Source organism: Sinocyclocheilus anshuiensis, unplaced genomic scaffold (assembly GCF_001515605.1).
Source record: "Sinocyclocheilus anshuiensis isolate Anshui unplaced genomic scaffold, SAMN03320099.WGS_v1.1 scaffold319, whole genome shotgun sequence".
In the NCBI taxonomy this organism is placed as follows: Eukaryota; Metazoa; Chordata; class Actinopteri; order Cypriniformes; family Cyprinidae; genus Sinocyclocheilus; species Sinocyclocheilus anshuiensis.
The window spans coordinates 1549924-1617713 of NW_015552566.1; the positions used below are offsets into that span (position 1 = coordinate 1549924).

At 38.1% G+C, this 67790-nt stretch overlaps 2 protein-coding genes across 6 annotated transcripts; both read left to right on the forward strand.

Moving 5' to 3' along the window:
* Positions 1-5036: 5036 nt before the first annotated feature.
* abhd15a (abhydrolase domain containing 15a) lies at positions 5037-11664 on the forward strand. The gene is made up of 3 exons (XM_016455669.1): positions 5037-6164; positions 9092-9444; positions 10810-11664. Exons 1-3 carry the CDS (start codon positions 5664-5666, stop codon positions 11360-11362), a joined length of 1407 nt encoding a protein of 468 aa, XP_016311155.1. The 5' UTR covers positions 5037-5663; the 3' UTR covers positions 11363-11664.
* A 17075-nt stretch (positions 11665-28739) lies between these two features.
* Positions 28740-59496, forward strand: LOC107664920 (aryl-hydrocarbon-interacting protein-like 1). Of its 5 annotated transcripts, none has more exons than XM_016455608.1 (8): positions 28740-28812; positions 30514-30601; positions 54159-54617; positions 54987-55166; positions 56638-56826; positions 57368-57544; positions 58211-58352; positions 58643-59496. In XM_016455608.1, exons 3-8 carry the CDS (start codon positions 54522-54524, stop codon positions 59311-59313), a joined length of 1455 nt encoding a protein of 484 aa, XP_016311094.1. In that variant the 5' UTR covers positions 28740-28812; positions 30514-30601; positions 54159-54521; the 3' UTR covers positions 59314-59496. The 5 variants fall into 5 exon arrangements, with proteins under 5 accessions (XP_016311094.1, XP_016311091.1, XP_016311093.1 ...); XM_016455605.1 differs by having other exon boundaries at positions 28743-30407; XM_016455607.1 differs by having other exon boundaries at positions 28743-29563.
* Positions 59497-67790: the final 8294 nt, after the last annotated feature.

Sequence of the window (67790 nt, forward strand, 5' to 3'; positions counted from 1 at the left end):
GCTGACAGACAATGACTGAATTGCAAAAATAATGAGGTATAGTAGATAAGTACTTTGACTTTTTATACTTAGGCTAAGTACACTCAATGTAAGTACTTGTGTACTTTTACTCAACTTGAATATTAAAAGAGTGTGTATTTTGCATATTTTGTCCACCATTCACATTACATTCTGATATCAGACTCCATGACAGCTGACATTTTGTGACTGTTTAAATCCCCCCATGAATGGCAGCATGTGAAAACATCCGCTCTGCTTTTGCTGCCGCTAAATGTCTTTGGTCGCTATGGAGATGTGGACCACAGTATACTTTACAAAGCAGCTGCCTGCAGTGCCTCAGCATGGCTAGAGGTAAGACAGTTTCACTAACATCCAGAGCATGTCACCTTCAACAGGAACTTATTTAGTAGCTCAAAACCTCATGCTGTTTGCACAAGAAAATCTCTATTTAATCTCTCTTCTTAAGTATATCCTGCATTTCTTTGATGCGTGTTTATTGAAGCTCATGCGTCATGGTCATTTGAATCTGTGCACGTCTATCACAAGTGCATCTGGAGGAATATTGAAACTGAGGCCTGCAAATATTCTGACAGTAACTCTCATCTGTATCTGCAGATAGGATTATGAAATTCTATTAATGAATAACCAAATACTGTAAAAACTGTGGTAAAGAAAATGAATTTTTTTTTTTTTTACTGCACTTTACTTTGAACAAGTTCACATTCTTGACATCACACCCACCCAGTCTATTACTATGGATTCCTGTTTCCAGCACAGAATAAAAAAAGTATTTGTGACTGTTTATCTTACAAATCTATGGCCTATTCTGATTCTACTTATCATTTCTGATTCTTAACGATTTACAGTTTTGATTCCAATAAGGTATAAAAAAACATCAAACATATTAATTCAGTGTCTTTTTGCAAAACATTTTTTTTGCAGCCGAGTACCATGAACAAAAACCAGCAGCCTAAACAACACTTGGAACTTGCCTGTGGTTTTAACAAAAATACCACAGCAAAAACTAACGAATATAGATTTCACACATTAGTAAAGACAAGTAAACATTCAGTAATAAAATAAGAACAAATAAACAATTTAGCACTATAGCACAAATAAATGCAACTGAACAAAGTTCAGGGACAGAAATTGAAATCAAATGTAAAATAACACTGCATAAGTTTTCTTTTTGCAAATAGAATATGGATTAATCTTCATTAAAGTTACATAAGTTATTCAGTCAAGATCAGCAATTTTCTTTTTCTTTTGTTCTTTGATTAACATTAATGACACAGATGGTGACAGGTGTATTAGGCTGCTGTCACTTTAAGACTGAATGCACAGATCCAATATATTATTGCACATGCATTTTCTTTCTCAACTGTTTACTTTCAGATAAGACAAAACAGACTGTGTTTATAAGGATATTTTGACAATATAGTATTTGTCCGCTCAAGCACAAGAAGACGGGAAAGAGAACTTGGTTTAGTATTCGCACACTATATTAGAGGTGGCTTTTTGTGCGTGCGCATTGGATGTGTGCGAAGCACAGAAAACAGCGCACAAGTACTGAATTCTCTTTCACATCATTGCGCTTGAATGGTTTAAAATCACATAAAATTGTGAACACAGAAATCGTTAAGCGTCCAAATGCACGTCTTATCAAATTCACGGTTCTTGGAAATATGGAACCAGTTCCCAAAACCCAACCCTACACAATTTTTTTCACAACTTTTTTTTTTCCAAGTTTACGAGACTAAACTTAGATTGAGAAATATTAACTTGTAACTGCAAGACATGAACCTGCAATTCTGAGAAGAAAAGTCAGAATTGTGAGACATAAACTTGCAATTGCATGAAAAAAGTCAGAATTTTGCAATAAGTCACAATTACCTTACAGAAGACTGGTACAAAAAGAACAAGAAACTTAAGTGCACCTGTTTGAATTTGGCTGGTCTCAACATATTCCTCTAAAAGAGGAAATGTGTATCATGAAGAAGACCAGGGAGGATGTGGTCAAGTTTTGAAATACCTCACACGCCACAGTGAGATACTCAAATTTATCTTCACTCACAGCTGTTTACCATTGCAATGTGTCTGCAAACCCATCACAGCAGCAAGGGCCTGTCCCTGCTCCACAGCTCTGCCATAACCAGACCTTTGCTCTTACAGACAGTTTAATGAGAGCTGGCAGCATCACTGCATTCTAAACATTTCTGTAACCTTCACTCAGAACAAGGCCTATGGAGCGGTGGGTCAGAATGAATGACTCTGCTTATTATCTGGAGATGTTTATTTACATTCCTCTAAAGCAGCCGTGTGCGTCTGATGGTTGACGTCACAGTGCCTATGATCAGAGGGGTTCAGAGCAGGAACAACCAGATGAAGATGTATATCCTATCTCTTCTGCTAATTTATGAGCTTCTTCAGCTCTTCATAAAATGTATAAACAGTTGTAGCATGCCAGCCATGTGATATATGAGAGGAGGAATGGAGATAACTCATTGTTTACTGTAATAATGATGCTTAGACACTTTTGCTGGCAATTGCATGATTTATGGTATATGTGCATGTGTTGTTTACTAGTTATGTCACTAGGTTTGAGTTACTACAGTGATCAAGATTGATCCCACTGTTTTCTATTTTACTATTTATAATATAAAACATTTATCTGTTAATGTATCTATTGTTATTATTATTATTAATTGTATGTCTATCTATCTATTATTTGATATTTTTAATTATTTCATCTATTATTTATTATTATTTTATTAATTCACCTTATTTATTTTCTGGTTTGTCTAAAAATAATAAAATAAAATATTTCAATACTCCTTGGTTAAATCCAAACAGAAACCTCTCTACTTTTTATTTGATTATTTGTTCATTTCTTTATTAATGTCACCTTATTTATTTTCTAGATTGTCTAAAAAATAAATAAAATGAGAAAAAATAATTTAATTTAATTTAATTTAATTTAATTTAAAAATACCTATACAATTATAGTGGCGCTGCTAGGTTAAACTCTTTATTCCCCCTTTCTTTTAAAAATTCTTTTAAAATTTCTTTATTAATTTCACCTCATTTATTTTGTAGATTATCTAGAATAAAATAAAATAAAATAAAAATATCTATACAATTACAGTGGCACTGCTTGGTTAAATCCTTTCCCTCTGTAAGCACTCTTTCATTTTGTCAAAGCGCTGTGCAGTAAAGCAAACATTTCTGTTGACTCAGTGCATGTTTCAATTCCATTTTAGTTTAAAGAGGAAAGATTGAATGTTTTTTTAGTTCAGGTTCAACTCACTGGAAATTAAATCTGCATGACTCTGCTGAATGATCAGCTGCCTGTGCAGGAGATTTCTCATTTATAATGTATGCGTTTGTACTTGCTCTATAATTCAAGCCATTATGTAGGCTTAGATTCAATTTTAGTATTTCAGGTGAAATCAGCACTCAAGGGAAGGGGCCAGATATAGACGAGCCCTTCCCAGATCCAATAATGTGCAGCGGCGGTGGAAAACCATTAGTATAGCAGGCTTTCATCATACTTATATGGCCCAGTGAATGCAGGTGTGTGTTATCACAATCACATACAAAGGATATCGGAATCATAAAGGAGGGCGAAGGCACAAAGGAGAATGTGATACAGTCGGGCCTCTACAAAGTGATCAGACAGCTGGATTTGTGCACTGAAGGTCACGGCTGCTGAAAACTTTTCCCCATTTGTCATTTGGATCCTTCGTTTCCTCACTGTCCACCCAAGGCAATCAGAGGCGGTCTTTTCTTTTTCAAAGATTATTCTGAGACACTTCCATGCATGTAAAAGGACATTTTCATTGTCTTTGAATCCTGTATGGGTGTGACATTAGCGGAAAACTTGTTTAATATAGCTGCATTGCCCAAAAATAGAATATTTTTGTCCTGCCAGATTCCCAAGATCTGGGCCCAGTTTTCATGTTGGAAATACACAATAGTAAAATTGCTTATCATACAAAAAGTATATAATAAAATGTATATAAAATTGTCCATATATAAAACTATAAGGTGCAACAGAGGGTTAAATAGACAGCAATAATCTAACAGCTCCCCACATGCACCTTTACCCAATCTCTCCATCTCGTAACAATCCCAAACACAATACAATGTAATCCCCAATCCATATTTCCTCTGTTCAACATGAAAGCAGCAATCACGCTGGAGTGACCAGGTTAAATGTGAAAGGAAACAGATTTTGTTGCATGTAGAAACCCAGCCTAAGCCTTAATGTCAAACAAACAAAGCTTAATGTCACATGGTGCCTGTAATCCTGACGCTTGGTTCGCAGCACTATAAAAACGTGCTGGCATTCATGGAACCATTTCAGTGTCTATTCTGAAGGCATTAAGAATATACTGCGAACAATAGCTCAAGTGGTGCCAGCAGTCTCTGACTAGGCAACACACCCAACTGGAGTTTCCAATTTGTCAAAACTTTTTTATATCTGAAACTAGTAAACTAACCTATCTTTATCTTGGAAGCAATGATTGAAATAAAAGTCAAATATTTGTATTCTTCTGTGTACTTAACTTGTGTGTGTTTATAGTTTAAGTGAATTACATTGTTACTTTTCTTAAAGGTGCACTACATTTTTAGGTGGTTTTTATTCATCCCATTCTGATTAACTGGCTAAACTGTGACCGTCATGTGTTTGCCTTCAACATTTGATGTTACAGCATTTGTCCCTCAGTGTTAAACTTATTATTAGTAGTTAAACTTATTATAATTAGTAATAGTAGTAGCTTATTCAACTATGCAACACTGCTGGTGACGTAAACAGCGACACCCATGAGGGGGCGACCCGCTCCATGTAAAATAAAACTGCTTTAGAACACAAGTATATTTAGTTTTCATCTCATGTAAGTATATATAATTGTAATAATATTTCTGAAAAGTGTTGTTCACTTTTTATGTGTAAAACTTCCTACCAGAGTTGAATTTGCTTTAAGTAATCCAAGCATTTAGGCTAATGAACAACAGCTGTTATGAAACACGATTGAAAGAGGAAAGAGACAAGTCCGATTTATTACAGCATAAGCCTAAAAGTATTGCAGATTAATAATATTTTCTGGAGAGGGCGTTCCTTTCTCTAAAACAGGGATGATTCACGGGCTCAAGCCAGTGTGTGATGAGACTCCACACAGAAAACTATCTGACAATCATTCATCACAATAGCTGTTCTGTGGCACACCGCTGAAATGAGCACAAAAAATGCCACAAGACTGCATGAGCCTGACAGGCGGATGCAGGTGAAGAGTTGACTGCGAAAGAGGATCTATTGCATAATCAGACGGAGCACAAAGAGAGGCAGCGAGGGCGCTTCATTTTGAACTATGGCGGTGTAACTTACCGATAAATTTCGATTATTGGAAAACGTGACATCTTGGAGAACAGCGACGAATTACTGGATGAGGATAAAAACCATCCTGCCTCAAAACTTTGAAGTTTAAATAGTCGCTACCAGGGGCTGCCTGCATTTTTAGGCTACTACCTGTGCTATCAATTAACACTAATCTGCCTCGCTTCTGTCATTTGGGAGGGCTTTTAAACCAAAATCGGAAGCTTTTGGAGGTAGGCTATTTGTTTGTGCAAGTTACTCAACTGCAGTCTCAGAAGCCGTTCAAATGCTGGAATGGATTGGTGCTGCTTGTTTTATGGTTTTAATGGCCATTCTCTGGCCAGTGGTGAAGTGTTTTGGAGCGGAGAGTCACTCCACGCTGCTGCTTCCACGGCGAGAGAGCAAAAGACCCGCGGAGAGATGCGACTCGAAACTAGAGGGACAAGGTGAATCAGACGCGCTCGCCTTGATATGCAAACCCTCAGCGCTGGCAAACTACCTTCTCAAACATTGCATGAGTTTTTGCAAGTCTTTATCGATACCAAAATGGAACTGGCGAATGAGTTCGTCTTTGCAGACTGTTTTCGGCGCTTTGTGGCCGTTTGACTGTCCGGTGCATTTCATCCGAGATCATTTGCAGTTGAGTGATGATGGACTCGTGGCGTTGGACTGGGCTGTTGTTGGTGCAGCACATTACAAGAGGCGCAGGACGTCCAGTAATTCCACAAGTCCAGTTCTGCTCATCATTCCCAACCCTTTTGGGAAAATCACCAGGAATGTGCTAAAGGTAATTGTCTTCGTGAAACCTTTTTTCCTTTTTAGGAGTAAAGCGTGCGATGCACTGTTTACTGTAAATACCATATCGTTTCTATCTATCTATCTATCTATCTATCTATCTATCTATCTATCTATCTATCTATCTATCTGTGTGTCTGTGTGTGTATACATACACACGTGTGTTCTCTTTGACCCATATACAGAAGATCAAAAGAACCAGTTATGATCTTTTACCTTTCATAGACAGATAGATAGATATTTAATGCTTAAATAAGTGTTCTCTTTGACACATATTCAAAAGCAAAAAAGAACCAGTTATGACCTTTGGCCTTTCAGCCTGTTATGCAGCTTAGCAAATTAATAAATCGAATTTGGATAAAACTCATATTTTCGCTATTATAGGGTATTATGAGGCTAAAGACCCCTTTGTATGTAATTTTCACCTTAAAATACTACATGGCACCCAAAAACATCTAAAGCAGTTTCCTAAACACCTGTATAAAGCTTTTCTGTCATGATGTTAATTTGTAGGCCAATCCAGATGTGTGTGTGTGCGTTTTGTTTTTTTAAGAAAAGCTGTTGATTTTAGGAGTCAGAATAAAGTCTGTGGCTAACAGTACTTGGGCACAAAAAAAGGGTATTTTTCAGTCTAGTAGTCCATATATTGTGCATGTACAGGTGATGCCTCTATAAAAATGTGATTAGCTTACATTTTATTGTCCACATATACTGTCTAGGGATTATATGGGGTCGGGTTATATTTAACAGACATGAGAAACATTGTTACTGTACTGAAATAGTTCTGTAGTATAGTACTGAAAAAAGAAATGTACTTTAGATAAGGCTGCATTATGCACAGTCTGAGTCTAAAACTGAAGCAGTTAACAGAAAACAATGCATTACAATTAAATGCACAGGTATTAATCCTCAGGGGCAAGTAGCAAATTAGTATTGAGCATACATTATGAAACTGGAGTACAGTAAAGGTGAAGTGAATATATTCTGTTTGACTGTTTTGCATTAAAGAGAAGATGCTGCATGACTTTTTCATTATTTCAATTATCGCATGCATGATAGATCCCCTCTCTGACTCTTTGCAGTAGAGTCAGAAGTGAGTCATTCCTCCTCACCCAATTTGGAGCTCACTCCATATTCCAGACCTAAAGCTCCAGGCAACTTTACGTAAACTCATTAGCTTTCACACTCCATCATGGATGATTCCCAGAGAAATGTACTCTGTGCTCACCGGAACTTTGTTAGCTGTGCATTGTGGATAATATAATCAGTGTGTCAGCAGGCTCCTCTGCTCCTTCTTTTTGTGTGGGGCATGACTGAGAGCAGTGATGGTTAAAGTATCTTTGTAGACAGATGGCATATAAGAGCCAGTTGTTGTAAGTCAAATGCCAAGAAGTCAGTGAGATATTGCTCAACCATGGTTTGCTTTTTATTTTTTTTGTGGAAAAACTGTTTGTGACACTGGGTCTTGATTAGACTGACTAAACATGTAGGCCTAAATTAGCAGAGACTAAACTTCTTCTTTTTTTTTTTACAGAACAATGAAGTAATGCATATGGTTCCCCTTCAGTTTTATAGATGTGGTAGGGTCTGTTTCAAGGCTGTAATGTGCAAGTCTGTATGTTCAAATAGACACATTTTAAGGTGTTGGTTGGGGTTGAGAGCAAGTCCACTCTGGTTTCCAATTCCATATGTTTCAGATGAATGCTATTTACGGGGTGATCACTGCATGCTAGGTGAGAGGCTGCACCCAATTTGCACATCGCAAAGCAGCGCTGGACTGCAGTAAGAGCTAGTGTGTGTTTCCTGACTGTTGACGTTGACCTGAATTGACGTAAGTAAGGGACATGAAAATACTGTGGTGAGAGGCAGATCCTGTTTCTACATTAAGTCATTTCATTTGCATCTTGGAACAATTAGACATTTGCCATCACGAATAGAACAGAGGAATTACTGTGCTTTTTCATTTTAGTTTTTTTTAGTCTTTTTGATATTGTACCCCTAATAAGAGCATATAAGGATAATAGAAAATAATAGGGTGAAGAGGAATAGGATGGGTGTGTGTTTCAAGCCAGATTTGAAATCTTATTTCTCGTATGAGCACCACAACTCAGTTTGTGGTTATGATATGTTGAGATATTCAAGAAAAAGATCAGCACACTTGCTCATGGAGATGAATCCTACATTTTTAGGTACAGTATACACAAATATGTTATGTTTTTGGGCCTGTTCAATTTATTCCTTACATTTATATTATCTAAAGCTCACTGGAATTGAATCCTTAAAAACAGTAATAATAACACAGTTAAATGTAATCTTTTGCAAATCTCAAAATGAATATTTACGTTTCATACTGTATATTATTGTGTTGCCTAAATTTACTTAAGGATTTAAAATGATTGATTTTAGTGGTATCTAATTTTTTTTAAGGTACAGTATAGAATTTTATCATCAGCTCCACCTCAGTGTACTTCTATGTATTAAATATTCAAAATCTTATATTTTCCTTGATCTCACTCTAAGATTATAAGAAATTGTGATATTTTGCACTCTGTTGGATTGTTTATTTCTAAGAATTCAGCAGACTTGTGGAATTTGGCGGCAGTGTTGCTGGTCCTTCCATCGACTAACAGAATTTAGCACAACCCTGATGTTAACACAATTCAGCAACAAAGAAAACTACCGACCACATTATGGTAGCAAAATACATGTTTATGTATGTGTATATGTTTAACAGAGTTATATGGCTGCGCCAGTGCGCCCTGCTTCAAAATGTGTGTTATAATATTTATTTTTACTTTAACTCAAAACTACTTATTACAGGTGTGGATAAGACTCAAGCAAAACAGCTCTGTTTCTATGCACAAGTATGATCCCTGTGTGCTGTATCTGGCATGTGACGGTTCTGTTTTTTCTTCTCAGCTCTGTGAGGCAGCTCTGAGTCACGGCTACCTTCCTGTGATCTTCAACCGCCGGAGTCAGAATGGGACGCCGCTCTGTACTGTGAAGCTGCAGCAGTTCGGTGACCCGACTGACCTGCGGGAAGCGGTACGCTACATTCGGTACCGACAGCCAGCGGGCCAGATCTACACTGTGAGTGAGAGCACCGGTTCAGGACTCCTGCTGTCCTACTTGGGCGAGTGCGGCTCCTCCAGCTACGTGACGGCTGCGGCCTGCCTGTCTCCAGTTTTCCGCTGCCAGATCTGGTTTGAGAGTGGCCCGACCTGGCCGTTCCACTGGGCTCTTGTGCTTTACCAAAAAATCTGCCTCAGCAGGTAGGGTTATAGGGAGGATCCTGTTCCTCTCACTTTCCTCAGAATACCTGAGTTTATATTCAGGACTATTTAGAAATGGATTAAACTGTCAACAGATGGATGATGAAACATTTCAGTTTTGTTTTCAAACGTCATGCAGTCTTTTTTTAAGGCCCTGATATACTCACGGTGAAGTTCTGTTTCAATCTTCACTTAAAGTTAAAAAGAAGTTTGAAATACCTAAGCAGTGTTGTAGTGTTAGCGAACATCTAACTGCAGACTGCTGGTAGCATATCAACATATGTTCATATGTGCTGTGCACTTTCCTCTCAATAACAAAACAAATAAACAGTTCTTAACAAACAGTTAAGAAAGCATCTGATCGGATATGTTTGCACAACCTTTATAATTCAGTGCTCCAGTCAAGTCACATTTATGTACATCACACTTTATACAATATATTGCTGTAAAGCAAGCATCTTTACAGTACTAACATAAAAAACAGCGTCAGTGTTGTTTTAAATTAGAAGTCAAGACTATAAGGCAATTCTCCAGTGTGTTCATGTTTTTACTCGTGGAAGTCTGTCCTTGACAGACTGAACAGAAGAGCCCCAGAGCACACCTATCTATTATGTAACCGCCATGGACCAGTGGTGGTTCGGAGATGTTTATCAGCCACAGCAAACTTTTCCAGAAAGTTCAAATTGGCAAGTTGTTTTGAATTCCTGGGGAAAAAACTCCAAAACTTAATTTTGACCTAATTTTGTTCGAAATACCATTACAACAGTTTTTTTCTTCAGTTTTGCTTGAAGTATGTTGGGGCCTTTAATCTGTATTTTTGTTAGTGTGACTGGTACTACACTAGGACTAGTGAAAAGTACTATAAGTCCTTTTGATTTTAGGCTTGATTTTAGAAAAGTTTTTTTTTAAAAATCCTATTAGCAATTTTCTGGCTCACTAAATTTTTTAAATTTTTATGGTAACAAAAACAAGAAAAATGTTTGCAAGTCTGCAAAAAAATAAAGAAATTATATATATATATATAATGAATGAATATATTTGGTCAGTTTCTTGTTTTAAGGATTTTTTTGCATTGTTGAATGCCATTATATAGTTTAGACTTAAAGTTGTGTTTGTCTTTTTCAAAGGGATTGGTTACAAATCAGGTGTTTCTGAAATAAATCAACTCGGGGTTATCCAAATTAAAATAAAACACTGTTGCCATACCGACTAGCGATGCGCATCCAGTGCTATTGATTTCTGCGATATGTCTAAACCGGTTGCCTGCTTAGTTGTATCTCGAATCAATGATGAAAACAGAACTCTTCCGTTGCTGCTCTTCTCTATAATGATTAAACTCGATATTGTGTTAAATCCCATCTGCAGGTACAAAACGGTGCTCGGAGAGCTTGTCCACACAGACAGCTTATTCTCCAGCTGCTCTTTGAAGGCAATGGAGGAGGCACTGTTCTGTCATTCTGGCTTAAAAGGGACGATGGAGGGGGCAGGTAGCTGGGAGGCGTACTGGGAACATAACGATCCACTGAGGGACATAGATGAAGTGGCCATTCCTGTTCTGTGTGTGTGCAGCCAGGATGACCCTATCCGAGGGGAGCCTCAGGCCACGCTACCGTTAGAGCTTTTTGAGAGCAACCCACATTTCTTCCTGCTTTTGACTGCCCACGGAGGCCATTGCGGATTCTCCACATCAGACGAGGGCCCGATCGTCTGGAGCCACCAGGCTGTACTGGAGTTCTTTCGGGCCACCACTGATTTCTTCGCCGCAGAGGAGCGCGCCAAGCTGGTGGCCCGGCGGAGGGGTCTGAGCGGGGCTGGCAAGACTTTCCGCCATCGCAGTGTCAGCACATGCAAAAAACTGCCCGTCTGCTCACATAACATTCACGCCATTTACAACTGGCAGAGGTCCTACACCAGATGATGATGTGCTCAGAGGGTCCTCACTTTTTTAGGATTACAGAGAGACTGAAATATCCAAGAACACTGCCAGAAAAGGATCAATTGGAACCCTTTGTCTGACCTGCTGTTCGTTGCAGCCAAGAAAACCAGCAGCTGAGTCAAAATATCTCTGTTTACATTCAGGACCATTCAGAATTTGGACTACCTCTGTCAACAGACAGACAGCGCCTGTCTTTGAGGATGTAAAAACATTCGATTTTTGTGAAGAAAAATATTAAAACTGAAGTTGAACATTAGAAAGGTGGTGTTACTGAATCAGTCGAATTTTCACATTCAATGGCAAAAATAACTTTTGAATTAGTATTTTTTTTTTTATAGTATCTTTGGTAATAAAAATCCTTAAAATAATGTCTTTTTTGGTTTTAGATAACAAGAAGACGATTAGATATCTCAAAATAAATTTCTTACAACACTGGCTGGTAGTTTTTGGCTCACTAAATGTTGTAAAATTTATGGTTCAAACAAGAAAATAATATTTTGCTTGTTTAGTAAGTAAACAAAAAAATTTGATTGGATTTCTTTAAATAACTTACTTAGTCCAGTGGCAATTTTTTTGGCTCACTAAATTTTGTAAGATTTCTGGTTTAAAAAAAAAAGAAGGTTTAATTCAAGATATATTTTCTGAAAACAAGTTTTGCTTCTCAAATTTATCTTGTTTTAAATATGTTAAGATTTTTTCATAATACAAATGCTGATTAAAAATATTTTTTGCATCATTGAATGGCAGTAAATACTTTAGCCTTAAATTTTTGTATGTCTTTTTCAAAGGGATTGGTCCAAATGTTTCAGTACTTCATTCCAAAATTTAGTGAAGATTAAAACTGTTAGTGGCTACATAGTGGCCTTTCCTTTTGGTACTTTGGACGTCAGTAATATTTTGCCCCGTCTGCGTTAGTACATTCTCTGCATACGATAATGAAAAGTGACATTCTGTAATTTTCTCTCTATAATACTGTTTTTCTGAGAGATTGCTAGTTTATTTAGATATGTCACCGCTGTAAAAGAAGAAGCCTGTGGATTCAGAGTAAAGAGTCAGTCTGCATGGCTGAGGTTTCACATGACGTCATTCTGAGGTTTCAGGGAAAGCTGGTCACCCATTGACATGGGTGGAGATCCAACACTGATTTATTTTCCCCTCTGTTTTTCTTTTCTGCCTTTCCTATCTCCATCTCAAAAATTTCTGTAATGTGTTTCTGGTGTCTGTGAACAGGGGAGCTTTAATTAAAGGGTTTCGGCTAAACACATTCATGTATGCGAGTCAGGTTTTGTTAATAAATGGGGCGTCAGAATTATAGGTTATGCAACAGACTGCATGAAACAGAAATGGGAATTCATTTACTCCCACAACTGTTCCTGAGAGCAGGCTCACAAAAATGACTGCAAAACTGAAGCATTTGTTAGCATGTGCATTTAGTCACAAAGCTCCACGCTATCTGATCACACAGCTCATTCGATGCATGATCACACTTTTACTGGACAGCCCCAAATATAGCTTCAGCCTGGAGCCTGAGCTCAGAGAGAGGAGGTATGATTAGAAGAGACAGTCTACTGCAGACTCCAGCTCTGACGCTCACGCTGACAGGCAGTACTACGGCAAGCTATAGGCAGTTCAAAATGCTCTTTCCTCTGGCTTTATTCTTCATAATTAACCTACGTACCAAAACATGTCAATTTTCCAGTCAGTATCATCCTGGAAAAACATTTTTAACATACAGGCTTGGCATATGTTATGGAATGCTTAAGATTGTAATGTGACTGCAAGTTTGTACTATTCAAAAGTTTGTGGTTGGAAAAATTTTTGCTCACCCAGATTGCATTCGTCTGCATCTATTCTGCAAAATACAGTACAAACTGTAATATTGTGAAATATTACTATTTGAAATAACTGGTTTCTAATTTAATATATTTGAAAATGTAATTTATTACATTTGAAAATTGAGGGAAAGCTAAATTTTCAGCATCATTACTCTTGTTTTCAGTGTCACATGATCTTTCAGAAATCATTCTAATATGCCAAAGACCCATTTCTTATTATCAATGTTGAAAACGGTTGTGCTGATTCATACTTTTGTGGAAACCATGATACATGTTTTTCAGGATTGTTTGATGAATAGAAATTATTCATCAAACGTTATTTGAATTAGAAATCATTATTAAAGTCTTTACTGTCACTTTCGATCAGTTTAATGCGTCTTTGCTGAGTAAAAGTATTCGTTTCTAAAAAATAAAAAAACAATCTTACTGAACCCAAACCTTTTAACAGTAGGCCTATAGTCTTCATTTACCTTGAGATGTCCTAGAGACCAGAAAACTGCCCTTTTAGATTTAGCACTATAATTGAATTGCCCTTTTGTGTTCCCAAACATTTGTTTTGATAATCGATTATGTATGCCTTAATCAGTTTTAATAATCGTTAAGGTTATAACATTAGCTCCTAATGACTTGATTGCTTACCTTGTCTATCGGTGACACCACACTGCGAACAGTCAACAGGGAAATTCAGTTTGAATATTTTGTTATATACAGTATCAAACAACTTTTATTATAGATATAGCAAGAATTATGCTAAAGTAATAGTCAATATATGCTGCCGCTTTCGACAATTACTCATACATTGATAAATTCCAGCATCGTTACAGAACTGTCTTATGGTGCCATCTAGTGGATAATAGTTGAAAACAGGGCAGTGATCAATATATATTTAGATTAGTGGTCCCGTAATATGGGTGCTCATTGATAAGTTCTTAAACTATTACAACTACACTTTTTCCAATCCTAAATATGTTGTCACAGAAACTACTACCGTTAAGGTACTTATATGCACTCTTAAGGGATAAGTAAGGCAATTTTCAGGGTCCTGCAAAAGTGACAAGTTAAAGGTAACGTTTTTCTGCAATAATTTGGTACTATAATTGTTGGTCTAAGGATTGTATGGCTGTACATTTGATTTGATGCACTTGCTAGTAATGTTGGAAGCTGACACCTGTTAGTGTAATATCTAAATATTTTTTGGCCTTATAGTGTGTGTCACAATGTTATTTTAATAGTATTTATATACTATTATAGTATTTATAATGATTTTATTATTTATATTTTCATTGTAATTATTGTTTAAGTTTAGTCATTTTAGTAATGCTTTGTCATATAGTTTTTTTAATATTTCTATTTTGCTTTAATATTATTTGAGATTTATTTTTTAGCAATTTTAACTTCCAAGGCAACATTTCTAATTTTTGTTCAAGTTTTTAAGCTTTACATTTTATTTCAGTGAACAAAACCAATTTTAATAGTTTTAATTAACAATAACAAATATGTCAGTAAGGTGCAAATTAATCAACACATCAGAGGAAAGGATCTCAAAGTGATAAGTGAATAAGAGATTTTTTATGACATTATTTGTTCAGCTCTGTTTGCAATTTTATCCACAATTCATATGCATTATAATCCTACAGGCTTATCCTATAACAACCTTTTTTTTTTTGTCATTGGTAATGTCTGAAGATCTTTATGTTCCATGCACACTGCTTCACTTTTACTTGAGTATTACGTTTTCTGGAAACATATGACTTCACTACATTTGAAAGACAAGTATCATACTTTTCACTCCACTACATTTCTATCAAGGTCCTCGAAGTAGAAAGCTGTTAACTTTGAAAGTCAGTGGGTGATTTTTTTCTTCTTCTCCAAAACGTGACTTTTTTTTTTCTTCTTCTCCAAAACGTGACTTTTTTTCTTCTTCTTCTCCAAAACGTGACTTTTTTTCAGACAGTCTATCAGTAATCACTCTTGTAAGGCTACGTAAAATGATTTCCCAGCATTTTTTGAACACTGACCAGTTGCAAATGTGATATTTATTTACAGCAATTCAATAATAAGTTAATATTTTGGTATATAATAGGAACAATATTGTCTGATTTTGCAAAATTGTGTAAATGAAAATATTAAGATCTGTTGTGTCTCCTACCAAAGCACAATAGGTGGTTGACTTGAGTACAAGTACATCAAAGTACAGCGAGAGCATTTTCGAAGGTTTGTTTTGATGTCAAATAAATCTTTCTGTTTTGCTTTTTTGTTAAAGCAGTGCTGCTGTTGTAAAGTTATACATTATTGTAAAGGGTAAGGGTGTTAAATATATTTTTTAACTCGCTTGTTTCATTTCTATAGGTTTTTAACATTCTAAAAGCTCTTCATTCCAAAGACACTACAAGCTAGTCAGTGTATTCAGTAGGTGTAATATATTGTAAGCTGCTTCAAAGGCATAAGGTATTTGCAAGTATTACATACAACGCAAAACAGTGCGTGGACATAAAACATTTTTTTGTTTATTTTTTATGGAAATTTACTTTTGGCACTTAAGTACTTTTAAAAGCAAGTACTTCTGTACTTTTACTTAAGTAAAAATCTGTCTTTACAATTTTCACTTGTAATGGAGTAATATTTGACCAGCAGTATCTGTACTTTCACTCAAGTAATGGAATTGTGTACTTTGTCCACCTCTGGATGGCAGTATGGGAAACAGCCCGAGACTATGGAAAGGCAGTGCAGGAATGAGTGACAGTTACCATGACGCAGAGCTCACTCGTTTTGGCTCGGAAAGCGAGTTTATATTTAGTACCTATTTTTAAGCTGAACCATGACACATGTAGCCTAAATAATTCCGCTTTGAAATTCATACAATGCTTTTGTCCCGGCGTGCATAAAAGAATGGGGTTTTAGAGAATGGGTTTTAACCATGTCATAGTTCAGAGAAGCTCTCCAACAGCAGTACAGTGTATGCATTACAGGGGTGAATTAGCAGCACGGTAGGGTCATCAGTGGGCAATATTGACCCATCACTGGGTGATGTAAGAAAGGCCACATCCGCACACCATGTTCCGCATTAATGAAATGCAATGAATAGCACACGTTTTTTGGATGGATTTGATCCAGGTGAGCTTAAAGTTGAAGTTAGAACCAAAGACCACATGATTCTGGCTGATGTTTTGTGTGTTTTTGTTGATGTAATCTGGACTCTGCAGAAGTACAACACCTGTGTTATTTGACCTGCCCTTTTGTAGCTGCTACCCAGGTGTGACCATTTCCCAACTCAAGCAGCAAATATTTGCAGAAGCCTTTGGCAAATTCTTTGCATGTGCATGACGCAGACGTACTAGGTGGGGTGAACTCTCTCTCTCTCTCTCTCTCTCTCTCTAACACATATTATGTATCTCTCTTGCTCTATTTTTTTTTCGTTCTCTCTCTCCCCATACCTAAATCTGCTTTAATCTCTCAGTAGAGTTGGCTGTGACTCGGAGAAGAGCTGGTTAACGCCTGTCCCCTGGGCAGAGACAGGAGGTGGACTGATGGCAGGAAATGTAATGTAGGGTGACAGGTTGCCTGGCTTGTCTGAAGGGTGCCAGATCAGGACCTCACATTCTTCCAACTTTGATTTCGCCGTGGTTGAATTGCATTCTTTGCGATCTTTACGGCTGGTTGAGGAGGAAGAAGGAGAAGCTTGCTACATTTACCGGCGGCTACGTGGTAGTATTGCCCTCTATGGTGGAGACTTGCATCAGGTTTTTTTTTTTTCCATTGTGCAACTTCATGCCTTTGTAGCATGATCTGTGGGCACTTGACTGCTGACTGTCATCAGATATACCAGGCACAGGCCAAAAGAGCGGGACGTTAGTTTCCACTGTTACAGTCAAGGGTTGTTCCAAAGAGAAAGCATTAAACAACTAAAGTAATAATACAACAAATTTTAATAGTCTTTGCTTTTTAATAAAGGAGGAAATCATTTTCTATTTCCTTCATTGCAGGATTGAACAACACTGCAAACAGGGAACGCATTGCACATGTTTATTTAATGCATTTTACATTATCAGACAATCAAACTAAATTTCAGCCTTTACACAGCTCACTGGAGTACTCAACTCTGATTGGTCAGTCGCTGCATTCAACTGGTGCTACGTGCAGGCTTGCGCTCTTGTGCTTCTCTCAAAGTTATGAACAAATGTTGAAAGTTATCTGATCTTTAATCACATTCTCAAAAAAGTTAGTTGCACATCGTTCATGGAACGTTATTTCCTGAATATTTTTAGTTGGACTTTTTTTTTTTTTTTAAATGTTACTTGTTTTGGAATGCGCAGAGAACATTTAGAAGAAACATTCCTATGATGTTTTCAAAATGATAAAATGGAATGTTTTCTTAGCGTTTGTGTATCCAAGGAGAAAAACATTTATAGCCTACATTTAAAAAACTTGACATTTTGAACAGAAAATTCAGATTTTTTCATAACTTTTAATGGGAACTTTAGCAAAAAAAATCCTTGACATTAACTTTTTTGAATTGGTTCCCTGGTTTTCAGGTATCCCAGCTAACATGAAATGCTCTCAAAACATTCTGGCAAGGTTCTGTCAAAATTATGAACAAATATTCTTCCAGTAACATTAATATAATAAACATTTGTTCAAAGTTATCTGGCCTTTAAAGGGATAGTTCTCTTAAAAAAAAATCTGTCATTAATTATTGTTAAAATAGTACATGTGACATCGGTGGTTTAAATTTTAATGTGTCATGGTGCTGTCATTAACACGCATCGAAGACTGACATGGAAGAGAAGTCGTTATATTTGTTTTCTTTGCGCACAAAAAGTTTTCTTGTAGCTTCATAAAATTACGGTTGAACCACTGGTGCCACATGGACTATTTTAACGATGTCCTTACTACCTTTCTGGACCTTGAACGTGTTAGTTGCTGTCTATGCAGGGTCAGATAAAAATATCATAAATTGTGTTCCGAAGATGGACGAAGGTCTTACGGTCTTGGAACGACATGAGGGTGAGTAATTAGCCTTTTTCACACTTCCGTGTTTCTGGCTTCCGGATTGGCGCTTGCAGGGTAAAAGTTTTTCCGGTGACAATTGCGGCCGTACTTAACAAGAATGAGTTCGAGAATCAAAGTCTTTTTATACAAATTAGAGATTGTGAAAATGCTTGAACTGCCAGTACTTTACTCTACAAAGCGCAAACATTTCACACTTAACTGTTTGGTCAGCTCGGGTCATCACAAATACAAGTTAGTTTAAATCTAAATGGTGGCAATTATAATTCAGGTAGTTTTGCTGTTCTGTCCGTTTGGTGCTGACTGTGCATTATGACTCCACGTTAATTTTTTTTCGCTAATTATTATTATTAATGTAATATTGTATGTTCTACTTGCTCTCCTTTGCATTATTAACGTGATGGTTTAAATGTACGTTGTATAATGTGCCCTGGGAAATAAATATTAAACAAGAGACGACTCGGATTCATGACTTTATTCCTATTGTATCAGATTACGTTATTGTGTTGAGTTTAATATGCTTCAACCGGACTCAGAATTGTTTAATGTATTCTTGGAAAAAATGTGCATCTGGACATAAATGTTGTCATTTTTAAGTAATTTATCATGTGGTGATTCGAGGGAAATGACTGCGTAAATTGAGTTAATACGCTCAAATGTACCGGAGATCAAAGACTATATAAAAAGGGATGCTATATTGAGTGCATTATCTCACGAGTCAGCGGTCTGAGTGGCCTTATAAGTTACTAACAAGTAAAATGTAAGTTCTTTGTACATTATATAACAACAACTTGGAAAACAGACAAAACAAAAAAGGTAAGAAGCATTATTTGAGAAAAGGGCATACTAATATAATAGGCGCAGACCTGTAACGGAACTAACTTTACCCTGCGCTGACGTAATTTCCGATTGTTGTGAAAAAGGTTAATTAATGACAGAATTTTCATTTTTGGGTGAACTATTCATTTATTAATATTCTCAAAAATGTTAACAAAAGAACATTATTTATACATCATTCATGGAATGTTTTTTACTGAAACATTATAGTTGGACATTCGTCCAATGTTTTTTGAAAGGTTACTATTATAACATTTTTGTTTGTTGGGTGGACAAATAATCAAATAAATAACTTTTATTTTTAACCAGTGATTCTCTGGAGGTTTGGTGTTTTGAGTGATACATGGTCAAATTTTCTCATGTATTATGATCACAAATAACTCTTCAAAAAAGTTACATAATACAGCTCTAATCTCAAATCAATATTTTATGTTCACTTCTTTGTTTATGTGGTGAGTAGCAGTGTAATAAGCAGCATAATTTACATGACTTCTGTACATTATCAGTGACTCAGTGAGTGTAAGTCATGCTTTTGGACGGAAGGTATGGCACTGTGTTAATGCACACTGCCAATTATAGTGCTGTCCTCTTTTTAGATGCGGACCTGAAGCACTCACATGCCTGGCTCCGTAATTAATCTGTCTGATTTATTAGAAACATGCAGGGACTGCACAGCTCCTGGCTGCCGTCCTTGGGATGTAGAGGATATGGGGGAGGGTGGCCGGGTACCCTGGATACATCAGACATCTGTGTCTAATGTCCGCAGGGCAGCACCTTTCCGCTTCTCTTCCTCATAACAAAGCGATGAAGTGGGCTGGGGTGGGCCGGGCCCCTCGCTCGCATGGCCATCGGGGCATTGGACCTGGAAAAGTACAGCGCTTGTCTCCCAGCTTATTAGATGCTGTGTTTCATTACCTCCACATGAAATGGCCTTGGCCGGATGTCTCACTGCCCATTTCGGTCTCTTTCATATCTACTGAAGAATCCTCCAGAAAAAAGCACCACTACCACTGGCACAAAGGTTAGAAGATGCCCTTGCAATTTTATTTATTTATGTATTTATTTTAATAGCATGTGATATTAGCCTAGGGCAACTGCAAGGTCAAACATGATATGAATTATAGAGAAGGGGTCAATTGAGGCTTAAACTCATCCATATGAATTTAAAGCATTTGAGCTAAATATAATATAATATAATATAATATAATATAATATAATAAAGCCACCTATAGGTAAAAAAAATCTTTAGATATGGTGGACTAGTGCAACTAAAAAATAAAATTAAGTAATCAATTATCTATGCATTCATTCAGAAACAAAAATGTAAACAAATGAACTGAAAAATAGACATATTAAAATTTTTTGATTTAATTAGTTTAAAAATGTAGTTATTGTAACATAACATCTTTACAGAAAAATAAATACACATGTAAAGCTATTTATTTTTTGTTAATGTTTTTAATTATTAAAATTAAATCTGTCTATTTATTTGAAGTTGCTTTGAAACAACTATATAAATAAAGGGGACTTAACCTGATTTAAGCTATTTAAAATTAATTGATATTGTTTAAAATAAATAAAATGCTTAAAAATTGCTTAATGTTAGTTAATAATAAAATAAAACATCAAATTATTTTTATAAAGAGTTGTAAATGTCTATAAGTAAAATACTTATTGAAAGTAATTTTTATGTTCATTTTTATTTTTGGCACTCCTGGTCCTCAGAAATGAACCTCATCAGATTGCTCCCTAAAAATAACCAAAGGAAAACTGACCTTTGACTCACTGTATAACTCACACACAAGCATTAGTGAATCCCTTTATCTACATATATAAACAGTCCTTCCACTCATGTCCATATGGGTTTGACGTAAACCTTTCATGAAACGCTTTTGATGGAAAAAACCTGAGCCATTTCTTTCATGAAATTAGTTCCATTTGTAGTGCTTTTAGGTGTGTTCCTATATTCCCTACAGAGTCTTTATTTGCTGGGCCACATGAGTTCATGTAAAATTTTGCATTCATCTTTCAAAGGGCCTGTGCTGATATTTGAACTAAACAAATCCAATGACATTCCTTGAGGTCTATACTCCAATCCTGACCACAGTGTTACAGATTAAACCAGTCATTATAATGTGTTTCAACAAACTCACATGATGTGACTCAGCAAATATGTCACACTTGACAAGAAAGAACAGGATGTGACGCTCAGACGACAATTCAAATGAGACCTGAAAATCTGCATTTCCGTGAGAAATGATTCACATTCCTCCACAAATGGAAAATTCCCACAGCATCCAGGAAAAGGTATCTCACACCCCACACTTACAGCAGAGGTGCAGTGCAGCAGATATTACAGGTTACTGCTATGAAGATTAAAAGGATTGCCCTGGATATGAATGAGAGCCGCTCTGCCACGAGGCCGACGGGGCACATGGGTATTCTCAGGTGTCTTTGCTGCTTTCAGGGTGAGATACGGTGGGGCGGTGCAGTGTCACCGCTTGGCGATGTGGCACTTCCTTCCCAGCCTGCCAGGTTATGTAAAAATCGTTTTTATTTTTATTTCTTGAAAATAATTTTCGAACAATACTTTGTTTCACTGCTTATTAATTTAAGGAAAAAAATCTGCCAAATCAAAGACATGTGGTCCAAACTATGCAGAAAAAGTTTCTTTACAGTGTACACTCTTATATGCTATTGACACACTTATACAGATGAATACACACCTAATCATGAGAACTAATTAAAACTAATTTAACTAAAAAAAAAAAAAAAGATCTCCTTGCCTGCCAGGTTATGTAAATGTGCGGTGCTGTGCGGAGCACTGTGCTATAGTTGGAACGCCGGGCTCTATTTGTGGAAAATCAGCTGGGTGAACTGCTGGATCTCTGTCAGACTGTAAGATTGGCAGGTGTGGTGGGAGGACGGCTGCTTTTTTAGACAGGTGCTCGTGTGTATTAGGGACAGGCTGAGCTCTTTACCCTTCTGGGAGAGAAGCCTTACTTGAATATAGGCTGACCTCAGTGGCGACAGCGCGCGCACAACAAACAGTGTTGTCGGTTGACACAATCGCTTGTGACACGTTTCCAAGGTCATCTAGGATCTAAGAGTCAGCTGTAAGTGATTTTTGTTTGCTCGTATTAAATAAAGATGAAAAACAGTATATTGTGCACAGCATGACATGGGTGACCTAGTGGGCAAAGGCTGCTGGGAAGTGAATGTGGGTCACGCACACCCAAATCACTGTCACATGCTTAACTAACTCATATCGCACCTCCAGCCATCAGGGCCATTACATAACCTGCTGTTGATTCCATGGTACACTGCGCTGGTTCACTAATTGCTATAGCATTGCAGTGATGCAACAACTCCAAGGGTCCAAGTTATAAAACGATCTTAGCATTTCAGAGCTGTACTCTAATCTCGAAGTGCATTCATGTATACTGTATAATTTTATTCATGGTAGATCAATCGCTAAACTCGATGGACTAGTGATGCAATGGCGCACTTTAACTTCACCTGGATTGTTATGTCAAGTTCGACTCCTCTCTTGCAAGGCTGCACCTCGGTTTCCACGGCGTGTTGTCAGATTTTGTATTGGTTACATTCCTTTGTTGTCTGGGTTGTCTTGATCAGTGAACATTAAGCTTGAACATTCCCTGATAAAGAAATCAAGGCGAGAGGTTTGAGAGCGTGTACGTTTGCTAACTCAAACGGAGTTTGGCTGTTTTGAAACTCAGCTTGTCAAGGAGAGTGTGTTCCGTTGCATTAACAAGGCTAATCATATCTGTACGTAGGCCTTGGCCTTGCATTTGGAAAGGGAGATAAATTCCTCTTAAACTTTCATTGCTGGACAGGCCTGTTCACAGGACCAGAGTCCACCAGGCATGGTCAATAGAGCATAAGTAGGGCAAATGTGATGATAAAACACCTGTACAGTACTGTACGGTAAACAGAACAGCAGACAACATGTTTAAAGGGTCAAACGATGTGAAATACTAGCAAACTCTACCCTAAAAAACTACAGTAATGAATCTGAATCACGTCATACTTAGTATGAGCCTGCAACCTTTGTAGTAACATAAAACCATAAAGATGTAAGGAATAATAAAATACAAGGTCAATAACATGATGGTCATTCTTTAACTAATCATTTATTGAAAAATACATTAAAAATGAAATTTATACTGGAATATATCTACACTATGATTGTTAATATAAATACACACCTAATCATGAGAACTAATTAAAACTAATTTAACTAAAAAAAAAAAAAAAGATCTCCTTTTAGATTTTGTGTAAAATGGTTTCATACATTTAATCATATTTTTAGTAATGAATAAATCAGTTTTATGAATATGTGTAGTGGAATTAATGCTGCTTACATAATCCTTTTGATTAATGATTAATTTTTCTGTAAGTAGCGTATCAAACGCCCTCATTTTGGTTCTGTTCTGTGAACTGTAGGGACTAATACAGTTTGCCCTTGAATATTGTGGTTCAACATTCCTCTTAATATTTTCTCTCCTGTGTAGTTCTGACCATGCGCTGCGCTATAGGTCTTGCTGTGTTTCATGTTAAGGGAGCCTGACAGAATGCTGAATAATTCAGTTTAATCTAAATCAGGTCACACTGTTAATGTCTTTAGATCATAAGCTCACATACCAAAACCATCATTTTAAAATGTGTTGGTGATTCATCACACCTCCTATTCTGAAGAATTTTCAGAGTTCCCTGTTGTCAAAGAGATTTCCTGCAAACATCGTCTCAGCATGTAAAAGGGTGGAAAAACACGATAATGCATTGCGTGTTTGCTCTAAATGATGATCACAACTGCTTTTCATGCTTGGATGTTAAATTAATATGCTCATGACATTCTGTTTTTACACTGTAAATTAATATGAGCTTGTTTAATCTCTTCATTATAGAAGGTGCAATGCGTGTATCATTCAGATAACCAACAATTCTCATCACATCCTGCGAGATCAGGAACCTGTAAAGTCCAGCCTTACCTTTAAACAAAGAGTCTGTTCTAGAACTCCTGCCGTCAGCTTGAGAAGTATGTACTCTGAGGTTAACAGCACATTATGTAAATATAGCTAGTGCCTTGTCACTGAGGTATTGCCTTTCTGGCTGTTGCAACTATCCAGTTTAGAACAACATCCAGGATGTGGCTCAGATCCCCACATATTCACTCGTCTGAAAATGAAAGAGCTTTTTCTTATGCCTGTGATTGTTTGAATATTTATGGTGATGTGAAACAAACGTGAGATGTATATTTTGCTGAGCAATGCATAATTGTCGTGTTTGGCATTTCTGTCTTAGTGTGGCTTTATCACAAACCATTATTTTTGTTTAGCCAGCGTTAATCATGACTGTCATTGTCAGTCATGTGCGGTTATGTGACATGATGGCCAGTGCTGAGTCATGCTGCGTCTATTATGAGTGTGTAGGTGTGGTCCTTTCAGAAAATGGGCAAAAACTGAAAGTTGTGCTCAGCCGTGTCACATCGATCAACGTTCACAGTCCTGCTCGCAGGGAGGGGAACTGCTGCTGGGATTCAAGAGTGCGTATTTTACCCTCACCTACTTTTGCATGGTGAGCGCTGGCTCTTTAAATTGCTGTTAAGTGTCATCTCGCACGCACTTGCCTGTGCTGAGTCATTGAGTTCAGGCTGGTTTTGTAACCTCCGCCCAGCAGGCCTTCTCATTGGCTTGAGTCTTCGCTCAGCCGCTTGTGTGGTTGGCTGCCAGGACCACTAATCAGTTCTCTTTTGCAAAAGGCAGCTCTTAAAGTTACAGTGGCTTTACTCTGATTCTACTGGGTGCTGTTTCACAGTAAACAGGGTGGGGCCTGTCAAAAGTTGGGGTATCTAGATAAGTAAAACATTATATGAAATTAAACATTACATTAAATTACATTTTCTCTAGGTTTTGTTACAAAGAAAAAGCCTGACGCTGGCAAATAATTATAAAAGGCTTAAATAAACAAGAATATTGAATGGCAGTTGATTAGACAAGTATTATGGATGAATAAATGTAAATTTGATGTGTTGGTGGAACTGTTTGATCATAACATCTCATGGTCCGTGAGATGCGTCCTAAAAGCCAATCACGCCCATGGGAAGTGCTACAGCAAACAAGTGATGAAAATTCACCTGCATATTTTCACAAACTGATTACTAGAATGCACAACGTCTGCAAAACTGTCACACCTGCAAGTTGAGAATTTGTTGAGGATACAAAAATATATATTATTATAAAATAATATATTAGTATAAAGTAAAAAAAAATAGTACAAAAATAAAAAAGGGATTTGTAACATTTGGAATTGATTTACTTTGTTGAATAAAATTAGAATTAAAAAAAGGGGTCATATGACGTTGCTAAAAAGAACATTATGTTGTGTATTTGGTGTAATGCAATGTGTTTATGCGGTTTAAGGTTCAAAAAACACATTATTTTCCACATAATGTACATTATTGTTGCTCCTCTATGCCCCGCCTTTCTGAAACGCGTTGATTTTTACAAAGCTCATCGGTCTTAAAAGCGAGGTGTACGCTGATTGGCCAGCTATCCAGTGCGTTGTGATTGGCTGAATACCTCAAGCGTGTGACGGAAATGTTACGCCCCTACCATACTGTGATGCCGTGTCCCGGCCGGAGTGACGAGACAAAACCAATAAAACCCATTACAAACGAGGCATTTGTTGCATCCAGTGGGGACATAATTACTAATTATAATGACTTATACGGTCTTTTTACGCGTTGCGTTGCATTGCGTTTCGCGCCGCGTAAACATAAAACCATGTCTGCATTTGTGATCGGAGAAACGACAAACAACAAGCGCTACTCTACACTGCTTAAAACTCGCGTTTGCAAAGAGAAAGGAAAATTTGAAATTGCATCATATGACCCTTTTAAAAAATATGATGTTTTAATGTGTGTATTTATAGTTTTTTTAATCAATTTAATTCAACTTTTAATTTAGTATAATTTAAAATGTTACATATTTAATTTTTATATTATGTATATATATATTATTGTAATTTTTTTTACTTTTAAAAAATATTTTAAAATGTTTTTAATATCAATAATTTTATAATATATTTTATAAAATAATTTTTTTATATAAATAAAAAGTACAGTGTTAGCGTACTGATGGGTACTATTACAACAGGACAGGGAATAATATTGCTCTACAAAGATACCTGATAAAAGCAATCTATTATTATTTTAATTTTTTTTAATTGTTACTGCTATTGAACTGTGAAAAGATGATCAATGCACAATTACCATAGACATAAGAAATTTTCAAGGGAAAAGTAATGCCACATTTCTATTATTAAATTGCATTTTATAAATTGATATTATATATTAAGAAAGGATGCCTCATTGAGAGAAACAGGATCCTCTTCAAGAGGAGATCATTTACATAATATGTTCTCATCATGGACGTGTATCGCTGTACTCATGCAGGAAGGCACTTGCCTGGGAGTGGGCCGATAGATTCCTGGAATCCATTTAAGAGCTGGATTAATGTGTCCTAGGAGAGACCGGTTCTGTGCACCAGGTATATTAATGCAACATTAACCATAAACCTAACAGAACATGTTCCCAAATTGTGTTTATGTTGTCACATGGGGACAAACTAGGTGACATTTAATAACTAAATTGAAGAGGTTTGTTTTAAGTCCCTTAACACTGTGATGTGTCTAATAGATAGGAACACGCCCAGACAGTGGGCCGGAGCTCGCATTAGTGTATTTGACCTAATCAGGATCAAGCAGAGAAAGTGCCCTCCAGGACTTACACCAGATATACTTAATGTCTGCAGTCTCTTAAGTAACAGGATGTAGGATGTCTCAGAGATAGCACTTGTGGAGATAAAGCAAATTTGTATGACATTTACATTGGAATATTGTGACTGTGTTGTAATGACCTTTCTCCCAAAGCTGCTAACACTTTGTTTACATAATCAATAGATTTTCAGGAAATGTTAACCATGTGGGAACAGGACAGGAAACCGCTGTGTCAAGGTGTTTATGTCACCACCTCCAACGCAATATCTAACCAAGCAGTCTCCAATCAGATCTGAACGCATTAACTTCACTAGGTATTTCCCACTTTTACTAAAACTCTATTAGGTGACCTTTTTTTAAAAGTATGTATATATATATTAATTTGTTCAATTAATTTTAAGTAAAATAATCTGCCGGACTTGATCCCAGAGTTAGTGGTGTGGGAATGTGGAATAAAGTGGAATGAAATGAGACGCTGCCCTTAAAACAGTGGAACTGTGGCAGTTGGACTGTAGTCATGTGGGAAAAGACCCACTCTTGAAGCCCTCAGTTATGATGTATATGATAAAATGCATGCACTTATTAGTATTTGTTTGACCTGACTGTGCAGTACAAGAATCATGAATGGAATGGCATTTAAAGTCTTGAGTTGCTGCACATGAGGAAACAACATTTTTTTGGGTAACACACACGCAAGCATTTAAGTTTACTTGCTGTGATTATTTACTAAGGATACAGTGAAGTTATTTATGATGCTTTTGGGTTTCTGAAACTCATGTCTACAATAACGCTAAGTAATAATACCAATTATCCTCCTCCTGAATTCCATACAACACAATGTTGCTTGTTTTTCCTCCATTTGGCCTGTTTTTGTAGCCAAAAACAAAGGATGGCAAGGTCTAAAATTCTGATTGTAGAATAAAAGCCTGTATTTTTCTACGGTTTTCTCTCAGTCAGTGGCAGGAATTTGCATTTTTGTTCAAAAATCCCTCTAGATTCAGCAAGCCACCAATTAAGGTTTCCGTCCACAAAATGAGCAATAGCATAAATGGCAGTCAGCTTTAAATTTCACCAGAAACCTCAGGAATAATTTTTATAGAAAACGAAATGCAGCATTTTCCCTTACTGAGTTTTTCACCTGACTCCTGTCATCAGTTCCGTGTAACTTGAATTCATTCTGATTAATTCTATTTATTAATACCATTGTAGAAATTGGCATTGAAGCCATGTTAAATAATTCCACAAATATCCGATAATAGGGAGAAATAAAGGGGACATTCGCTAGTCATGTGACCTCAACATGGCAGCCACCAGAAGCAGACCCTCCATGTAAACTAAAACAGCTTTTATAAAGCTACAGATAAGGCTTCATATGTGAATGTACATCTTTTTAAAGATATTTTTATTGTAAAACCCTTTTAATGAGGAAAAATTACTGAGTGTGGCTTTAACAAGACAGAAAATAATGTGGACGTTAATATAGACCTACTAAAAAGCATCTGGTCACAGCTTGAGTTATGTCTCAAAAACAAGAGTAAAACAGCGTCTGTGGAAATTTTAAAGACATTACGCACGAGTCTTAATTGTATCAAAGTGAAGTAAGATTTAATAGGAGTCTGAAAACAGTTATCCAGTCCTTCTTACAGAGGTGCTCAGTCATTTGCTCTTTAGAAGAGCCGTGAAACGCCAGTCGGAGAGAGATCGCGTCATTGGACAGTGTGCGTTACACCCGTCTGACTCAAGAGAATGGCATTGGTGTGCAGGCCTGACATTCATGATCGGCCATAAGTGGGCGTTCCTTCTGTTCTTTGACGTTAGTGTTTGATTGGTCAGCTGTTGCTCTTGGCGTCACTGCGCTGCCAGCTGATCGGGAGGAGAGAAGCCGGTATGAGGGGAGTTGAAGCGGAGACTCAAGACGCAGCGATATGTGGGCTAGATTGTGAAATTTAGGACGTAAGACTAATGGTGTCGTGTTGAAGTTGAGTGATTATATTGTTAATGATTTCTGTAACACTCTGTTGAGTTGTCTTGAGCAGGTTAGGATTAGATATTTTAGCTGAGTCGCGCTTTAGCTCTTTGATGTCAGGAGTGATTTGAGGTTAAGGTGTGGCTTTCAGCAAAAGGACGAATTACCTAAATTGTAGCAGAGCTTATATTAAATTCTTCGATATTTAGAGTAGTGCAATACATTAAAAGTGGGCAAGAAATGGGATCGGGACACGAACCAGGTCAGAATCGAACTTGAGTTTCCAATAAGCCAACCGCTTTTAAATGTCGTATGTGCGCTGCCTTGTGCGCCAGAACTGCGACTGAATTGAATCGTAAGGTTTTTAACGGTTTTCGCGAGGATTTGATACGCGTGCGTTAAATCCAGGAAGCGTTCGGTTACACATCGTTCGATGACCGTTCCAACATTAGTTCTAACTTTTCGGAAGTGTGTGAACCCACTTTAGAACGAATGGAATCCGTTACATTCCATTGGAATAGATCGCTAGAGCGCTCGGTTCAGAGTTGAGCCGTACAGGGCGTGAGCCGTCCGCTAGTAGACAGTAGGCTAGTATGTAGGCAGTATGAGGAAAAAAGCCATTGCGAAAATAAAGGATGTTACGCCAATTTTATGTGGTATCTGGGAGTCGAACCGCGTACCAGCGTGACATACGAATCGATCGACGAGAGAAATCGAGAATTCTACCAGTGAAGTAACGTAAGTAGGCGTTGGACATTCCTCATTCAGAAGTTTTCGCTCAAAGGTGTTTGTCGAAAAACTCAATATCGCACCAATATCGAGTTGACGCTATTTGTTAAGTCCAGTAAATTTAAATATGTCAGACTGAAGCGCTGAGAATTAACACTGTATTAACACGGGCAACTGATATTAACATCGGGCGTTACACTGCTTTCATTTACAGTATATTAAACTCATATCGCCTGACGTATTTTTTTCGAGTTTGCTTGCTTGTTTTTCTTAGTTGCATTAGCCTATATCTGTATGCTCATTTTCAACTTTCGTAAGACGACAAGGAATAGGCCTTAAAGGGATAATTAACCTAAAATGAATATTTAGTCATCATTTACCCACCTTCATGATGTTTTAAACCTGCATGGCTTGTATAGAAAGCGATATTACACAGCCGTAGTCCCCATTCACTTTCACTGAATATAAAAAAGATCCAATCAAAGTGAATGGTGAATGGCCCTCCTATTCCGCCTCACATTTTCTCTTGTTTTTACAGAAGATAGAAAGTTATACAGGTTTGTAAAACACGAGTGTTAGTAAAGGACAGATTTTAGATTTTTTTTTTTTTTTTAGTGAACTGTCACTTTAAGATAAAGCCTAATACACGGAGATTTGTAGTCTAGGTCTGTTTAAAATACGAATAACAGGAGCAACAGGAGATTGTGCTATACGAGAGATGGCCAAGATCAAAAATTTGAATTTGGGTAGTTGGATGTAAAACATGGATTTGGCCATGACACAACGCGTATACATCGTCACTGATGCCTGTGAGGCGAGTGATGGCAAATTCCTCAAGACCCCACCCTGTACGGTGCGATACTATACGAGTTTTGCCTCTTTTTTTCCTTTAGGTTACTTGTTTCCTTTTTGTATGTGTGTGTGTCTGCTTTATCTCACTTTTGTCTTTTCACACACAGCCTAACATCTGGAGTGAAGACCTCCGTTTCATACCAGTATCAACAGTATGTCATTAAATGGATTTCTTCTTACGTCTGACTGCTGAAGGTAAGTTATGAAATATGATATGAGGTTAGAGGTGACTTTTACCGGTGGTGAGGGTGATGTGTCAGAACTGATATCAGATATAATTTATAATAAAATTGTAGAAGCTGAAAAGATGATATTTGATCAGATCTAAAGAACTGTTCAGAGGTTGTGAAACGTTTTTGTGAAATGTCATTCTGGCCATTAAATATCAAATGAAAAAGCAAACAAGGTATTTTCAGAATCAGTTCCATCATATCACCAGATGTCTTTTGCCCTTTAATTTGTGGATGGGATTAAGCAATCAAGTGTTGACAAACATCCTTAACTCATGTTTATGCAACCGTTTTAATGGATTTCCTTGCTCCAGTAATTGTTTCAAGTAAGAAACATTTTAAGCCATGACGTACCATATCGTTACCTATCAGCCTTACCAGAATTAAGCTAATGACTGAGGTTATGAAACGTTAAAACCAGATTTTCCTTTATTAGTTACTTTAATCTACACCACATTATTACCTGATTTAGCTTTTTAATGTTAGTTTAAGAATATCTTTTTCCTTGATTTTATATTTCTTATGAACTGAGAGCTGATTATGAAATCTTATTGATTTACAATAAGACAAGCAAAAAATTGTCACCTGACTGAATATGATATGCATATTTGTATCAGTTTTCTAATAAATTAGATTAAATGCACTGAAACTACATTTAAAAAATGGAGTTAGGCTTTCTTATTTTTTTTTATAAATCTGTATTTTATCATTAACTTAAAAATTAATTATTCAGAATGAATGTTTCTATTCAAATTCCAGAAGTGTAGGTGGTCATATGTTCTGTCTATGCACCTTATTTAGGGTAGATATAGATATTAGGGTAGGTGCCATATTTAATATTTCCTGAATGAAAACGAAGACTATACGGAGGTCCGTTTAATGCATTGTTCTGTAGCTCAGTCTTGATCATTCAGCTGATGCAACATTGTTTGTCTCTTGACAAACTCTGGAAAATGTGTTATGAACTTGACGTACAACCTTAAAACAGAACAGCCTATACATTTTTCTCTTGCAGCCTCGTTTTCATTTGTGAAAAATTAAATGGTGTCTACCCTGAATAAAGTCAATATGTCTGAATAAATTAAGGGCTGTAAAATGACGTACATGTCATTTGTATACACTTTTAAATAAGCAAGTTCAGATTGAAGTAGCTCATTAAAGAAGCAGCACAGTGCAATTATGGAAAAAGGAACATCTGTTCTCCTGCCCAGGGTAATCACTATCCGTAGAACAAGTTCAGATTGAAGTAGCTCATTAAAGAAGCAGCACAGTGCAATTATGGAAAAAGGAACATCTGTTCTCCTGCCCAGGGTAATCACTATCCGTAGAAAGGTTGGACATCTCAGATCTATGTGTACAGGTCTAATTTTCTTGCAGTTTTTTCAAAGCTATGAATTCAGTAAGAGCAACTCTTATTTCCTGATTCAAGTGTCTGTGCAGCTAAAGGTGGGAGTGCGGGAGTTTTTTTGCAGGGAAATGTTTGTTTTGTGAACCCATTGTCTGGTCTTGCACTTGCGTTCGCTGCTAAATGAGTTTATTCTTCATTCAAGCATGGCTGGAAAGATAGCGAAATATAACAGAGGAGTTTGAAACTCACTGGACAGTCCGTGCACTGAATGGAGAAATCACTAAGGAGGATGTTTGATTGCTATTCAAGGTATCTGCTGTTCAAATGCTTCCTCTGTTTAGTTTTTGACATTTATTGGCTTTACTGTGAGGCCTTTGTAAAACGTTGAACTTTTCTGAGTTCATATTTTTGCTTCCTGTTTAACGTTGGGCCCTCATGAAATTTCATGAATAGATCTGTGTGGACGAACAAACCATAGCATGGAACTCCGACAACTGCATTCGTGGGCATACGAGGAGAAATGTCATATCACGGAGCGTTTTGGAACCACACCCTTAGCGTTACACATTTTCACTGTTCTGCAGGCCTCTTTGACATTTAGATTTTTTACACTCTCATTTGTGGAGATTTGAGAGTTTTTAAGTGTTTTTTCTGGAGTCTTGGCATACATTCCACCATTGCCTCTGTAATTGGTACGGTATCGTGCCGCACAGACTGTGAGTGGGGTTTTTTTGCAGATGAAGATCGGCTGTGACAGTGATTTGCCTGTTTGGCAGGTGGCTGTAGTTGTCTTGAGTGTGGGAGGGGAGGATCTCAGAAGAAGGCCTGCTGTTGTCTCAAGGACAGCGGAGCTTCCCGTCTGTGCAGCCCCGCAGTCCTGTGGGACCAAATGCTGGACGCTCAGGCGGTTTATGCCACGAGGTTTCAGGAAGTGAGCCTGCAGAGCTTCTGTCCACATTTTCATCCAGAGTAAAGTTACGCAGTTAGATTCCTTGCAATACCTTTTCGCTACGATGATTCGGCACTGTCAGAGACTTGCAGACTTCTAGAGTGAGTTTGCTTCTGCTGTCTACCCTGAGGGACCTGTATAATCTCCCTTTGATTAAATGGGCTGCAGGCTTTGTGCTCTACACCGCCATGTAAGTGACCCAGTTTGGGGTTTTGTGCTATTGTTCTTCATTGAATTTCTGTCCTCGACATACAAGGCGGCGCACACATACGATGCCCCGAACTCGAGCTCATTCATTCTATACAGGGAAAAACGGGTTTGTTTAAAACCTGTTGACTTCACATGTGGGCTATTTCTCTGTCTCTTTCTCTCTTTTAAGGCAGCCAAGCTAGTTCACCTCAGCAGTACAGAGTGTGAGCTGGCCCAGCTCTGTGGGAGGGTGGAGTCAGTCCAGAACGGCGTATCTCAGCCAGCATGGAGGGCCTCTGCAGACAGAATGGAATTTATACCATATGTACCAGGCATCCCAAGAATGCATGGCACAGAGACTTGACCAATGGAAATAACTGCAAAAAGCGCAATGGAAAGGGTGAGAGACAGAGAGAGGGCGGGAGGGCAAGCTGCAGGAATGAACCTGTTGAATATAATTCCATCAGTGTTTCCTAAGGAAATAATTAGTCCTTAGGTAAGCACTAGACGGGCTATAGGTTTCACACACATATATATTTTAGCTATTTAACTGAAATATAAAACATATTAACTTTGTAATATATAGCTCTGAAGTTTGGGGTCAGTAAGTTTTTTTTTAAATTTTGAAAGAAATGAATACGTAATATAGCAAGGATGCATTAAATTGACCAAACGTGACCATAAAGACATTTATAATGTTACAAAACAAATGTTTGCTCAAAAATATTAACCAGCTGTAAGTAATGTTTCTAGAGCTACAAATCAGCGTATTAGATTAATTTCTGAATGACCACTGAAGACTATAATTATGACTGCTGAAAATGAAGCTTTGCCATCACAGGAATAAATTACATTTCAAAATATATTATTGAAATGGTAATATTTCAGTGTCATTGTTTTTACTGTATGTTTGATCAAATGTGTGCAGCCTTGGTGAGCATTGAGATTTTTCATAAACATCTTACTAACCCCAAACTATTAAATGGTAATGTGTGTGTATATATCTATATAGCTTTGTGTCATTTTCAGTCGCATTACTACATACTCTCGGCAAATCAGTTGCACTCAGTCAGGAAGTAATTTTGGCTGAGTCATTCGCCATGTTGCGGAATCATCCTAGTGTAGATTTTTCATTGTTTTACATTAATTTGAACTGAGACATTCTCATTAAGTCTGATTTACCCATGGCACAGTATTAAAAGCATGATTGAGTCAAATCAAAACTTTTGATTCCTTTGCTGTGTTGGGAGAGGCAGCTGCCGCTCTGGTCGCCGCTAACATTGCGAGCTATGATTCAGACTTCGGCGGGTGGGGTGGGGGAGAACAGGCGATGCTTTGTCATTACAACAACCAACATTATGAAAGAAGCTTCATTTGAGTTACTGCTTATTCATGGTTTACCAGCTGCCATCAGCTTCCTTTTGCATGTGCTGCTAATACAGAATGTTCCTCTGTAGAATGTAGTCCAGTGTAACTGCATCGGAGAGGAGCAGGGAGGAGGCCTGGACTTGCTAAAGCTATGGACTCATGCGCACACGCTTACAAGCAGTAGGGCTGTAGCGCTCCTTAAACAATTATATATCTCACTCTTTGTTTTTTGTTTTTTTTCCTTTTTTAACTGAACCTGATTCATCAAGTTCACAGAACAGGGTTTAAATGGGTCTTAGGCTGTGCCATAAGCTGTGTTTCACAAAATAACGAGAAGAAGCTGAAGCCTCGTTTTTAATTCTGGACAGATGTTCTGCATTCTTCAGTGCTGCAATCTGCATTTCAGAAGAACGAGCTAAAGAAAGCACAATTACCTCCAAGTTCCAAACTTTCCTATTTTTCTCAAGGCAGTACCCTGTCATTGCAGTTCACATATGCATGTGCCTGTGATTTTCGTGTTGTAGAAGTATGCTCCATTCATGCCGGCCATGCGTGAATCCATGCCCCCCGCAGTGTGAATATGTGTGGGATGCTCATCACACTCTTAAAGGCTCTGACCGCTTCCTCTGGCTACATGTGGGCTTCTGGAGCTCTTGTTTAAGATTGATAGAAACCCCACCCCTCAGCCCTGATATTAGCAGGAGATTACATGAATTCCTGAAATGGCTTCGCCGCTTCCGTGTTGCCCCACAGTCATTTCCATTGTATAACCCAGCTGGAATTTCCTCTTTTATATCAAACTGTTTTGCCTGCCTGTTTTTCTGTTTGTCAAGTGACTGGAGGAAGTCGAGTAGCGGTTTAGAGCGGTCTGTCTTGGATGTCAGAGGCACGAATAGCAGGTGGCTCTCGTTAGTTTCTGAGTCCTTGCACAACCGTCATCTTCATTCTGGGGAAGCAGTGACAGGGTGGGTCTGCTGGGGTGCAAATGCACACTTAAAATGTGCCCACACCCCATTTCCTTTGGGGTTCCTCAGATGAATTCTCCTGCATAAGCTCAGGCTTTGGCTAGACATTTCAGATTAAGGCTAAGATTACCTTCCTTGAGCGCTTTAGACTTTCTGTGGCCGTGACGTGTAGATTTGTGTTCATCTGAACTATATATAGACTTTCATGTGTCTTGCCCTGCGCAAGCACTACCATACTCACTTCATCAATTTTGGGTCAGGAGGGCGAGCACACCTGCACCAAGACAAAGTCTGGGAGTCGAGAGGAGGAGCAGGATGTATGTGTGACGTCTGTGTCCCGGACGAGCACTTGGTAAGTCTTCCTGTTTACCTCGTCAACTTCACAAACAAACGAACGTCATCAAAAAGCCTTTTGGGTACAGGCGCGTTTTTCTCTATAACGGTTAGTTTCGATCTCTTCCCCTTCCTGGCATCTGCCGGTTTTTTAGTCTTTTCATCTGTGCATTAGTGAATGGCATCCATTTCTCAATGTCTGCACTTCTCCATTTCTCACTGTTGCCTGCCCGCCGGTTGACTCATGCCGTGATTCATGGCAGAATTACTGGAGCCGCCTCAGCATTTGAAGCATTGCTGTTGGAACGGTGATTGCCTGGCCTCTTCAAAGGGCTTGATGCAGGCACAACGATGCATGATTATGGATGGAGCGGTCATTCCACTCTGTGCGTATGTAAAGGCTGGTGAATAATGCACAAGAGCTGCGTGACACGGAGGAGAATGGGTAATTGATGGGACGAGCTCAGGCATCTGCCCTAAAGTCACATAAAAACAGCTTTGGACACTCAGACATTAGGACCAGATGGAAACTCTGGAGTTCTCTCTTTCAGAAAGTCTCAAGAAGTGGCTTCACATGGCAGACCTGTTAAAATGTTTTGTGTTTGTGGAGGCATTTGTTTCAAAAGTTCTGCAGCCACCGACTTCCGGTTGTAAAGAAACAGTCATTTTTTTCCCTCACATGCTTGCATGCTGTGTCATGTGGCATTTCATAACTAAAATGGATTCTTATATCCCTCAGGGATTTAGCGGTTTCCTTCCAGAGATTCTTACTGCATTCTGAGAGTTTATGGCTCCAACCTCGCATTTTTCCACAGTAGCAGAAAGACAAGAGACTTTCAACCACTGGGTGTGGTTCTCTTTCTCCTCTCATTTTCTCTACTGTACTCCCTGTGAGAGCCTCTGCTTGACGGGACAAGCATGATAGGAATGTAACATCTCCGCCATTGGCCTCGTCTCTGATGAACGGAGAGCTTGCACCTTTCAAAGCCGGTTTCCCTTAATAATCATTATCTCGGCTCAGAAATGACCTTGTGCTGCTTCTGTTCAGATAAATGTGGGATTTCACTTTAATTAAAGATCCCCCTTCTTCACCCCCACCCCATTTGGTCGCTTCCTGATTATTCATCTGGAAGCTGAAGGGAATGACTAATGCATTGATCCGTAGCTCATTTTGGTAACAATTTATGTGGGTGTTGAAGACTGTAGCGACTAACGGTTAAATCAAGTAGGTGAACGTGTATCTGTTTAGACAGAGGGTGTAACAGTGCTTGCTTTGAAAAATCTGACTTGTGACCTCTTCCCACTGTCTTCCAGATGTTGGGCAAGCCCATTTGACCCTAAACCGCCATCTTTGTCAATTGGATTGAAGTGTACCTTTGTATTTCACCTGCCGCTCAAGCTGTTCGGTGTCTCCTGGTGATGTGAGCAAGCTGTCGGTCTTGGACGCCTTCGCTAGACAGCTGATGCAACAGTTTGGGTGCAGTAAGGAGCACTAGAAATGGAGATATAACGGTGTTTTTGCCACCACCCAACCTCCCATCTTGAGCCGTCTGGGCTATTGATTAATTGGTTCATTTGAAAGAGGTAGAAAGGGCTATAGGGAGGAAAATGTGAGCAGACGCTGCAGAGAGCGAGAGAAGAGCACATACTTCACCATTTCCCATTGCCTTGCGGAGCAGCCTGACTGTAATTGTTTGGGAAGCTTCCATGGCTTTACAATAAATCACTCCTTGGGAACACTGTGTTCTGTGTGACAGGATTTGTAGGCATTGTGTGTTTGTATATGTCGGTGAGTCATAGTGTGTGTGTGAGAGAGACGGCAAGAGTTTAAACATGCTCCATTGTGTCCGGTGCTGACCGCTTGTTAGCCTGTGGCTCTCTGAGCGTCTTGACTGGGTGGGGACATCAAAGACCATGCGAAGGTGAAAATACACATCTTTTTTTCCTGGGAGTGGGTTGGAGAGAAGTGTCTGGCTTTTCCATAACTGCATGTTATCCAGCTCCGTTTTGTCTGTGCCGCCCATTCTGTGGGGTTAAATCCATGGGTGTCATGACTTTAGAGAGCACATTATAGTGTGATACCGGACAGTGGTGTGTGATTGTGTATAAGTCTTGTAACCGAAGCTGACGGCCCTCCCTGCCTGCAGTATCCTGGACATAGAAGGATCTTATCTCCGCCTTCAGACAAAGGATGATTCAACCGCCCCGGTGTCTGATAACAACAGGCTTAAGACCCAGCGGAAGGGGGAAGCTGCAACCGAATGTGATTTCCGTCACTGAAAACATAATAGATGCAGTGAGCGTCCATTTCTTCTTTGGCTTTGTTCAGACTCAAATATTTTTTTCTCTCACATGCACGTTATATGTATAGAATATTGTTTATCTGACAATATTATCTGCTGATACTGTATATTTATGGTTATTTTAGATTGCCTTTGCAATCATCTAACACTCACTTAAAGTTAACCTTTAAAACACTAATAATTTAATAACACTGCTAAAGTAAAATCTCAAAATGAATTTCCATATTTCATACTGTACATTGTAATGTTGTGATGCCTAAAGTCACTTGTAGCATTTACAGTAAATGTATTGTTTTTGGGCTAGTGTATTTGGACAAAATAGTGTTTTTAATATTTGGTCATTTATTAAGTATCAAACATGAAAATAAGTATTGATTTTACCAGTATCGAGCAAAATGTACTGTAAATATAGATTTATATTCTAGGCACATACATGCAGTTTAAAATCTGATTAAAGTATGTGTGTATAAAATAATTAAATGTATACTTTTTACATTTCATTTCTATATAGAATGCAATTGGAAGTTTTTGAAATGTTGTCTACAGGCGTGTCTGAAATGAATCTGTAAAACCAAACCGTATTTGCGCAGTGTGAACGCAGCCTTTCTCACTCCACTGCATTTGTTTCTCCATCGGGCAGCTCAATGAGTATGGGCAGATCATCCGTGCTGTTTGGCAGGAGTTGGCATTTCCGAGTTGTGGGTGAGAACGTGTGTGTGTGTGTGCAAGAGACAGAGGGAGCAAAGTTGAATGTGTGTGGGAGTGCCAGTCTAGGGCTTTGCAAACTGGACCTTTTTCTGTGGTTCAGCGAGGTCAGTGGGTTCATGAAGGCCGTACCTGCAGCAAAAGCGCAGAGCTTTATAGCCTCCTTTAGTGCTGTGCAAGATCAATGGGAGAGTGAGGCCCAAAGACTGCCTGTCTGTGAGAAAAAAAAAGTCAGAAAGGAAATGAAACCATACTTCATGAGCTTCCCTGAGAGAAGAATGAATGGCCTGATTTTTGGCTGCATACAGGAGATTCTTTGGTTAAATGAATCAGACGTGTTTGAAAATGAAACTAAACCTTTTAGGTCAATTGGATAAAAAGAGACTTTTAATGCGGTGTGAGTGGTAGATGGTCTCCCTGCAGAACAGTTCGAGTATGATCAAACGCTTGGGTCCTGTGCACAGGCAGCGGATCTATCTGTACTCAATTAAAGGCAGGAGTTGAGCTGAGTGAATGAATGCTGAAGCAGTAGCAGGCCTGCAATACCTCAGGGGCAAAGAGCACATGACTAGACCACCGCTCTTCCTCTCTCCCTTTCTGTCTCTTTCTCGTTAGCTGGGCTGTGGCAGTAAAAATGGGAAAAAAGCCACTGTTTAAACTTTATCCAAATATCTTCTTTATCTGCCATTTCTCTTTTTTCCATCCACCCTGTCTGTTTTCAGTTTTCTTGGATGAAGGCTGCTTAAAGTGAATTTGATAAGAGTTATGGAATATGATAACAAGGGATGTCAAAAGCACCGGTACTTTTGACATCACTAGTTGTCATATTCCATATAGATACAATATTAAAGAATGTATACTGTAATGATGTACAGAATTCGTAGTACCGATATTTTTGTGTGCTCTGTAAAAATTGCTTGTGCATTGTGGTGATGCGACTGCGTTTTAATGGTCACGTGCACTTTTTGATCAAAGTGTCTTGACAATAAATGGTCCTTAACATCAATCAAACAACAAATATATATATATATAAAAAAAAAAATAGAGAACCCTTAAAGAGAATATTAAATGCTTGTAATTTATTTCTTTGATAACTGAATGAAACGCTTTCGTTTTCTCAAAATATGCATTTAATATCACCTCTTTTTCCAGTGATTCTCAAACGATTCGTTCAAAGCAGTTCTAAGATTCAGTCTCTGTAAAATCCTCCTTTCCGTGAGACTACTCTGCTCTGATTGGTCAGATGGCCCAGTCTGTTGTGATTGGTCTACCGCGTACAGCGCGTGTAGGAAACGATACGCCCATTGCCATAGTTCCGTATTTTGAACGCTCGATAGAAAATATAAACATCTATTATTTATCATACTTGTGAATCAGTGGAGCCATCTGGTCCAAATAAACAGGGCACTGAGCCATCTTTCAAGAGCAAGCGTTTAGTGAATCCTGCGTTGAACTCCCCGAGATTATTTTTTTTAACTTCCCGAGATTAGAGAAGCAGTCGTCAGTAAAATGACATGTTTGTGGGCGGGGTCAAGTTGTTTGCGGCCGGCCAACGTAGAACATAGGCGGGAATTATGCAAATGTGTTATCCCGTCACAGAAGTGGGATTCGAATTAGTAACGACTCGTTTAGGCTGTAGAGAGTCGATTCTTTATTTTGGGAGACGATAACTTTATTTATCATGCACTTTCGGCTTTACAATTTTGCTGATCGTTTACATTCACATACACACTGCATGAAAGGCAATATTGGAAATGGCATAATAGGGGCACTTTAAGATTTTTATTTTTATACTTTTATTCTTTATTGCTTGATTAAATGAAGCAGTGTTTTCTAAACCTAAAATATTGAAGCTCTATTTTTTTTATTAAATATTGATAACATTTTAAATAAATATTGATAAATATATAAATATTTTTTAATGAATGTGTGTTCAATAGCATATTCATTTTTTTTTTGCATTGGTATAAAAAAAGGTATCATTATAGAAATAGAAAATTGTTTCCTAAACCTGAATATAGAAGCATGCTTAAATGTTTTCAAATATAGACGACATTTTATATCAATATTTATAATTTATTGAAAGTGTGTGTTCGATAGCATAGTAGATTTTTGCTTTATCAAAATTGGTTTTGAGACTCGTGAAGATTGACTGGTTTTGGTATTGGTGACCGAATTTGACCTTACCTTAAAGAAGAATTATAATGAACTTATATAATTTTGGTGTCTTAATTTTTACTGTTATAGCTAATTTTCTACTATTTTCCATCTTATTTCTCCTCAAACATCCATTTATTTCTTTGCCTCTGCAGGTCCTGCCACACCCTATTCCCACATTTCCTATTCCCGCATATCAGGAACAGACTCCGGGAAGCCCACTGGCTGACCTGCAGCAGTTCTTCACTGGCAAGCTTTATGTCCTTGTGTACCAGCTAAAGCTGCCAGCTGAAGAACTGTTGTGGTTGGCTCTTTCCTGGCACGTCAGTTTAGGGATGGAGATGCAGAGGTAACAGCATCATTCCAGACAGTCGATGAGGCCATCTCAACCAATCCTGGATCAGACGGATCCCATTTTTGTTGGTCCCTTCAGCAGCCTGCTCACGTGAGCTATCTGAGCTTGGCTATTCGTTCTTCTCAGGCATAAACAAAGGCTACCATACGGGGTCCATGCTGTGGAGCAGTACAGGAGTGGCATTCTGTGCTCTCAACCGAGCTGACAGAGGTGGCCATCTTGCTCTTCTGCTGTAGCAAATGGTGGACCTGACATTTAGTGGCCCGAAATATTAAAAGTACTACTGAAAGTAGTGTTCTTATAGATGTTTCCATGCATTCTGTAGACATGCCCAGGCTTTGATGTGTTTGTGTGTTGAAAGTCGCAGAGATCCTCCAGGGAACAACTGATGAAAGACTGCAGAGCGTAACTTTCTCTTTCCCTTTCGAGGCCGTTCTATGGCATAAATATGATTTTTATGAGCTTGTGCACAGTGTACGCATATAACCTTGGTCACACACACAGATCGGCCTATATACACACTCGTCACGTGAACTGACCTTACGCAAGCCGTAAACTCCTCGAGGCTGACTTCTTCAGCACCGAAAACAGGATATGAAAATGCGTCCCTCTAAATCCTCCCAGCCAGATGAAAACTGAGAATATTCTAGGCATTTAGCAGAACCAGATGCTGCGTGCCTTAAATATGCTCTCCGTTCCTCTCCCTCCAAACGTGTACAAGATCATGCCACTCTCTCACCAAGTTCTCAACCGTGTCACAGTTTTGCACATGTAACAGTACCTATAGTTCTGACCTCCTCTCAAGGGCTTCTTCAGGTCATGGGCGAAGATCGCCTACCTGATCCGCTCTAGTCTAATGTCAATCTCTCCACAAGTGCATTAAAAGATTGTTGAGGGTCGTCGTCTCGGCTGCTCTTAAAAAAAGCTCGGCCTGTCTGAGTTTCAGGTGCACTTAGGCCGTAGATAGTACAGTGCACTACTCCCGCTTTAACCCTCTTTAGGGCCAGACGGTAAGGGTTAACACCTACGTTTAGATTAGATTACTATGAAAGCCTAAATGAACAGACTTGCAATATGGACAAATGTGACTGAATGATGTGATGCTCAAATAAAAAAATAAAATGGCTTTGGGGAAGACTTGCCTTGTTTATTTTTACTTAAAATGAAATGTTTATTTTTTTGTTGTGGTTCTAATTTTCTCTATGAATGTGAACATGATTTCTGCATCCTAGCTTTTATTGTTGAATTTTTGAAAACTTTACATGGTCCAGATTCAATTTATTGTAGTGGTTTATGGTTAATCTTTTTATGTTGGAATTGTTTTACGGCTAGATTGATGGCCTTGTATTCAGAAAGGTCAGTTTGGAGCCTCTTTCCCACCATTTAATACAGTGGTACTAATTGATTTAACTGCTAAATGTGAAACAAAACACTCTTAAATCAAAATAGATTTATTCAGGGAATAATTTTTCATTGAATCGTGCCTCTCAAAGCATTCTTTCAAGGAACAGGCCAAAAGGCAAAATATGTTGCACGCTATGATCCCCCATAGGCTAACTACTAACTAGATGTCAATGCTGTTTATATTTGTTTGTTTTTTTGGTCCCATATGAGGTATAAGTTGAAATATTTTTTTTGCGGGACAACTTGTGTCTGTGAACATTCCTTGAATGTGAGATGGGTCACAGAGCCCTTTTTGTTTAATTAAGGTTGAGCTTGAAAGGGCCCCACAAGTGCAAAATAATCCCAAATGGCAGAGGTCAGATACCTCACGGTTACTTTGCACCAGGGTAAAGGGTGCTCGGATCACCCTCCAGGGATCTTCAGTGTACCTTCGACACTTTAGATAATGTTTAAACTTAGGGTCGAAAGCACACATACTGTACAATGGACAGTTTTGCATTCAGAAGGAATTTATAAAGATGTATAATATTTGAACATTCTTATAAACGTCTCTATGCACAAAAAACAGCCATGGTCAGTATGGCATATACTATTAGCATTACTATTATTTTCAGAAAATCAGGTTTGTCAGTGTAAAATTCATGAAATTTTGGATCAAGTCCAATTGTATGTGCGTTTCATAAATGAGGCCCTTGAAGTTATAATTTTTTTTTTGTCTTATGGTTTGTTTTTCGCAAAGGGTAAGTAGCTGCATCTAGAACAACTTGTTCGGACTTTAATTCAATTTAAATTGGAATGAACATAGGAATTTAAGATTCATTGGTACACCATGTTTCACACGCCATGTTCCACACTCATTCACACAAAATCTGTTCACGAAACAGAAGTCCGTTTGGGTGGACTGATGAAACATTTATCGCCACATGGACTGCTTGGACACAAGTGAGAAAGAACAGATCCAGACTTGGTGCAAAGGGGTTTTACAACTCGTCTAAATCCCCCCCTTCCGCAGGGTTAAAGCTCCTTAACCAGATTACCTTGAGTTCCAGGGAAGCAGGAGATCATTCACCTGACGAAACATCCGTGTCGCAACACTGTTCCAGCATCCCGCAATCCTGCCTGACCTTTGCCCTTTGGCACGCCGGTGCCTTTTTCCTTTTACCTGGTCAATGTACCACACAGTCTGCTTGTTGCACAGCGGGTGTCATGTAACCTGTCTGACTGGCAAGCGGCACAATGTGTAATTCAGTACCGTACAATGGCCTCAAGAGACTGAGGGAGATTCACGGTGACTGTTCGGTTTTATAGCCAGGAAGAAAACCAGGAAGAGTCACATGGAATGTAAGGCTGTCATTCTCATTTACAACATGTACACTACAGGGCTCCATATTTTTATATCCGCATCCCACCTGATCCTTGCAGCTCATGTCATTGACACTCACTGCGGGAATGGCCTTTGGCCCAGATTTCCAGCGTTTAAATGTTCCTCGTTTGTTTAAATCAGTGCTGACGTACATGACCCCTCCTTTACTTCTTGTCAGTGTGCATTAAAGGGATAGTTCAGCCAAAAATCTTAATGTAGTTCCAAACCTGTATGACTTAATAAGCATAAATATATAGATTTTTTTAATAAGCTCAAAAAAAAACAAAACAAAAAAAAATCTCCAAAGCCATATGAACCAAAGTCGTGTGAAATGAAAATTCAATCTGTATAGTTCTAAATGCATGTTTTGAATGATTCATCCATTTATGTTTTAGTGGAAATGTTTTTTGGCCTCATAATCAAAATGTTATAACTACAACCTCTCCAATCATTTAGTCTGAATAACTTACTATTTCTTACAATTGGCTGCAAGCTTGCATTCAGATCTACCTCCATTTAATCAATAATCGACAGACAGAGCCATGTCCCGCTCAACATTTTTTTTTTCTTTATAAGGTTTCATTTGGATGGATGTCACTATGGAAATCTAATGAAATGTAATGAAATCTGTCATTACTTTAATTCATCGCGACTTTTAACCAATAAGAACCCTCTAGCTCGCTATATCATGTCAGTAATATGCTTCATTTGTGATTAACGTGTTTTTGGGCCCTGTGTTAAACATTTGACAAATAAATGAATATTTGAGCACTCAAACCTCACCTTTCTTCTTGTAAATGGGGATGTTTGTTGGGGCTTCAACTCCTGGTCAAAAACAAGCGGCCCTCTTAGCAGGTCCATGTTCAGGCCCTGTGATTAGAGCCGCTCCCCACAGTCTGGTGAATTCATTAGATGCTGCTGGAAAATCCCATATGCAGGGTGTCTGAGGGCCGGATGACTCAGAGCATATGTACACCCACCAATGTATGAGTACATAACTGGCCACCCGGTTAAATGAAGCAGTGTCATACATATAGCAGCATGCAGCCGACAGATCCAGAAATAGCCAGGGGAGAGACCCTATTAGGAAAATCCTAGAATGAAAAGGTGGAAAATTGATTAAAGGAGTACATTTCTGAGCAGTACGTAGGAGGGATGGATAGAGAACAGGAAGAACTAAAATGTATGGAAAAATAGGAGGCAGTAAAAATTGATTGTGAATCATTAATCTGTCATCTCTGTACCGTAATCCCAGCAGTGATGTCATCACAGGACCTGTCCACCAGACGATGATTCCCTTCTCTGTTTAAAGGCTGGTTATGTAATTCCATGGAAAGTCTGACTAGGGTAACTACATAGGCTAGACAATCTCATTAAAGAGACATGATGCCTCGGCATACATCTCCCTCAACACTCTCCCTCTCCCTCCCTCACAATTGAGCTTTGAGCCACGCGTTCACTGTCTTTTTTTATATCACTATTACTTCATGTTGGGCACATTTCTTATATGAAGTTGCTTGAATATTAATGATACTGTCATTAATCAATTTTATTTAATTCTCTGACCTCATCATGTGATGTTCTCCGTCACTGGTCTGTCAGGCCTTCTCTCATCTGAAAGAGATGAACTGTGATGCCAGGTGACAAAACGTCGGATTGTTTTGGATGAACAGGACAACATGACAATGTTAATCCTCTTTTTAGACTTAAGTCTATACCACTAATTATGCGTATTTAGATTTTGTTTAGCTTGAAAGGGCACCTATGTTCATAGGTTCAAATAATTTAGGTTATAAGCAATGTATTAAAATTAAAAAAATTATATGGTAACACTACCTTGTTGTATATATATATATATATATATATAGGCTATATATATTTCAATTATATATTTTGACAGTTACATTTAAAATACAATTGCCTATGTACAATAATACTCTTTGAAGTATCTTGTGGGATAGTTTAAATACCTCATTCCACCACGTCATTGACACGCAGAGACAATAAATATAAAGCTGTTCTGCAGCAGTGCGGTTTGAGGAATGTATGTAGTTCCTGTTTCCTCGTGAGAAGTACAGTGTGTCCATGTGAACAGGGTGACATGACATCCAACAGCAGCATGGCATGGGGCCTAGCGCTATTGTTTAATGAAAAAGGAACAGTGGCGTTTCCCACACTGGCTCATTGTTGTTCTCAGCTGATCTGTCTCAACTGGCTGAGGCCTGTCAAACCCTGCATTTAGGTAAGTAAAGCTATTTAAGCAATAACATATGAGGAAGAATGTTCTTAGCCATGAGATAGTTGTACAATACTGTTTCAAACAAAAAGACAATTGCAAGATTTTGCTGCAGTACAACAGTTAAATAAACAAGAAATTAATATCGAGTAATTTACATTTTACAAATGGTAATGCCAGTTATTTTGTGTATGTGTGTTCCACTAACAAGACAAAAAAAATGTTTCAAACAAGAGTGTGTTGTTTTCCAAGCAACACAAAAAAAGTACAGGCGAATTTCATGAATGAATCATTAATGAACAAATCGGTTGATTAAATGATTCAATGACTCACTCATAAGGTCAACACGTTTTGTGTAGAGATGGGAGAAACAAACCTTTTCGAAGTTTCGAGTCAACTGAACCAGCTGCTTTGCAAAATGATTCACTCTTTCGAAGTGCTCGAAAGACCACATGCCGATGACGCCTGCTGGTCAAAACTGTGTAAATGCAACAAAAACTCAGGCCAAAACATGCAAAAAACTGCTTTTACAAACCCATTGCAAATGTTTTATTGAAACTATAATACATTAAATGCAATTAAATTAATAAAATACCATTAAATATGAAATGTCTGTATGATATGTATTTTTAATTATTATTGTTAATTTGTTAGGGCGTGTTTAGTTTTTTTTTTTATGGAGAGCTTGTGTAAACAGGACAGTAAGAGGCTACTACTACTACTCTTCCTTTTAATTACACAAATGTCTCATTAAAAATTTCTAATTGATAAAATTGATAAAACTGATCCAAGTTCAGGTAAAACCCATAGACGCTGGTTCAATGGTTCGCCACTAGGGGGGCGATCTCAATGAGCTCAACTTCACGAGTTCACAAAGATCGCCCCCCCAAATGCAAACCATCGAAATTTCGAAATGTTTTGAAACAGTTATGATGTAACAAAGCACGTGACTTCAGCAATTTAATACACACAAATGATTTTCAAAGGTTTCGAAGCTTCACAAAGCAGTCCCTCGAAAGTGCCATCCCTAGTTTTGTGTTCCTACGTGAATTAGCGTTTTGGATGAATCGGTTAAATGAATGAGTAAATTACATGCTCTCCGAGTAGGTACTTTTTTAAGTTAGTAATGACTTCAGAACAGTTAAAAAAGTATATTCTATATAATATGAATAGGTGTTGTATGAATTTTATTGCCATGTTGTCATTGTCATTGTCATGTGACCTACCAGCTTCGGTTTCTCATTTCACTGCCTTCAAAAAACCTCTCCCATGACCTCATGGGATAGTAAAGTGAATTAATTGTGTTTTCAAACAAATCTGTTGGATGAATGATTCAATGACTCATTCATGAAGACAGTGCCTTGTCGCCACCTACTGACTTAACAATGTAAGCTGCAGAAATAATCAATTAAAATCTCTACCACTAATGTATGAACTGACAATCTGTCTGGAACACAGACAGCTCAGCCTATCAAATTCAAGGATGAAACTAACTGTTGTATAACGGGCTGTGAATGTTAGCTAACTGTTGCAAATGCCATCATACACCCAAGCTTTAGAGCCAAAATGAGCTTGGACTTGCATATTTGAAGAAATTGTTGATAGCTGTATGCAAATCACTTTAGATTTTTCTATAACCAGAGCAGCTTTTTAATAATAGATTGCAACAAAGCTTTTTTTCTTCATTTTCTAAAACGCTCTGGCATTCCCACACGCACGCTCCCTCAAACTCTCTCACGCTCTTTCTCTTTCTTGTGGCTAATTGACCCATTTTTCCAGTGGAGAGGTTTGCGTTTGATTCAGGGGAGGTCAGTGAGTGCGTTTGGGTGGGTCTGCAGTCTAAGATGTTGGCACAAGCTCTCTGAGGCCCTCACCTGAGACCTTCACACCCTGATGTCCTTGGAATGTGTGTATTTATGTTTATTTATAGCCTTTCCTGTGAACCATGACAAGCATACGTGCCTTTGTTCACCTGTGAAGACCTATCTGACAGGAACATTGCCACTGGGGCACAGGAATGTTCAGCATGAGGCACAACTCTTTGAGAAACTGCACTAATCCTATTCCTGACCGATTATTCCCAAGAACATGGATTTTTGCCACACCCTCATCATGTGGTCATCAATGATATTACATCATTAAACTGAGTTGTCCACTTATTTGTTTTTCATTCAGGGGATCTTAAGGTGGAATTGACGTGTTGCGATGACTCCAGAATCACATGACTCAAATTCCTCAGCAACATTTCTACATAAACACAGAAGATGTTATGTTTTTCCACAGCTTCCCTGCTGCCTGCATTCTTGTGAGTGGACTGTTTAGTGGACCTTTTGCTTTGGCTCTCTGCATGGAGGAATGTGATAATGCATCCCAGCTTTGGCTTAGCCCTCCGGCTGGCCGCCTCGGTCTCTGGCTTCCCAACACGTGTCTGGCTCTGACTCCCACCCCCCCCAGAGACCTGCGGGACCCGAGAACGCCACACACTGCGCACTACCCCGAGAGATCTGCTTCTCCAGCGTCACACTAGCAGCACGTTCAACGACAGCTGTGTCACTCATGTGACCAAATGTCAAAGGCCTGGGCAAGCGTGGTGAGGTTTATGATGGAATGTCTTTGAGGTTACAATGTTCAGGTTTTGAGGCCGGACACATTAAATGAGATTTATGTGAAGAGGATTTGCTGGCGTGCTCTCTTGAATCCAGCATCTTAAGAGGGCTTCAAAGATGCTACTGTAGGACTTAACTGAAGCACACTTTGTAAAACAAAATATTGCATTACACTGCAATAGTACCATGCAGTCCATGGTTTTGGTTTCATTGAAAATGAAAGCAGGAAAGCAATGTGGTATGCAAATCTGACACTATCATTTTTCTCACAATAGCAGTGGAATTGCACTACTTTTTGATCTTGGTGAATTTTAACAGTATATTTTATTCTTAATCACAAAGATTCTATTGTTCTATCCAATGCTTAACTACCTGATGATTTTAGATAAAAATTACTTAAAATGCAGTTTATCTTAGTTTATCCAGTATTCAAATTACATGTGCCACAACAACACCACTTTACCATAAAGGAATTTGCCAAAAAGGGAGGTTTGTATGTGTTCGGCAGTTCAGTTAATCTTAGCTGTGTCCCAATTTCAGAGGCTGCATCCTTCAAAGTCCGTGAAGGTAGAACTTAACTATAAAATCACATTTTAGTAAGATGTAAGTCAACATTTAAACAGCTTTAAAGTTTTTTTTTTTTTTTTTACATTTATACATTTGAATTATTATATGTTCGACTGTTTTGAAACCAAAAGTGTAATCCTGCATTTAGTTTTTTTTTAATCCTGTTGTCATTGGCACAATGAATCTCATGATAGTCTGGGTCGTGAAGGATCCATTAGTTGTATCCTTCATTGCTCCGGAAATGAAGGATGCATTTCTAAACTGGGACACAGCTCTTGACTGAGAAAATGGCGGATGGCAAATGAAGCTTTTCAATGCAGCAAGCTGATTGGCTATTTGGGCTGTCACTCTTTTATTTGTTGTAAGTTCAGTTTTAAGTCAGATAAAGAGCAAAATCTATATTTAAAAAAACTGAAATATAATAAGCCCAAAGTCTTCTTCATTTGTTCACGTTTTGCTCTTGCTCACAGACAGTCCACGTTATGTAATTTTCACAATTAGCTGATGTCTGTGCACATCACCCATGTAATTTTTGCATCCGCTTGGACTTGTGTGCAGACAAATGCACATGTACGAGTGTTTTGAATGCTCAAAAAAGGTCTGTTAAGCCCAAAATATACATTTAGTTTGGATGTAAACTCTTAGCGTATGCAAACAGACGAACGCATAGAGCTTTAAGCTCAATGCAAAAACATATTTTTTAGGATGGTGCAGTTCAAAAGTTAACAATTTGTTATAATCATCCATTCCACCATGACACTCAAATCCTGCACTTGCAATGGCTATAAGAAGCATTATGACAGGTTTGATGTCAGTCAAATACTCTTGGTACTTGTGCGGCTTTTGCCCTCTTTTGATAAAAATTTGGATGTATCTTTTTGAGTGAGATTTAGCAGAGAATAACAGCTAGTATACGGAACACTCAATTCAAAATGACACCTGTGCACAGATCACTCAGTTTTGGCCAGACTCTTTAGCGATAATGCTTTGGCCCGTGGAGTGTCCATACTTTCTGTCATAGATCTGCAGGTCTCTAAAGTCCGAAGAGTTTAAAGAGCATTTAGGGTTGAGAGCTGGACCATCTGATTCTACGGCCATCCCAGAATATCCTGGTCAGCTGGTCTCCATGAGTGACGGAGCTTATAGAATAGCTCGTCCCACATGATGGTGGGAAGGTGGCTGTGTCAGCAAGTGCTCAGTGTGAGAGTGTGCGCTCATGTGCCCTTTGTACTGCCTGCTATGCGCGGTGGTATGTATCTAAAGGTCGAGGGGAGGTACATGAGGCTCCAGCGGGGAGATATCGGGCCACTCGTTGCCCTGGATCCCAAAGGCCAACATGACACTGTCAACTCTGAATTCATTATCCTGTCAGGAGTTCGTATCTTAACAGTATTATATCAAGGAACTCAGATTACTGTCGTATAAGGTTTTTTGTATATCTGATCGCATAAAAATGACTTTTAAGTTAGTTACTGTTTAGTGACAGATGGAATACTCATTAGAGAGACATTCTGGGGTTAAGTGAGTTGCTCAAGGGTGCAATAGTCACAGATCAGGTTTGTGATCCCAGTAACTCTCCAGTCACCCTTATTTTGCGTAGGGTTTGGGTTAGGGTTAGGTAAGATAATCTTGGTGGCTTTAGGCTACCACCACATTCATCTTTGGATATAGACCTTTATTTTTGGATCATGTGATCCTGACTGATAGATCACTGACCCTTTTTTAAAGACACTTTGAATGAAACACCAGTGTCTTGGATAGTGCTGACTTTAGAACATTTATGAGAAATAGCGCAGTGTTCGGTTTTACAGGTTTGTCTGTTTTGCAAGTCCAGGCAGCTCTGATCAACTCAAAACAAAGTGGAACAAACAGACACCCTCCTGCTGGAGCTTACAGGTATTACACACACTCACCTCACTGCTTGGAGCCTATCTATCTATCTATCTATCCTTCTGTTGCTCTGTCTATCTATCTATTCTTCTGTTGCTCTATCTATCTATCTATCAATCACACACACACACACACACACACACACACATGAGTGTATGATGAGCTTGTCATGCAGAAGTGTTCAGGGCTCCTTTGATTCAGTAAAGCATGGGTGACTAAAGAGATCCTAACACACGTGTCCTGTCGGCTGAAAGCAGAGCACAGGATGTGTGAAAAGGCCACAGAAAATGGGCTCCCTGAATGGGAATGGTGTCTCAGATACCACTTCCTCTCCTAACACAGGATGTTTCCTACAGTTTCATGTAGTGTCAGGTCAGCACAATGTGTCACATTATGACAAGGCTGGATGAGAGTAACACACACACACACACACACACACACACACACACATCACCATGGCTTAACGCTGACAGACCAGTCACCTGTCTGTTCCTGGGTGCCCTCCTCATCTTTTTATGAACACAGGATCACAGCTTAATTCTGAGCCCAGCAGTGAGTGTCACATTACATGAGCGGATTGCTGATACATTTTCAATATTCAGGTTTTCGTTTTTTTTTCATAGAATCGTTTTGATGGCGCACATGCCGTTCTCCACGTGGCTGCACACGCACAACACAGCATGCGTGGGTGAACTGACGCAGTCTCCATGACTCACTCTTGACATCAAACCTCACTCACAGCATCATTAATGTCCTTCTGCGTCTGTGGCAGGTGAGCAATCACAGAGCTGCACAGATCAGACCCACTTACAGCCATCGCACTGCAGCCGCTCCACTGCAGCATTCATCAAACAGCCATGCAGAGCTCGAGAAATCAACTGATCTTAGCAACGAGAAATTTTTTGTTTTAATTTTTTAAAAATAAATGTAATTGTTCTTTAATTAAATGTACTTTCACATGTAAATTTTAACCTGCTCCTGAAATAGATGAAAGCTTTTTAGCAAAAAAACAAAAACAAAAACAAAAAGATCAAGATGAATGTGATATGCTTTGATTGAGGTAAACTTCCACATTATGTCATATTTTCTGCTCTGTCACAGGCTGTAAATCAAAAAGTAATTTGGGTAACACCAAATGTCATAAATCATAAAACACCAGAGAAGAGTGAAGCCATTGAAACAGACACAAGGTCTAAATGATTTAACCTTGTCATTAACAGTGAAACTATGTAATATAGGCGCTGTCATTAACATTTTTAATCAGTTTTGTTTTATATGAAATTGATGTTGAATGTTGAAATCGGGAAATTCAGGAAAACATTGGGAAAACAAACAACACAATAATGCTTTTATGTTCGATTCTGGCCTGTACCCATGGCAACATGCTTATAATTCCACTTTTGGAAGTCTTTTGAGAGGAGAAGATTACAACTTTCATCTTTGACTATGAAGAGCATTCAGAATGAACCTCAGACATGTCTAGCACCAGACACAGACTGTTGAAAAACTGCTGTTAGTAAGATTTTTAACGAAATGTGTACTTTTATTCAGCAAGGATGCATTACCTTGATTAAAAGTGACAGCAAAATATTTATTTACAAAAACTTACACTTACAAAAAAATTTAAAATAAAAATATCACAAATAAATGCTGTTCTTTTGAACTTTCTATTCATTACAGAATCCTGAAAAAAAGTATCATGGTTCCACAAAAAAATTAAGCAGCACAAATGTTGTAACATGAATAATGTTTCTTCTGCACCAAATCAGCATATTTGAATCATGATTTCTAAAGGATCATGTGACACTGAAGACTGGAGTAATGGATGCTGCAAATTCAGCTTTGCAATCACAGAAAAAAAAGGAAAAAACAATTGCAACAATATTTGACATTAATACTGTTATAAATATTTACTGTTTTTCTGATCAAATAAATGACACACACACACAAAAAAAAAACATTAAAAAATATCCAAACTTTTGAATGACAGTGTTATCTCATACTTCTGGAAGCCCACTTGGTTTAGAAACCTTCAATATTACTTCTGCAAGATGATATAAGCTAGCTTAGCTACTGTACAACTACAGAGCCTTATTGAATATTATATACAATCATGACTGCTTTTTAACTAAACATACACTATAAATATAATACAATGACAAACCATTCACTTAAACCTTCTTTATTTCAATAAAAGCAACAGACATAGACGGTGACATTCTGAATCTGAAGAGAGTCCTAAAATAAGCGCCAAATTAAGATCGCAAAGTCCACATTGTGGCCAGCAGAGGGCAATACTGTTTTTAAATAGACTTGGATGGCAGCATTCAAAAAAACAGAGACAGTGTTGACCTTGACCATGTGATTTCTGGAATGCAAACTTCAGTACATTCTGTTATTGTTACAGGAAATGTACAATAAACTCTTAACTTGTACTAAAGCATCTTAAGAATATCAGCTACGGCCAATATATATCAGATGGCTACAGAATGTGTAACCTTTTGAACAGTTCTTATTAATGGCAGATACCTGTCCTGTGATTACCACAAAATGTGTTTTTACACTTTTGATAGTTGGGTCCCATCCTGGTTGTTTTGTCCGGTGAATCCAATGCTTACTAATATTGCAGATTCTAATAAGGGTTCAGATATGCGATTGGCCGGTACACAATATTCAGACATGGCTTGTAAAAACCATAATTGCATGTAATTTAGTGTCTAATCCAGGACAGTCTTACAAAACGGCATAATGCAGATGGATTGTTCCAAACTTTTGTCTCTGCAGGAGCTCGGCACCGGCAGTGCTGCAACACGCTCTTTGCGATCCAGCTGTCGGCCACATGTGTGTGATGTGGTCGTTGAGTCCATACCCAGCTCTACATCAGATCCTTTCTTTCAGTGTTCCTGTAGACCACTATGTTGGGATTGAACAGAAGGCGGCTGAAGAACCCCAGCTTCATCCAGAACGTTCTGGACTCTTCTGGTTGTGGATGTAGTGTGAAAATGCTGAGGAAAGCCCTTCTGTGGATGAGAAGGTGGGGCTGCTGGGCCTAATCCTGTTATCCCAGCCTTCTTAATCCAGATCCAGTCAGTCTTTACACCTCTTCAGTCACACAAACACACTTCCAATACAAAGATATCAGACATTATGGAGGAAAGCATGATGCTGGGTGTTGAAGGGATCAAGAAAAGCATCTTGCATGGAGGGATCAGTGAGAAGCCTAAATTTGTCACAGGAACTAAGGTACAGCTTCACAGTCATATTTTATATGCATATATGGCAGGAGCGTCATTGCATTTGTAACAGTAGAAACTGTTCCAGGATGTGAGTCATTTCATTGTTTGCCTAACTGAATCTAGGGATCACGTCTTTTTTCATTAAACTCGTAATAGGTTGTTTTTATGGCATTATATAATCAGATGTGTCTCTTTAATGTAAACTTAGTAAGTTGTCATCTGTAGGGAGTGTGTGGCTTTGAATAACCAAAACTATAAGGTCTTATGAGGTATATAAAGATTTTTATTGCCGAGTAATGGTTTTTTTGTGGATTTAACAGCAGATTAAACCCAAACTAACAAAATATCTAACTCTTTCGTTCCATGTTCCCTGCAGGTGACGTTCCATTTCCGCACTCAGCTCTGTAATGATGAGCGCACCGTGATAGATGACAGTAAGAAAGCAGGTATGCCCATGGAAATGGTGATCGGGAACATGTTTAAACTGGATGTTTGGGAGACTCTACTCATGTCCATGCACATAGGGGAGGTGGCTGAGTTCTGGTGTGACGTCATTGTAAGTATAATGTGATTTTCAATACTATAAATTACAGCGGTGGAATTAAACATTGTGATTAAATTGAATAGTCCAGACTTATCGGATATTGAACTGGATCTAAAGTAAATGGAATCTATCGAATTAAAATTCAAAGACACAAAAATCAATAATAATAATAATTATATAATTTTATTGACTATTAATTATTGTTAATTGTCTATTATTTGTAGTTAAAAACTACAGTTACAATTATATGAATTTCTTTGAATTTCATTCTATTTTTAATACTACTTCCTCAAATTTATTTTTTCAATTGTACATCCTCTTGGCTCCCTCAAATTCAGTTAAATTGCAATTTAAAAGCCATTCTCTTTTCTATTCTCAGTGGTGCTAAAATTAAGTTATTCATATATGTAATATTATATAGGTCTACCTAACCATTCAAAAGCTTGGGGTCAGTCAAATTTGTAACGTTTTTGAAAGAAGTCTCTTATGCTCACCAGGGCTGTACAGTAAAAGCAGTAATATTTTAAAATATTATTACAATTTAAAATGACCATTTTCTATTTGAATATATTTTAGTTTATTCCTGTGATGACAAAGCTGATTTTTCAGCAGAAATCATTCTAATATGCTGATTTGGTGCTCATGAAACATTTCCTCTTATTATCAATGTTGAAAACAGTTGTGCTGCTTCATATTTTTGTGGAAATGGTGATACTTTTTTTTTTCTTTCAGGATTCCTTGATGAATAGAACGTGCAAAAGAATAGCATTTGTTTGAAACAGATTTTTTTTGTAACTTTGTAAAAGTCCTTAAGGCAGTTTTTGATCAAATTAATGTATTCTTGCTGAATAAAATACATTATTTAAAAAAAATATTCCTGAACCCAAAACTTTGAACAGTAGAAAATTATCTTAAAAAATGATTCACACCTCAAGTTTGAGTGAAGGCCAAATTGTAAACTGATATCATAACCCGATAGCGATAACCCTTTACACAGTAAATGCGTTCAGATGAGACGTGGCGACTGACTTTTCCGTCAGTGACTTTAATGGTACGCTACAAGCACAAAGTTGTGGAATACTATAGTGAGTTCCAGACTGTTATACATTAGCCTGATGGAAAGCTTAAATCCTTACAAAATAGGATTAATCTGAGGCTGTTCCACATGATGTAATCATCATTTACAGCTGTCATCCCAGCTCCAGAACCTGAGATACAGTATGGCTCTAACAGTCTCTATAATATTATGGGAAATACCAGGATTGTTAATACAAACACAGTCATGGACACATCAGCCACATAAACACACACTTGTAAGCTTTAGAAAAGTGCCATGGCTTTTAAAATATCAGTTGGAAATGGAAATATTTGCAGTAACTCCAATAAATGTAACATTTACCCTGAAAAATGACTTATATTAGGGATTACAAATAAGTTTTAGTGCTAATAAGTATTTTATGTTCTTTCCTCTGTGGCCGAGCAGCACACTGGTATGTATCCAATAGTGGCAAAGAGTCTGCGGCGTATCGCAGCGGGGAAAGATCCAGTGGACTGGCACATTCACACCTGCGGCATGGCCAACATGTTTGCCTACCACAGCCTGGGCTATGATGATCTGGATGAGCTTCAGAAAGAACCACAGCCTCTTTACTTTGTAATGGAACTTCTGAAGGTCTGGACTTTCAGGCACATTGAAAAAATATTTGCAAATTTTGCCAAAAAACATACTTTCATATTTAATACATGAATACTTTTACATGAAGAACAGGTCTCACACACTGCTTTAGCTTGCAAAGAAGGCTTGATATTTATTATCACTGCAAGGTTTTAGCCTAAAGACCTTCGTCAGGAATTTAGAAAGATCGAAATGCTGCAGTGCTAACAAATACACTTTGAATTGAATTATTCTTTGCAAGCTACAGCAGTGTGCAGGACTTTGTCTTCTGTAATAATATAATTTCCATATGCACCAGCTGTAACCTTTCATTGCTTTTTATTTGTGTATCTGCAATATGATAATTAGTGAAATACATTATTACTGCCTTGAGTTGATCTATGGCAGACTGCTATGGCGGTTTAATACAGAGGAGCAGTACACAAAATGTCCACTAGGTGGAGCTAGAGGATCATTTTAATATCTGTTTAGGCTGTGGCACAAACTGGAAATTAATTATGTGTGTGAAACTTACTGCAATAACCAATAATGGGTTCAGGTACAGCAGCCCAGTGAGTATGACAGAGAGTCCTGGGCTCTGAATGATGAAGAGAGATTGAAAGCGGTACCTGTGCTCCACGGTCAAGGGAACAAGCTCTTCAAACAGGGCCGATATGAGGACGCCACACTGAAATATAAGGAAGCCATTATGTGTATCAAGAATGTGCAGACAAAGGTAAAAATACACCTCTGTAGCGGTTTTGTATACATTCAGTAGCTTAAAAATGTCTAAATTCTGAGAAAAATATCTTTTAATTATTTTGATCATGAAAAGATTGAACAACAATACCGCTAATGTAATATTAAAGGGATAGTTCACCCAAAAACCTTTCATCTTCAGAACTCAAATTAAGATATTTTTGATTAAATCTGCAAGCGTTCTGACCCCACATAGACTTGTTTGCAAGCAGAGGAATGCACACGCATGCGTCGTGCTACTGTCGTGAATGCGTGTCGAAGACTGACAGAAGAGAAAAAAATGTTGAATAAAGTCTTTTTTTTTTCGTTTGTTTTCTTTGCGCACAAAAAGTATTCTCGTAGCTTCATAAAATTAAGGTTGAACCACTGATGTCACATATTAAATGTGACTATTTAAATTATGTCCTTACTACCATTCTGGGCCTTAAATGTGTCAGTTTTGTTGCTGTCTATGGAGGGTAAGAGAGCTCTTGGATTTCATCAAAAATATCTTAATTTGTGTTCTGAAGATGAACGAAGGTCTTACAAGCTTGGAACGACATGAGGGTGAGTAATTAATGACAGAATTTACATTTTGGGGTGAACAATCCCTTTAATGAGGTATGGCACGTCTCATTTAATCGAAATGTGTCTGTTTCTTCAGGAAAAGGCATGGGAAGCTCCTTGGCTGAGACTAGAGAAGATGGCCAACACGCTCACTTTAAACTACTGTCAGTGTCTGCTGCGCATGGAGGAGTACTATGAGGTCATCGAACACACGACTGACATCATCAACCAGCACCCTGGTGAGTAACAGGAAATTGTCAGTTCTCCAGCCAATTACAGACGCAAACAAATGGCAACAGAAGTTTGTCTGGTTTTGTCAGATTGTCATCTGTTGGTGTTGGTCAGCGCTTGGTTTCACCGACTGAACATGTGGCGATTGTTGGGTCTTGGAATGCCTGAGAAGAATTCATGTACTGTAATTGGTTGACTGTCGCTTGATCAGCATCTGTTGATGCGATGTGAATTGGCCTTATAAGATGTGTTTCCTGATGTGAAATGCACCAGTTGAAAGCATTCTCTGTATTTGCAGGGGCAATGAAAGCCTTCTATCTGCGTGGAAAAGCGCACATGGAGGTGTGGAATGAAGCTGAGGCCAGAGATGATTTCATAAGAGTCCTGGATCTGGACCCAGGCATGAAAAAGACAATCAAGAAAGAGCTTGCAGTTCTCAAAATGAGAATGGAGTTAAAAAATGAGGAAGACAGACTGAAGTACAAGGGCATGTTCGCAAAAATGGCGAGAGAGCAAGGGTCTCTAGAGCTGGAGAATCCAGATCAAGAGATTTCAGAGCAAACATCTCCAGAACAAGAAACAACTCAAGAAAAACAGAGTCCAGAGGAAGCACCGCTAGAGAAAACAGGTGAAGAACAAACAAATTCACCACAAACATCTCCTGAGCAAATAACTTCAGCACAGGAAGTTACACAAGAAGTTGTTTCACAAGAAGAAACATCTACTGCACTATCGAGTTCTGATCATGAGATACCAGAACAATCAGCTACTCAGAATGTGACTCCAGAACAAACTACCATAGAAGAAGCTACTCCAGAACAATTAGAAGCAGTACAAACATTTCTGGAGCAATCAGCTTCTGAAGATATTACTCCAGAGCCAACCTGTCCAGAACAAGCAGACCAGGATCTTATAACTTCAGAACAAATGACTCCAGCTGAAATGACACCAGAAAACACCAGTCAATGAGTCTTAATCATAAAAAAATTTCAAGAGAGGTGCAACGATGATGTGGGATAAAGTTGAACCCTTTAGACTTTTTATCTCTGAAATGCGTTGTTGCTTTTCTTCATGTATCTACATTATAATGTAAGATTTAACTTAGTGTGACTGTAGTTTTGCCAGATCATCCAATAAAATAGTACTTAATCAGTTGCTATGTTGTGGTGGATAATTGAATAATGAATAATTAATTCATCCGCAGCATTTTGTGTCTCAAAACATCATAAACTTCATGATAACTCAGTGTGTCCCACTCTTTTTGCACAGACATTGCAGTCCTATAATGCATTTAAATATTACATATAAAATTGAGCATGTGTATAAAATGTATCATGTTCATAAATAAATCATGTTTGAGTGATTTAAACATTTTAACTGAGCAAGTAAAACTATTTAATTATTTGAGGTCTCCTGGATTTCTTGTTTGCCAAATATAACTGTAAGATGTTGCATTTTTATGCATTGAATTTCAGCCTTTCATCAATTCATGAGCCCAGTTTGGGAAACCCTGTACTAATACATATGTGACCCTGGACCACAAAACCAGTCTTAAGTCACTGGGGTATATTTGTAGCAATAGCCAACAATACATTGCATGGGTCAAAATGATAGATTTTTATTTTTTGCCAAAAAAATGTTCCATGAAGATATTTTGTAAATTTCCTACTGTAAATATATAAAAATTTAATTTTTGATTAGTAATATGCATTGCTAAGAACTTAATTTGGACAACTTTAAAGATGATTTTCTCAATATTTTATTTTTTTGCACCCTTAGTTTCCAGATGTTCAAATAGTTGTATCTTGGCCAAATATTGTCCTATCCTAACAAACCATACATCAATGGAAAGCTTCAGCTTTCAGATGATGTATAAATGTACATTTCAGAAAATTGACCCTTATGACTGGGATATGATATGTGTTCAGGAACAGTCTGGATCAATGTCATTACATCATAAGATATTATTTTAAGGGGATTCCCTTGTGTTTGTCTGCTGTTTCCCAGCATATCTACAGTGTCCTCATGTAACCATGCTTGTCATTGAGTGGGGACACAGATACATAGATAATTTAAACACCATCCACTAGATGGATTAATGAGAGATCACTGATAAAAAGATACAATAATAGGTGGTCAAGTCTCATGTAACTTTTCCAAACATCCTACTTTTATTCAGCAAAATATATGGGCTACTTTTTCTTTCTCTCTCAGTGTATCCTCCTTTGAAACACTTAAATCTTTGACTAATTGGTTAAGTAACCAGATAATAAGAAAATAGCATATGTAATGCTTGTTTATGGTATAAAATGTTTTAAAAGGCTCGCAAACAGGTATTGCAGCATCCCCAGGGGAAGAACATTGGGAGTATTACATAGAAAGTCATGCAGGACCAGCGCACCTCCATCATTGATGCAGAAGAGGTGAGAGAGGAACATCACTCCACTCACTGCTGCGCAACTACTTTAACCTTCTGTTCCTCTGCTGCAATATCACAAAGGCACCTGCTTTTTCATTTTTACACAAGAAAACAGGTTTTTCTACGCCTTTTAAGACGTTTGGGAAATGCGGAAGTCCAGATGAGTCGCGTCTCTGTGGTTTAGTTGAGTGTGTGGGCAGAGGAGATCGTCTTCCGATCTGGATTGAACTGAATCCATTAAACATGACCATATCGACATGGGAGGATAAAGTCACAACGCCTCTTTGACTTGTTTTAATTAGTAGAAAAAAATTGCGAGAAATAGAATCTGGACATATTCACTCGACGTTGAAAGTCATATTAACCTTATGAATACAATCAAACGCGTTATTTTACGTTGAAAAAAAAAAAAACGTAAACAATGGGAAATTAGCGTCGCCTGACAACTTTGATAATATTTCACATTCGCCAAAAGGAGGGTTTTTTTTTGTTATCTTCCAGAAACATTAACTTTGGATTTCCACAATGGCAATAAACACAGATACGGAGTTTGCGAAATCGAATCTGGGGGAGAGCGGCGGAACGCAACCAGCCGAGACCGAGAAACTCCTCGTGACCACCGAGCCCACCGGGGTAAAGACCTCCAGCTCCTTCACGGTCAGTGTCGGGGATGACAAGGCTCTCGACGGGGATCAGAACGGCCACAGTCTGCCGCTGAGATCCGGATCAGCGGGGCAGCTCGGGTCGGCTCCTCTCTCTCAGTCCAGAGTGAGCCTGAGCCGCACTTCATCGACCGGTAATGCCGCCCAAGAGCAGCAGAAACCCAAAGACTACCTCATACTGGTCATTTTGTCCTGCTTTTGTCCCGTGTGGCCACTAAGCATCGTTGCATTGGTCTATTCAATTATGGTGAGTGTCAATAAGTTATAATTGAAATAATTAAAGTCTGGGTGTTATTTCCTAATTCAGACCAGCAGTCCCACATTGTACTGTAAATATTTCTGTATGGCACAAAATTGTGCTGAAAGTACTTGAACAAACCACACAAGCATCTTTCGAGTCAATAAACAGTGTCTATCTGTTGTATGGCAAGCCGCTTACAGGTAGGCTATTCCTTAAAACTACTGTTACTAGTAGGCTACTTTAAAGTTGAATTCACTAGGAAGTCTGTAGTCACGAGTAGACTATCTTTTTTCAAAATTTCTGGTAACAGTAATTTGTTCCTGCATCTGTTAGTCACTTATTCAGTACTAATTTAACTACTTGTGCAAACAGTTACAACATTTTCCAGTTTTCTTAGTACAAACTAATAGTACTTCATTAGAGACTAGTGTGTATTCTATTTGTTAAAACTAGTAATTTATATATGGTAAAAGGCAATCACAGCTAGTGAGCTAAATAGTGTCTTAAAAATACTATCCAGGTACTAATAGTGAAATAGATACTGGGATAGTTTAAGAAATAGAAATGTTAATAGTAATGTTAAAAATGTTAATAAATGATGTCTGAATCACAGACCACCATAGAATTCAATGCATTCTGTACCAATAACAATGGAACAAGTTACTTGTTATATACTTGGGATACTTACTAGCAAGGGAATAAGTACTAGTATGTAATGAATAAGTACAGTAAAAGTGAAAACAATAGTAGTCACTATATTGATACTGTATATGATACTAGTCACTAATAGTTGGATTACTTATTGGCATTTAAAACAATGTAATAAATGAGATTAATTTTTAATAGTACTAGTTTAGTTTTAAATTAATACTAGTGAGCATAATTGCTAAAATGACTTGCCATACTCTTGCAAATCATATGCAAAAGCACAGGAGCTGCATTGAGAGAGCAGAGCACAGATCTACTGACAGGTGTGATTTACAGCCCTGCATATGCTGGCGGTAAATGGACCTGACTGAGTGCTGGGGAGCTATTCGCCAGAAAATTGGTGCAGACTACGTTGCATTGGTCTATTCAATTATGGTGAGTATCAATAAGTTATAATTGAAATAATTCAAGTCTGGGTGTTGTTTCCTAATTCAGACCAGCAGTCCCACATTGTATGGTAAATATTTCTGTACGGCACGAAATTGTGCTGAAAGTACTTGAACAAACAAGACAAACCTCTTTCATGTCAATAAACAGTGTCTATCTGTTGTATGGCAAGCCGCTTACAGGTAGGCTATTCCTTAAAACTACTGTTACTAGTAGGCTACTTTAAAGTTGAATTCACTAGGAAGTCTGTAGTCACGAGTAGACTATCTTTTTTCAAAATTTCTGGTAACAGTAATTTGTTCCTGCATCTGTTAGTCACTTATTCAGTACTAATTTAACTACTTGTGCAAACAGTTACAACATTTTCCAGTTTTCTTAGTACAAACTAATAGTACTTCATTAGAGACTAGTGTGTATTCTATTTGTTAAAACTAGTAATTTATATATGGTAAAAGGCAATCACAGCTAGTGAGCTAAATAGTGTCTTAAAAATACTATCCAGGTACTAATAGTGAAATAGATACTGGGATAGTTTAAGAAATAGAAATGTTAATAGTAATGTTAAAAATGTTAATAAATGATGTCTGAATCACAGACCACCATAGAATTCAATGCATTCTGTACCAATAACAATGGAACAAGTTACTTGTTATATACTTGGGATACTTACTAGCAAGGGAATAAGTACTAGTATGTAATGAATAAGTACAGTAAAAGTGAAAACAATAGTAGTCACTATATTGATACTGTATATGATACTAGTCACTAATAGTTGGATTACTTATTGGCATTTAAAACAATGTAATAAATGAGATTAATTTTTAATAGTACTAGTTTAGTTTTAAATTAATACTAGTGAGCATAATTGCTAAAATGACTTGCCATACTCTTGCAAATCATATGCAAAAGCACAGGAGCTGCATTGAGAGAGCAGAGCACAGATCTACTGACAGGTGTGATTTACAGCCCTGCATATGCTGGCGGTAAATGGACCTGACTGAGTGCTGGGGAGCTATTCGCCAGAAAATTGGTGCAGACTATCTCCACCGCGCACCAAGCACCTATACAGCACAAACTCTAGGGACTGTGGAGCAAAACAGTCAATTAGAAAGCATAAATATGGTGCAAAGTGTTTCCAAAGCATAGATACAAATATAATTATTTATCCCAAAAACATACCAAATAACGTCTTTATTTCCATCCACATAACTTAGAGGTTCAGAGAGTAAGAGTGCACATATGTTGGGTGTGGTACCATTTATCTGTATTTAATGAAGATGTACAAGACATGGCGTTCATGATATGTGACCCTGGACCACAAAGCCAGTAGTAAGGGTCTGCTATTTTTTGGCTATTGCTACGAATATACCCCAGCGACTTAAGACTGGTTTTGTGGTCCGCACTGGCAGCTCATTACACAGGACATTATCCAATAATTTTATGGACATTCCTGTTAACTATAAAACACAACTCAATGCAGTGTAAAATACTGGTAAAAATTAGTGCTGTCAAACGATTAATGGCGATTAAATCACATCCAAAATAAAGGTTTTTGTTTACATAATATATGTGTATACTGCGTATATTTATTATGTATATATAAAGACACGCATACAGTATATATTTTGAAAATATTTCCATGTATATATTTATATTAATATAATTGATATTATAAATACATATTTTAAATGTATAAACATAACATATTTTTCTTAAATATATGCATGTGCATGTATTTATATATACATAATAAATATACAAAGTACACACATATATTATGTAAACAAAAACTTTTATTTTGGATGTGATTAATAGCAATTAATCATTTGACAGCACTAGTAAAAATACTGGTACTGGAAAATTCCTAATACAGTACATTGTCCCCTATTTTTTACTGATTTTTAGAGTGTACTATTAACTAAGGATTTCTGAGATGAGCACAACAAAAATAGACACAACACAGTTGTCTGAATTTGAATTTGAAATCGCACCGCACATTTTCAATAATGTGGCTTCACCAATATTCGATATTGCTCAATTTCAACATCCCTCAAGACAAAAAACAAAATCACGAAACCAAAGGGTATTAAAACACTTTCAAAATAAGAGCACAAAGATGAAAAAAGACAAAATAAGATAAAGCGCATCCCAAATTGTGTACTTATTCTATGCCGTTCACACTGACAATGACAAAAAGAAAAAGTTCACTTTAAATAACCGGATGATCATGAGCATCCACTGGTCACAACAGGAAGTCTAAAAAAACAACGAAAAAAAAAAGAAGAAAAAACGGGATGCTACAGAAAGATTTAGTTTTTGTGTTGGGAAGGCTATATGAAAATTCCCACTAGGACGATTCCAGATGCATGCTCCAATAGCCACAGACATGGAAACAGTTCCTCTCAGCTGAGATCTAGAAAGCAATTGTAACCGACGACATTCTAGCAAGGTTTTGTACTGTAGGCATGCATCAGAAACTCTGAAATCAATGAGCTTACAGAGGCAGTACAGTGGCAAATAAGAGGTTGTGGTACGCTGGAGCTCATGCAAGCTGAAAGGAGTCATTTGGCTTGGCATGGGGAGGGGGGTGGATTTTATTGGCCAATCTCAGTGCAGTGGAAGGACCAGTAAAGCAGTTACTGCATACGTTACACCAGCTTCTGCTGGTGAAATATGGCAAGCAGAGATGCTGAATGGCTTTGTTTCTGTGTCCATTACACTATAACAGGAATTTGAGACTACGATGGGCTGCCATTTTCTGCTTCTCCAGCTTTACAAAAATATACCCCAGCGACTTAAGACTGGTTTTGTGGTCCAGGGTCACATTTGTCTAGAAAGAAACTATTTAGCACGATCCTGCGTTTTATAGATGTAGGGCGGCATTTCTTTTTTTGTCCCTCTCGAAAAGATACCCTTGTTAGCAGATAACAGTATGCACTGTTTTTCTAATCAGAGACGAGTGCTTTTGTTCACTTTTTCATACTGAAAGAACAGCGACTCAGCAGCGCATAACCTCAGCAGGATACAAATGAGACTTTCCAGCCGAGTCACAGGAGAGCAGCTTTCAAACACATCATTTCAGTAAATTTAATAAGATACAGTCAAATTCAGCCTTAAGTGAATTTTGAACCATTGTGTGCTTGGTGCTCATTACAACTTTCTAAGTGTTTCAGTGGGACATGCTCTATTGGAGACACACAAATTAGAGCATTAAAATCTCAACAGTGGAAAGGCGCCATACAAATGTGTTCCGGTTTCTTGTAAAGAGCAAAATCCTATATAGATTTACAGTACAGATTACAGAATGATCCCTGCTGTGCCCCTATCAAAAGCCATCCCGCTCTACGCCCTTCACAGAGCCTTTGTGTTAAGACAGATTGAATAATTAAGAGTCCTAGACGCTCCTCATGAACCTGATCTAGGTCAAGTTTTTGAGGCTGCATTGAAAGCTACCAATATTCTACTGCAAACACCTGTACTTCTGACCACACTCATGCAAATAGTGTCTCCCAGTCTCGTTTGTCCACACAAATAACCCTTTTATCCACCATGCCAACAGAGTGACAGCTGAAACCATAGCTACCTGACAATTCAACAGAGGGCAAGACAGATCAATTTAGCCTTCTAACCTGCTGTAAGGACCCCTCTGCATCATGTTGGGTCATAATTCTTAACCCTTTTGGTCAGTCAAAAATACATTTTCTATTAGAATTTGAATCATAACTCTTATGTGGGTAAGGCTTAAACTAGAACTGCATTCAAACTAATTCTAAAGACAATTTTTGGATGTAACACTATTGCATATTGCAAATATGCTGTATAAAATTCAGAATTTTCATTATTTTTTTATTATAAACCTTATGTAAATCTAAAACAGCTACAAAACAACAACAAGCCACTTAGAAGAGTGAGTGAGACACAGAGGCATGTTATTATATATCTTGTATGGTAAGTTTAAAACATTAACATTTGACATTTCAAACGTGGAAATTATGCAATTAAATATAAAACAATATTTATGATATAGTATTTTACATTAATGCTACATTTTAAAAAATAAATCCGTAAAATATACAGTGGGTACGGAAAGTATTCAGACCCCCTTCAATTTTTCACTCTTTGTTATATTGCAGCCATTTGCTAAAGTCATTTAAGTTAATTTTTTTTCCTCATTAATGTACACACAGCACCCCATATTGACAGAAAAACACAGAATCGTTGACATTTTTGCAGATTTATTAAAAAAGAAAAACTGAAATATCACATGGTCCTAAGTATTCAGACCCTTTGCTCAGTATTTAGTAGAAGCACCCTTTTGATCTAATACAGCCATGAGTCTTTTTGGGAAAGATGCAACAAGTTTTTCACACCTGGATTTGGGGATCCTCTGCCATTCCTCCTTGCAGATCCTCTCCAGTTCTGTCAGGTTGGATGGTAAACGTTGGTGGACAGCCATTTTTAGGTCTCTCCAGAGATGCTCAATTGGGTTTAAGTCAGGGCTCTGGCTGGGCCATTCAAGAACAGTCACAGAGTTGTTGTAAAGCCACTCCTTCGTTATTTTAGCTGTGTGATTAGGGTCATTGTCTTGTTGGAAGGTAAACCTTCAGCCAAGTCTGAGGTCCTGAGCACTCTGGAGAAGGTTTTCGTCCAGGATATCCCTGTACTTGGCCGCATTCATCTTTCCCTCGATTGCAACCAGTCGTCCTGTCCCTGCAGCTGAAAAACACCCACACAGCATGATGCTGCCACCACCATGCTTCACTGTTGGGACTGTACTGGACAGGTGATGAGCAGTGCCTGGTTTTCTCCACACATACCGCTTAGAATTAAGGCCAAAAAGGTCTATCTTGGTCTCATCAGACCAGAGAATCTTATTTATCACCATCTTGGAGTCCTTCAGGTGTTTTTTAGCAAACTTTCATGTGTCTTGCACTGAGGAGAGGCTCCCGTCGGGCCACTCTGCCATAAAGCCCCAACTGGTGGAGGGCTGCAGTGATGGTCGACTTTCTACAACTTTCTCCCATCTCCC

What these genes read in the sequence shown, in the direction of transcription:
- abhd15a (XM_016455669.1), top strand. Translation starts at nt 5,664, where the DNA reads ATGCTGGAATGGATTGGTGCTGCTTGTTTTATGGTTTTAATGGCCATT. An exon ending in TCACCAGGAATGTGCTAAAG is followed by an intron (nt 6,165 to 9,091) that starts GTAATTGTCTTC and finishes TTTTCTTCTCAG; the next exon opens with CTCTGTGAGGCAGCTCTGAG. An exon ending in CAAAAAATCTGCCTCAGCAG is followed by an intron (nt 9,445 to 10,809) that starts GTAGGGTTATAG and finishes TCCCATCTGCAG; the next exon opens with GTACAAAACGGTGCTCGGAG.
- LOC107664920 (XM_016455608.1), top strand. Translation starts at nt 54,522, where the DNA reads ATGGAGGAAAGCATGATGCTGGGTGTTGAAGGGATCAAGAAAAGCATC. An exon ending in AGTTCTGGTGTGACGTCATT is followed by an intron (nt 55,167 to 56,637) that starts GTAAGTATAATG and finishes GTGGCCGAGCAG; the next exon opens with CACACTGGTATGTATCCAAT. An exon ending in TCAAGAATGTGCAGACAAAG is followed by an intron (nt 57,545 to 58,210) that starts GTAAAAATACAC and finishes CTGTTTCTTCAG; the next exon opens with GAAAAGGCATGGGAAGCTCC.